Raw genomic sequence first — 51,698 nt, 5'->3', positions numbered from 1 at the left:
CACTAAACAAACTGTGGTAAGTCGAGGACTGCCTGTATTTTGAAACCAGAATGAAACTGTGTTTAAATGGACAAGCTAAGGTGTTGTGTTTTTTTTTAATTCAGCGGGTCTTAAGTGTATCTCTCTTTAGAGTCATTTCTGCTCAGCCAGCTGAGTAACTGACTGACTGCAGTTATCATCTTATCACCTGGGTCAGGGGTAGGCAACCTCGGCTCTTCTATGACTCATGGACTTCAACTCCCAGAATTCCTGAGCCAGCATGGCTCAGCTTGGAAACCTATCTTTCCCCTCAGCATGGCTGGCTCAAGAATTCTGGGAGTTGAAATCCATGAGTCATAAAAGAGCCAAGGTTGCTTACCCCTGACCTGGGTCATATGAATTTTCCATTCCTCAATAAACTTCTACACTTATCATTACATAAGTCATAAATAAACATGTGGCATGTGGATTTCCCATAGTAAGTCCACGCTAATCTTTTCAGTGGTATAGCACTAAGAGATGTTGATTTGAGACTATAAAGGACAGGGAAAACTGGTTTAGGAGCGTAAGAGAGAAGTCTAAGAAGAATTGTTAAACCTAGGAAGATCAAATTCAAACTTGATTCAAATTCACACTTCTAATATACACTGTCTGATATTTCATCACTGAGTTATATTCAGCTACAGGTTCAGCTTACTTAGAAAATTACTTGGAAGTGATTATGAACTGGTTGTATCGAAAAGCATCAGATCTGAATAAGTATGAAAGGTCTTACTGTGGTGTTAGTTTTGTACCGGCCTCTTAACGCATGAAAATCACCCATTTCTATTATACAGTTATCATATGTTAAACATATAAATGTGAAACAGCTCTGGGGAGATGAGTGAACAGTTCCATTGAAGAAGTAAAATAGCGTTACTCGACCTTAGCAACTCTTAAGACGTCAACTCCTAGAATTCTCTGGCCAGGAAGTCTGGCTGGGGAATTCTGGGAGTTGAAGTCCGCATGTCTTAAAAAGTTGCTAAGGTCGAGAAACACTGAAGTAGAAGATTGTAAGTTTTACAAAAACACTATTGATAGTTGATATGCTGTCTCTACATTCCTTGCACAATTGTAGGCATAGCTCAAGTGTCTTAACAAGGCATGGATTGTGGATTGAAAAGGAGCCAGGATTTATGATTAACTGGGTTCTCTGAATCTGAAGTGGGTCTGTGGTCCACGAAGTGATCCATGCTGCAAGTAGGTTTTGATTCCTCTTCAAACAATTGTTGAGATATTTTCATGGGGGGGGGAAGCATATCTATATTATGAAAATGTTACCATTAAACATAGGCCACATATTTTGTAATTTATATTGTTTTCTGTAGTAACCAGAGGTTACTATGATATGCAATGGTTTAAGACAGGGGTCTTCAAACTTGGCCCTTTTATGACTTGTGGACTTCAACTCCCAGAATTCCTCATCCAGCGTGCCTGGCTGAGGAATTCTGGGAGTTGAAGTCCACAAGTCATAAAAGGGCCAAGTTTGAAGACCCCTGGTCTAAAAAAATGTAGAGATTTCCCCCTGCTCTCCAGGAAACATGGGATAGGAAGAGAAATGCCAGAAGTCAGGACTTCTGTGCATGGAAATAAGAACTAGATTAAAGCAAGGCAGTTGCTGATATTTTTTTTGTTAAAAAATGTGTTTATTTAATTTCAATTGCCAGAATGTATAATAAAGACAGTTATTCAGTAGTATTCTTGTCCTGGCAGACCAAACTGCAGGCATTTTGGTCAAAGCCAAAATAGAGTAATTCAGCTATATTGTCTGAAGAAAGAAATATTTTTCTCAGTGAGGAAAGGAAATGCCATCTCACTTTTCTTTTGCCCCTCACATTCCTGTCCGACTGACAAAGAACCCAGTCATTTAAAAATCCAAGTATGCCCCCTTGCAGGCTCAGCTATGCTATTACAGAATCCTGGACAGATTCGAGTAACGTGCTTACTGATCCTGTTTTAATCTTGAATGCGGTTGCATAAATAAGCCACAGCGGCCTTCTAAATAAATGCACAAGCTGTCCACCTTTGGTGAAACTCACAACTGTATAGTAAAACTGTGGCTTTGGAGCAACTGCCATTTGTTAAAAAAAACCAAGAGCTGGAAAAATATCAGAACATCTTAGTTATCGGAAAGAAAACAAGATTGATATTTTACCAATGAATGAATACTCAAAGGTGCTTTTTTTTTCTTTTCAAAAGGCAACTGGATTGTTTTTTCCTTGAAGAAAAATAAAGACTTTTTCTTGAGGAAGAAACAAAACGTTTTCTCCTTTTTCCTCAAGGAAAAGACAATCCACTTGCCTTTTGAAAAAGCACCTTTGAGAAAACTGTGACCTGGATGACTGAGAATCTCCACAGACGTAATGAAAGAATAATTTCAGGTTTGGGAGGCATAAGGTTCACAGAGTTTTACAAAGCCATCTTCCACTTGTAGTTCGCTTGAGTTGCATTATTTTTTTCTCATTTGTAAAAAAAATAAAATAAAACGAAGACGGCAAGGCAAGACTAACTAGATGGCTTGTTTTGAACTGCTAATTGCTAAATCCCTATAAGTTCAGAATTGAACCATTCGGTTTTCTTCCGTGATCCTGTTTACGAACATTTGCTTTGCTTTGCGGTACAGGTAGTCCTCAATTTATGACCACAGTTGAGCCCAAAGTTTCTGTTGTTAAGTGAGATGTTTGTTAAGCGAGTTTTGCCCCATTTTGCAACCTTTCTTGCCACAGTTGTTAAAGTGTATCACTGCAGGTGTTAAATTGGTAACACAGTTGTTAAAGGAATCTGGCTTCCTCGTTGACTTTGCTTGTCAGAAGGTCACAAAAAGGGGATCACACAACCCCGGGATGCAGCAACTGTCATAAGTGTGAACCAGTTGCCAAGCATCTGAATTTTGATCCCATGATCCTGGGAATGCTACAAAGGTTGTAACTGTGAAAAATGGTCATAAATCACTTTTTTAATGCCATTGTAACTTTCAATGGTCACTAAATGAGCTGTTGTAAGTCGAGGATTACCTGTATTTAGGCCTCTTTCGCATCAGCACTGTTGTTCTCCCTTTTTCAGCTAGCAGTACTTGACAGTGTTCAAACTTAGCTATAATAGAAATGAGAGATATATTGAAAGAACAGATCAGCACATATGTTAGTTAGGCCCATAGAAAGAAATGGTTGGTGACTTGAATCCCTACTCTGTATTTCCAAAATCCAACATTTACTGTAAGTTGCAAAAGGTGTGGACATTGCATAGATTTGTTCACAGTTCAATACAAAGAAAAGGGTTTTTTTACTTAGAGCCTCCATTTATATTTACTGTATAATGTCTGTAACTGGAAACTCCTTATTTCCTCTGCTCAAAATGTATGTGCTCAAGAGGCAAAAACAGGCACATATTTCTGGGCAGGATATACGCACTGGTTCCCATTTGGCATGTTGTTTCAAAAGCATGAAATACGAATCTATTTTGCCTATTTTTATTACCCATCAGATCAAACTATTTTCTGAAATAGTTTTACTATTGAATTCTGGAGAGCCAAATACTGTAATGTCAAGAGGGGGAAATGTTGAAAATGGAAGATCAGTTTAGAAATAGATTTGCAGATTAAGCACAGCAGCACAGAATTCTCTGCATAACAATATGGTCACCAAATGTGTGTGTGTGTGTGTGTGTGATTCTGTATACACATGCACACAAACACGTATCCTGGATCTCTGAAGCTGGAAACTTGTGTCTTATTAGCAGCTCATTTTATCTTACCTAGGGCTAAAAAGTATACATTTATCTTTGCATTTCCTTGCTGTTCTTAGAAATAACTCCAGTCATCTCATGATTGTTGCCCTGTGTGTGCATATTTGTGTGTGCATACGTATGTGTGTTTCAGCTGAAATACATCTGGAAAATTTTGAATCTCCTTCACTTGAAAGCCTGAAGAGTGAATTCAAGTTACAGAATGTTCATATCTAAGGTCAGAGTTTACAGATCCTGCAACTGATGTGTGAAAATTGGAATGAAGGAAAAGTTTGACACTGTGGCACTCTGCTTTGAGGGTACAGAGGAGAGTATGAACATACCAAAACAAAATCAAAATGGCTTTCACATTTTTCGTAAAAAGAGGCAGCTTGGGATTCATTCAAAAGAACAAAAAAGAGTGAATGCAGGATAGCACTTATCATATGTGAAGTTGCCATACTGTATTTTTGACAGCATTGTAAGCTGACTGTAAAGAAATTTTATCATCCTGCACCATATTAGAAAGTTGGAAAATAATGGAATAACTATATTTTTTATCTTCTCCGTTGGGCCATGTAAGATAACTGGTTTATCAAGTGATTACATGTATGCCATGGTTTCTTACCCATTGGTAAATAATTTTTATGTTTTACTAAAAAAAAAAGCCTGTGCAACTCTACACTTTAGATGTTTGGTTTAGCTTGGACATAATATATAAAGAACAATGAGATTCCATTTGATGTCAGTCTCTGTGTGTGCATAAATGAAAGAGAGGGGATGGGGAATGTATTGTTGCATTGGGACATGCATTACCAGCTGTGCAGATATTGAGGTCTCATTAGCTATGTCCTAATTTTAAAATTAATAAAGTTTAATATAAATATGTGCCTTTCTATGTTTTCTTGGTACCTTGAAGCAAATTTATTCCAGAGCTTTAGTTTGGGAATGAAAGTACTCTTTGTTGGAAAAATCTTTACAGACCTCACCAGTTTTCCTGCCTCATAAAGTTTTCCTTACAAATTACAAAGCTTTCCTTACAAAGCTTTACCAACTCCTTGTCTGATGTTTTCAAATTGGTTTAAAAAATCCCTTCGCCTCTCAACAACTAGACCAGGGGTAGGCAACCTTGGCTCTTTTATGACTCATGGACTTCAACTCCCAGAATTCTGGGAATTGAAGTCCATGAGTCATAAAAGAGCCAAGGTTGCCTACCCCTGAACTAGACTGTATCCACATTTGCATTCCCATTTATACAATCTGCAGGCTTTTATGCGTAACAAAATATGCTATTAAAATTCTGCTATTTAAATATTTCTCTATCCCCATATATTCTTTCAATGAATGTTCCTACTAATGGAATATCACCCTGTAAAACATTTATCCATCTATTTCTGCAACACAGGTTTCCACAGTGCACCCTTTTGTACCTTAGTACATCATCCATTCCTTAAATATTCAGATTATTATTTCACTGATCGACCCATCATAATTCAATACCATTCCTCAGTGGAATCATACAAGACAAATGGTCATAGGTGTATTTATTCTTCCATTCCTCCTACCGGTCTTTTTAAAGAATATCACTTTCATTATAAACAAAACACCCCCCCACCCACCCACACCCCCCCCAAAAGAAAACTACTCCATTTTAACAGAGCGTTCGATAAAGATGATCATCCCTTTCTTTCTTTATTCTGTGCTACAAATGGCAACAGGAATGGGGGTTATTGATATCAGACCCAAACTTCTGTTTCCCTCAGAATCTATAAAAAAATGGAATATACGGTACCAAGGTGATAGCCATGATCACAGAGAAAATGGCAAGAATGGAAGCTAGATAATCAGAATGTTCACACCGCCCACCACCAAGAGGCAGAATGTGGAGACGCCATGCAGAACCAGTCAGTTTCCAGTCTCGATGTTCTTGAGATAATACAGATGCTGCCCAAGCATTTGACAGGCACTTAAGAGAACACTTGTGGCCAAAGTGTAGAAGGATCTTGTCACCTGCTGGGTGCGCCCCTGCCACAGCCTGGAGCAGGCTCAGGATTCTCATTTTGTAATGAAGTTGTTACTGAAAAAAAACGGCACTTTTGAAAAGGGCACGGCAGTTAAACACAACCAAATCCAGTAAGCCAATTCTTCCTTCCAATTTGCAAGTTAAGTGGAGCAAGCATCTGCATAACACTTTGTAAGCTGGCAGGTAACCCTACAACACCCTTCCTACTTTATGCCCACTGCTTCTAAAAATCCCAAAAGCAATTGAATTTGGACACCACCTGCTTTAGAGAAGGAGAAAAATCTCTGAAAGAAAAACTTCCCTTGACGTCATCTCCTAATTGGGACTACTACCAGATTTAATGGAGCTGCAGTTCCCAGAATTTCCAGGCTACGCTGGCTAAGAGTTGTAGTTCTAACACATCTGGAAAGCATTAATTCAGGCAAAGCTGCCTTAAACCTCTCACAAAGGATATCATCTGATGGAGGCATAGATAGTGGCCATAAAACCTTTTAAAGATTATTAAATACAGGACTTTGAATACTTGCAGTTTGCTTAGCATTGCCAGTGTTGGAAATCACCATTTGGGAAATGGGTGCTATAAACAGTTTGCTCCCAGGCACCTTATCTATTTAGTTCAGTGTTTCCCAATCTTGGGAATTTCCAGGAACTTGGACGTCAACCCCCGGAATTCTCATCAGTGGTCATATTGGCTTTGGAATGCTGAGAGTTGAAGTCCACACTCCTGGAAATTCCCAAGGTTGGGAAAGCCAGAATTAATTGATAGTCCTGGACTTCCTTTGTAAAATATATAATTCACTGAACACCATACAGTATGGTGAAATGTTCTGTGGATAGCTAGCCTTAAGGTCTTCAGGAAAGATACAGCTGATGTAAAATACCCAGAGTCCAGGGCTAGAGACTTTGGGGACCTGACTAAAAAAAATGTTCTTGTCAACACACCAGCATTCCAAAGGAACCAGCTAATAGTTCTTTTCCTGCTGAGCTTATAGAACAAGTGGACAGTATTGCAGCTACTATTTCAACATAAATCAGATTGGATATTGCCATCCGCATAAATCAAGCCATGCCCAGATTGCAGATAACATCTCTCCAACATCTTGGTTCCTATTGCATGTTCCCCGTAAGAATTTGCCAACTTCCCTCTTTCATCACCATTTTTCCAGCTAAAACTAAGGAGAGCAATTATGAAAACTCACTTTTCTCTGTTATAAGCTAAATCAAAAGTGAAACTATTGCCTTAAGGTTAATTAAGGTTTAGAGTCACTAGGGGCTCATTCAACTTGGTCGATACTGGCTGCTTACAGGCTCAAAACCAACCTGTAAGATGCCATTGGCAGGCTGAAGAATTGTCAAAACCATCTTTCCCACCAAGAAGCACTCCAGATATGTTACAATGATAACATCCATTGTAACATTCATTGGCCAACACAGGTTTTACTTTTAAGACTGGTGCCTTCCAGATCTATTGAACACACATGTGGAAGATACTCAGTTAAATCAGCCAGTGGAATTGGATGCTCAAGCCTAATCTTCCATTACTCCTCTTACTTCACCAGGGTTAAGCACTCTTCACTGCTGCTTATAATCTCCCATCTGGACACAATGTTCTGGAAATAAAGCCAGACGTGTTTCCCTGCAAAATGCCCACAGAGTAGGTATCTCCATAGAATTGCTTGAGTGTTTTTCAGTCCAACCCATTTCATCCTCACACTGTGGTTTTTGGCACAACCGATGACTTTACCACTCCTTGAAAGTGCTCATCATTTCAACTGTATCCCAACAGGCCCCAAAAGGCCTTTATTGACCTCTAAAACAAACCAGCGGGCGACTGAGAAAGTCAGAACCAGCCACTCCCAATACAAGCCAACCATCTCCAACACAGAGTATGAATAAGGAATGATTTTTCCCAGTCCAGTGCGCTCACTGACCTGCCAAGACAATATGGAGGGAGTTCCCACAATAAATCAATGGCTATCAATTATCTGGCCCCCTACAAATGAGTGATGTGACCGATTTACTGTTTTCCCCTATCACTTCGGGAATCAATGAATGGACACACTGGCTGATAACATAAAACAATACTGGTGAACAGTCCCTCGGGTTCAGAGCAAGGATACCCGTCCAACCGACTCTCATTACCCAAGGTCCCCATAACTTTACAGCATTTGATTATTCCATCTTGCCAGTATAAATTCTGTCCGCGGTTCGACAGAGTGGTCTTTTTTTATGTATGTATGTATGTAATGCTGGTTAAATGGTCATCAGCCCCGTTCAGCTCCATTTGGCACAAAAGGACTTTTAAATCGGTAGCCATCTTCCATATCACAAAGACTGCAGGTGATGAATTGTGGAAGGGCTCATGAGCAGTTGTAGGCGACTTCCTGAAGGTTGGTTCCGCCCTTCCCACCCCCAACCCTCTCAATTTGGCACAGAGGGTCCTTAGAAGGAACAGATCGGAGAGTGGAAAGGAGGCTGGAAGGGGATAGGGGTGATACATTCAAAAGCCAGTGCGGAGCAGGGGCCTCAAGGACTGAGGAGATACCTTCCTCATCATTGGGAGGCCTGAAACTGTTTGTACAAAAAGTTCTGCTTCTCTGCCCTCTCCAGGCAGGGATGTGTCAGTGAACCGGAGAGCAGAAGTCCACGTATGTCAGGTTGTTAGTTAGCAGTAATGGCCCCATGCCGTGCACGCAGATATACACGTGCACATACACACACACACACACGCACGCACACACACACACACACATCTGTCAGTCTATCCACTGCAGAAAACGGATGTGTGGTAGCTTGATATCAGCAGGTCAACTGGATGACTGGGTGCTGTCCCTGAATGTTGAGATGACAGGTGGCGGGGTTGTCCAATTTCCATTGATTCTCAGTTCTCAATAGCATCTGGAAGGTGGAGAGAAAAAGACACTTCTTGTTAAGGAGGAGGAAGAGGAGGAGGAGGAGGAGGAGGAGGAGGAGGAGGAGGAGGAGGAGGAGGAGGAGAAGAAGAAGAAGAAGAAGAAGAAGAAGAAGAAGAAGAAGAAGAAGAAGAAGAAGAAGAAGAAGAAGAAGAAGAAGAAGAAGAAGAAGAAGAAGAAGAAGAAGAAGAAGAAGAAGAAGAAGAAGAAGAAGAAGAAGAAGAAGAAGAATTATCTTTTGGGGCTGAGCATTGTATTTGTCCTTTGAATGTCATTTTGGAGGGTGGACTCTAGAATGTCACAAGCACATCAGGTTATGCTTCTCTAATCTACAACAATAATTTTAAATGACTGCTAAATGGAACAATTCTCTGGGTGAAATTCACTTTTGTGGAACAGGACATTCCTGCATTTCCTCTAATAACAAAATGACCAAGGAGCCTTTCATTGTCCTGCCTTTCCTTGTGAAGGTAGCTTTCCAATACTCCACAATTCTCCAGACTTCCTCCATCTTAATTAAATACCAAAGGAAGACAAGCTTTTTTCGGGATCAGAGAGTGGGAGCTGATGAGACAGATTTTATTGTGCAATTGCCAGGTCTTGGTCAAGGACCTGGGGACTGATATGGAGAATCAAAATTTCATCTTAGCTTTCTAAAGATATCCTTAGCCTGTTTCTCCAGTCAATCTTTTTTGTTTTTAATCTCTCTTCCCACAATTCATTCAGGAGAAGAAGACAGAATTGCTATTTGATACTTGTTTTTTTATCAGTAGTGCTAGGGAATTAGATGCACACATAATCTTCACCAATCGTCTATTCAGTCACACACAGACCTATCATTCTTTTGGCAAGCTTTGCCAACTGCAGTAATTTTATGGGCCCAGGAAACTCAAGTTACTCTCCTATGTATGGTTACTCTGAAACTCTGTTGCTCAATGAAAGGCCACAGCATCCATACAATCAAAAGGTTTGATTAGCTTAGAGCAACTTTCTTGACTTTAGGTTGTTCTGAAGTCCTGGGCCTGGGCAACTCTCTGGCTGGGAATTATGGGAATGAAAATTCAACATCCTATGAAGATGAAGTTTGGGGAGGTCCATTTAGATACGAAAGGCCATTCCTCTACCGTCCACTCCTGCCTGTAATCGGGTCTGGAACCAAAACTCCACAAAGCCCCACATTGAATTTTCCTTCCTCACTATGTCCCATATAATAAACCTGTCCTACGTAGGATAATGGATAAGAATGGCGTGCCTCTGTGCCCCTTACCAGCTGCGGGTCCCAATTCAGAATCACAGGATGGAGGCCGATGTGGCTCTAGGGCAGGAGAAACGGTGAAGCGAGAGAATCTGAGAGTGTCCACGAGGCTGGACTCTGCCCGCTTGGCTGATGACAGCAAGGCGGGTGTCATGGGCACTGGTGAAGACAGGACTGGGTGTGGCTGTGCTGTGCTGGGGTCCGACACCATGGAGACATAAGATGGGTTCTGAGCCATGAGGGGGAAATCATCGTCCCACTCAAAACTGCCACCTGAGTTGAGAAGGAAGAAGAGGGAAGGTAGGAAGGGGACTAGATTGGCGCTCACTCTTATAGTCTACAAGAGTAAAGAAGATAAAAATACAACCAGTAGTTCTGACATGAGGTCCTGTTTAAATCTTAATCTGGCTGGGTTCACATCACATGATAAAGTAGACTAAAAGACTATGTTGTGTGACCAGGCCATTATATTAGACTGGTGATTCTCAGCCTGTGGTCCACAGATCCCTGGTGTGTGTGTGTGTGTGTGATGTCATCACATGGGGTCTGTGAAGGCTTGAAGAAATGTTGTGGTTTAAATCTTAAGTCTTGGGGGGGGGGTCCCATGGCCACAGTCTGTGGCCACAAAAGGCATTTAAATGGAGTGGTGAAGAAAAGGTTGTGAACCACTGTATTAAACCATTATCTAGCTGATTTGTTTGGGCACAGCATGTTGTTTTTTATGAGCAAAGCAGCTGTGTTTAATTCACCCAGCTTTAAGTTCCACATATTGTATGAGTCCAGTCTTTAAGTCACTGTTGAGTAGAAGACAACGCAAGAACTAGACAGCTGCAGAAAGATTTCCTTCGTAGGGCTTAGACGCATCGGTAGGAGAAAATATATATATATATATATATAGCAATGAGTAGATTTTCCTAATGTCATTATTTCCTATTTCCTCCAGTTTGCTCAACTCCATCTCAGGTTCTCCTGCTCTGCAGCTCCCATTTGACAAGCTAATTTCGGTATGGAAGCATAATCACTTTTAGTTCTCTAGATCAACTAGTCTTTTCACAGACATATATGCGTTTCACAAACACCTGGCTAATGATCGATGCTCACACACACACCCTGTTAGAATGTGTAATTTCACCATGAGGAAATTCTTCCTGCAACTGAACTTTATTGGCATGCTTTGTACAATAACTCGTGTTTAAAAAAAAAGTCTTCCCATCACCTGCAAGTTCTGCCTTCCCTTTCTTTGAGGACTTTTACTGGAAAATCCTGACCGCTGCTTCCCTCTCAGTCCATTAATCTGCTGGGTAGACACTGTCAAAATGAATGGGAGTTCCAGATGCCCGTATTTGATCTCATAGGCCAGGGCTTTTCAACCAGTGGTACGGGTACCACCTGTGGTACATTGGCATCTGGCAGGTGGTACGCGACCCTCCTAGAAAAGTGGTAGCGTGGGAGGGGAATGAGCTGAACTGGTGGTAACACCACACAAGCCTGAGCGGGAGATGGCTGGAGCTGCAGGGCTGTCAGGGCTCAGCGGAAATGCCAGGATCAGCGCTTCTTCAGGGTTGTCAGGGCTAAGCGGAAGCGCCAGGATCAGTGCCAGGCTCCAGCTGGAGCTCGGCGCTGATCCTGGCGCTTCTGCTGAGCCCAGAAGAAACACTGATCAGCTGGAATATTGGGGTCTTGTGATTTACATTCAGATGCTTGGCAACTGATTCATATTTATGACGGTCACAGTGTCCCAGGGTCATGTGAAGTGACCAAAAATCTTCTGCAACCACCGAGCAGGGGTGGGGAGGAATAAAAACCAAACACCCCCCACCCCACCCCCACTGCCAATCCTCAACCTAAATGCTCACAACAATGAAAACCTCAGACAGGAGGAAGAGCGCCACCAGGCGGGCAGGCAGGTGTCTTGCTCGGCTGTGGCTTGGGGAGCACTTATTTCAGTGCCATTGTAACTTCCAACAGTCACTAATCGAACTGTTGTAAGTCGAGGACTACCTGTACTTCATCACTTTTTCCCTTTTTTTTTTTTTGATCAAGTTTTTGACACCTTGCTAGGCGACTGGTGGTACTCAGATGTTGCCCTATCCTAAAGGTGGCACAATGGGTGAAAAGGTTGAAAAGCCCTGTCATAGGCCAAAGGAGGTCACCTCAGGGCTATTTAGGCTTCCTAAAGCATCTCTTAAACTAAGCAGGATTAAAGCCTGGCTGCCCCAAAGACAACTTGTCAAACAGTGAAGACAGATGCCAAAGTGTGTTCTGAATATAGGAAGCTCCATAAATCCTTTGCCTCTCTCTGTGTCACTGAATAAGTCTCTGGGAAACACTTACGAGTCCTTGGGAAAGTACTATTGAGCCACTAGAAGGGGGCCAACTCTGTATAAGGAATTTAGCTCCATTTATGACACCATTATTTATTTATTTGGATCCCACCTTTACTATTTTTACAAAATAATAAAGGTGATGAACATATGCAACACATCTTCCTCCTCCTATTTTCCCCGCAACAACAACCCTGTGAGGCACGTTGGGCTGAGAGAGAATGACTGGCCCAAAAAATCACCCAGCCAGCTTTCATGCCTAAAAGAGCCTTGGTGGAGCAGTGGGCTAATACCTCCTTAAGTAACACCAGGTTCGAGTCCCACCAGGCTGAAGGTTGACTCAGCCTTCCATCCTTCCGAGGTAGGTAAAATGAGGACCCAGATTGTTGGGGGCAATAAGCTGACTTTGTAATAATGCCGCTTGGGAGGGGGCCGAAAGCCCTAATAAGCAGGCATATACATAGAATGAAGGCTATTGCTAAGCACATTGATTTGTGCTTTAAATTGTAAGCCGCCCTGAGTCTTCAGAGAAGGGCGGGATATAAGTGGGATTTAAAAAAATGCGACTAGAACTCATAGTCTCCTAGCTGCTAGCCTGGTGCCTTAACCACTAGACCAGGGGTAGGCAACCTGGGCTCTTTGATGACTCATGGACTTCAGCTCCCAGATTTCCTGAGTCATAAAAGAGCCCAGGTTGCCTACCCCTGCATTAGACCAAACTGGCTCTATTTGTTTTATTTGTCACAATTTGTGGCACAGACCACTGCTTCATGTGACTTTCAAAAAACCAAAGACAAGTTCAGGGACAGGCTGATGAATGACATTTAGCTATAAAGTCTAGAGAAGCTCAAGATCTCATGAGCAACTATGACAACTGATTATTGGCCCAATGCAAGAAACGGATTGCCTGCCTTGAACTATCTACACATGTTGGTCTGGAGGGAAGGAGAGAGAAAGATGGACAGACGTACAGTTAGGACATCTCCGTTGTGGTCAAGCCCCACTCAACAGAGATTTAGGCTTACATGTTTAATTTAATTACCGGGTATGCACAGTGCACTGACTGTAAAGTAACTAGAAGGGTTGCCTAGCTTAATTTAGCAGATCTCCAAGAATAGCAATAACAATAATAGCAATAACGGAAGATTAAAATGAGCTGAGGTCAGTGTATTATGATGCAATTATTGAAACTACTACATCACAGAGTGATACTCCTATCCTCTGAGCTTGGTGGTTTTCTTACAGATGTTTTATTACCAAAGTAGATAACATCAACAGTAGCACCTACTTTGATAATGAGATGTCTGCAAGAAAACCACGAAGCTCAGAGAGCTCCAAGGACCCCACAGTTCAATCCTGGTCTGTAAATATTCTCCTCTATCAGTACTACATCAACGTTTCTAAATTTTGGCAACTTTACAATATGTAGACTTCAACTCCCAGAATTATCACTCACATCTGCTTACATTTAAAGTGGACAAGTATATTGTGTTTTATATAGAACTACTTTTGAATTATGTTTGGAAATTCCAGAAGGTGTAAAGTCACCATCTAGAGTGGTCCAGTACATATTCTGGAAATCTCCAGTTTATTTTCAGATAAAGTATTATTTGTTGCTGTGTACATCCTTTAGTCAAGCACAAATGACCAGGTTCCATTATCCTACTTCAGACACACTATGTGAAGACTTAGCCGTGTAATGTTGGGCAAAGTGAAAGGAAAGAAAGAAGAGAGCCATCAGCAGAAGGTGGATGGACGCAGTTATAGTGCTGATGAGTGCACTGTGCTGGAAGACCTGAAAGATCAGGTTAGGGATAGTTCAGGGGTCTTCAGACTCAGCGCTTTTATGATTCATGGACTTCCAACTCTGACATGCTGGCTGAGGAATTCTGGGAGTTGAAATCCATGAAATCCATAAAAGGGCTGAGTTTGAAGACACCCCCCCCCCCCAGGATAGATCATCAAGGAGAAAAATCATCTGCACCGACTTGAGACCAATCAATCAATTAATCTATGAAATGTCCCTAAACATCAGGAACAAGATCAGAAGAACTATTTCTTCTCATGTTAATCAGCTAACAGTTCAACTTCAACACCTGCCCTTTATGTTCTACCATTTTATTTTTATTTTTTATTTTAATTCCATTTATATCCCGCCCTTCTCCGAAGACTCAGGGCGGCTTACAAGCTTAGCAGTAGCCTTCATTCTATGTATATGCCTGCTTATTAGGGCTTTCACACAACACCAAGCGGCATTATTACAAAGTCAGCTTAATTGCCCCCAACAATCTGGGTCCTCATTTTACCTACCTTGGAAGGACGGAAGGCTGAGTCAACCTTGAGTCTGGTGGGATGCGAACCTGCACTGATTGCAGGCAGCTGGTGTTACTTAAGGAGGCATTAGCCCACTGCTCCACCAAGGCTCTTATACCATGTTTTGGGGATGTGCTTGATAACAACAGAAGAAGGACATTTAGGTATCCTACCCAAACAGTGGGTGTGTCTTCTCCAAAGAACTTTGGTAGGCCACCTCTCTGTTTTGGAAAGCAGGAAAGTAATATATAATCTGTTCCTTTGATCTGCCTAACTTTCAGCTCTTGTGACACTATTTTTCCAACAGAGACTATTAATTGACATTCTTGGCTCTTATTTTAGTGATCAGTGGGTTAGGATGCTGAGCTTGTCGATCAGAAGGTCGGCAGTTTGGCGGGTCGAATCCCGAGGGCCGCGTAGCAGAGTGAGCGCCTGTTACTCGTCCCAGCTTCTGCCAACCTAGCAGTTCGAAAGCACATAAAAATGCAAGTAGAAAAATAGGGACCACTACAGTGGGAAGGTAAGAGTGTTCCGTGAGCCTTTGGCATCTCGTCATGCCGGCCACATGACCACGGAGACGTCCTCGGACAAGCGCTGGCTCTTTGGCTTTGAAACGGAGATGAGCACCGGCCCCTAGAGTTGGAAACGACTAGCACGCATGTGCGGGGGAATCTTTACCTTTTTTATTGTCCTTTTAATTGTTGTTTTTATTTTGTTTTTAGGTTTATTGTACCTTGAGTCCTATAGGGGGAGTTACACTTCCTAACATAGGAGAGAATTTTAAAAAATTGGATGTATCTCCATTATCGGGCCCTTGCCACAGCACAAAGCAAATTAGTTTCTGAATAAGGAAGAATGTGTACCACCATCTGCCTTAATATGACAATTTTAGATTCATGGAGGCAATAAAAATTACCGTATATACTTGAGTATAAGCCGAATTTTTCAGCCCACTTTTTGGGCTGAAAAATTCCACTTCGGCTTATACTCCAGTCAACAAAAAAACTTACCGAGAACTTGTGCATGGCCGAGGCTTTGGTGCTTCTGGGATCACGCGCACCTCTCCCAAGCCACCGCCGTCCGGAGACCTGCCGAAGTTTGGGGAGGTTTCGGGAGGTGCGCGCGCAAACCTCCCCAAACGTCGGCAGGTCTCCGGACCTCCGCGCCCTGCCTGCCTGCTTCTTTCCGCTGCGGAAAGAAGCAGGCAGGCAGGGCGCAGAGGTCCGGAGACCTGCCGACGTTTGGGGAGGTTTGGGCACCTCCCCAAACCTCCCCAAACGTCGGCAGGTCTCCGGACCTCTGCGCCCTGCCTGCCTGCTTCTTTCCGCTGCGGAAAGAAGCAGCCTGCCTGCTTCTTTCCGCTGCGGAAAGAAGCAGGCAGGCAGGGCGCGGAGGTCCGGAGACCTGCCGACGTTTGGGGAGGTTTGGGCACCTCCCCAAACCTCCCCAAACGTCGGCAGGTCTCCGGACCTCTGCGCCCTGCCTGCCTGCTTCTTTCCACAGCGGAAAGAAGCAGGCAGGCTGCTTCTTTCCGCAGCGGAAAGAAGCAGGCAGGCAGGGCGCGGAGGTCCGGAGACCTGCCGACGTTTGGGGAGGTTTGGGGAGGTGCGCGCGCACCTCCCCAAACCTCCCCAAACTTCGGCAGGTCTCCGGACGGCGACGGCTTGGGAGAGGTGCGCGCGATCCTGGAAGCACCGAAGCCTCGGCCGCGCGCAAGTCCTCGGTAAGCTCCGGGCGGTCACTTGCTTCGCGTCTCCTGAGGGAAGGGGGGGCGACTGGAGCGGGCGTGTTTCCTCGCCTGCTGGGTGCCGCGATTTGCCCGGGGAACGCGCGGGCCCCGAATGGCAGCGTGGAGCGAGGAAGCGGACAGCCAGGGCTTCCCCGAGAGCCGCGGCCACACAGGGTATTCCTGTGTATTCAGGCTTGCAAAATGGCGGATCGAGCCTCTGCTGGCGGCAGAGGCTTGCAGAGCGCGGATCCAGCCTCCGCCGGCGGCGGAGGCTTGCAGAACGGCGGATCGGCTTATACTCGAGTCAATAACTTTTTCCAGTTTTTGGGGGTGAAATTGGGGGTCTCGGCTTATACTCGAGTCGGCTTATACTCAAGTATATACGGTATGTTCTAAAAATAAACTATGTGGAGATTATTTTTTTTTAAAAAAAGGATCAGCCAACATCAGCATAATTATTATGCGATGTCTCCTACATTTCTGCTAACTGAAGCACATTTTCATTTTAAGAAGATAAGGCTTTATTTTTTTTCCACTCACACATGAAATGGGTTTAAATTGAAGAATGCTAAAGAATAATGTTTATCTTTAGAGAGGTTCACTGATATTTTCTGCAGGAGTCTCAACAGAAAAAGGCAAAGCAAGGCAGAAATAAAAGTGAAGCTCATCTGAAGACTGGCAATTCTGCTCTGTCTTTGTATTGGAGACAACCAAATGATCCCAACCATCACACCCAGGAAAGATACAGATAATTTTATCCATCCAAGCAAAAACTGGGAGGGAAACGTTATCTCTACGAATGCACTTAAATCCAGAAATGGACAAAGTCTTGGTGGCTAGACTTAACATTTTTGAACATTTACTGGGTCACACCAGGAATTTTTACATGTTTTCCTGCTTTTCATTAAAAAAAAACCTTATTATTTGAAGGTTTACTTTAGCACTTACATATGTACTTCAACCAATATTGAGAAACTCTGCCCCAGTTTTAGCCACTGCAGAGAGAACTTGCCGCAAAACAAGAAACTTGAGGCCATACAGGTTGCCCAGCCCTGCTTTAACTGTGTTGAAATCAAACCGTTTCTGATATTGTAAAAATATTAATTAAAATACTGCTAGTGGGTCACAAATACGTAAGTACCCTAGTGTCTTTCCTCAATTCTTACAACTTAACAGCAGCAGAACAAAGTGCTCTAACAAACCAATTTTGAAAACCACTGCCTGACAGAGATGGGTGTACCAAGTTCCACTTGATCACATCCAAGAGGAAACCGTGTCTCTGGTTTCTTTCCAATATTCATCCAGTCTCAACCTTTCTGTAACTCAACGCCATTATTCCCAATTTTGCATTCTGGAATTATTGATAATCCTTCATCCTTTTCTACTGTGTGATTCCCTTTCAGGTACCGCATGTTCTCTTACTTTATCTCCACTACCACCATTTTGCCTTTTCCCCCCCTCTTCTTAGAGTTTTCTGCTTCCTTAGATTCTTTTCAGCTTAAGTTTCTTGCCCTTCAGTCTTCTTCATTGCCCTTCTATGAAACAATTTTCTTAAAAGTATGGCGCCCAGAATTGAACACAACAATTGAGATAGGATCTGACCAATAGGAAATAAAATGGAACTATATCTCACCTGGCCATCATTTCATACCTGGAAATCGGATCCCATTTTCAAGGGTAAATTCACTAATACCATTTTTCCACCTCAAATAAAACGTCAAGAGTGATTTGCGGCATTAAAAATGCACACAGAGAGATGGTGCAACCATCAATGGACAAAGCTGTACACTTAGAGATGAAGATGGGAAGTAGAGTAGTAGCAATTATTCTAGATCAGTGTTTCTCAACATTAGCAATTTTAAGATATTCCCCAGCCAGGCTGAGGAATTCTGAGAGTCGAAGTTCACATACCTTAAAATGGCCAAGTTGAGAACCACTGTTGTAGATTCTCCATATTCAAATCAACAACTTCAGAGTTTTGCTGACTACAGGCAGGTCAGAGGTAAGGGGAGCCTTAAACCAAGATTCTTGTCATCAGGATCCTGTAATTTTTCTTCTACCTGCCCAGTAGGCTGAGTATATATTTTCAGGCTGTATTGTCATCCTGGTGTTATACAAATTGGATGGCTTGGAATTTAAAGAGAGGTATGTTTGGAAGTCGCTGGGAAAGATTGCCCTGGGAAGCATCAGTTTAGCTGTGTTAAAAGCTTTCTAAAATCCCCAGACAGTAATCCCTAAGAGACATGCCCATTCATTATGTTTAATGTTGCACTGCCAACATTCAGAGGCAAAAAGGTACAAATCTCAGCAGTGGCATTTCAGAATGTTTGGTTAGACATCTGAGTCATTTAAAAATGGGGGTGGGAACAGTGTGTTTCCCTGAGCCACCCCCCCATTCTCCTTCTCATAATCACCCATCCCTCAAACAGACAAACTCAGTCTTGTCCTTTCAGTAACGCCATAGCATCACTGAACAGCCTCCTCCAGCCTTATAGAAAGTACCTCATATGTTGCCTGTTCCTATCCTAAGATTGGCATTCAGGTTTGATGTTCTGTTGAAGCAAGCGGTCTTAAGTGTAAAGACTTTACTAGAATTCCTGTTCATTATTTTTGACTGATACCCAAGATGATCACCCTGCTAGACCTAACTTTCCATCTGTTTCTAGCTGCGTGGTTGTAATACAGATTGTGGTGGGAGATGGATGGATGGATGGATGGATGGATGGATGGACGGACGGACGGACGGACGGACGGACAGACTGATGGATGAAGAACTTTCTGCCTGAGACACTGATTCCAATCTGCATTTGCTTTGTTCTGAACTTCGTTTGCTTCTTCTTGAAATTGTCTTCATGCCACGCTGAGCCTTTGCAGCTGTCTTTGGTCCCTTTCAGCAGTCTCCCTTCAAAATCAACCTTAACCTCCTTCGGACTTTATCCAGCCTTCACCTCTCTACTCTTCCTATGTCTGACAATCAGTTTGCCTGCAAACCTGTCCCTTCCTGAAACCTGCCCCTTTAATCCAACTTATTCATACACTGCTTTCTTATCAACAGCAACTAGATAACTCAGCCTTCTTCCACTCTTGGCTCTGTAGCTGGTTTGGCCCATTTCCTACTTGACATTTAAGGCTGCTAGAGAGAGGAAACATTTCTGCCTTGTCCCGGTACTCACTGAAGCCATCGGCTGGTGGGAAAGCATCAAGTCCAGGTGCGACGGTTGAGCCAGGAGAAGGGGCATCACCATCGGTTGCTCCCTGTGAGCTCAGTTCATTGGTTGGTGTCTCCTATTTAAAAACAAGGGCAGGGATTCAAATCCCTTTGAATTACCCATCTAAAGTCCCTCTGGACTGAGGCACAGTTCAATCAAATAAGTAAGAAAGGGAAATCATTTATCAGAATGCAAAGCTGCAGCAACGGACTCTTTAAATCGTGGGGTGGGAAGAGAGATAAGACTAGCAGGATGTGAACTGGAAGAAATGCCCCCCCCCCCGGGGTTTTCAGGACCTTCCCCCACTGATGTAAACTACAAGGGAGAAAAGAGCCTTCGTATTGCATGTCATCATTATGCAAATAGGTGTGAATCCTTTCAGCTATTGGAATAGATCAAAGGCATCCAACTGCTGGGGGAAGAAAACCTATTATCCACAGATGGTTGGCCGTTTCTATAAGGAGGCATGAAAGGACAGCATGGCTGGGATTAAGCCAGACCAAAAAGGAAATATGTGTCGTGTGCATTGGCAGAGAATCTAAAATGTGGACAATTGGGTGGGAAGAAATAAACCCAGAGATGTAGAAGATAAGAGAAAGGTGAGACCCAGAATCCATGAAAGGAGAAACACTGCCTGGAAATGGGACTTTTAAAGTCCTTCTTTACTGTGAATCAGCTTTCATACTCTCCACCCTTCACCTCCTCATAACTCACCTGATCAAAGAGGTAGACGGTGACATCATCAAAGAAGGAGACCATCTTTCGCTTGCGGTCAAACTCAGCTGCTGCCTCCTCCGCTGAGCGGGGTGACTTGAGAAGGCCACGCAAGTTGCGGGCATCATCGCTTTCACTCACCACAATGGGCACACCCCTCCCTCCACTTCCAGCCAAGCCTCCTTCCTCGTCTTCTTCAGCGTCCTCTTCCTCTTCCTCTTCTGCTCCTAGGGAAGCCTCTCTCCCTCCCAGAGCCGGACCCTCCCCCAAAGCGGTTCCTTCCCAAAATGGTCCTTTCCTTGCTCCGCCAGGTGGGGGAAACGTCTGCAAAGCCAGCGGTGGGAGTGACAGAGACAAACGGGATAGCTTGGCTGGAGGCAAAGGTTAGAGGTCAAAGGTGAAGATTGCCAGGAGAAGGGAGAGTGATGGAAGAGCCAAGGGTCCAAGGTCAAGAAGGACAGATAACATGGAAACCAGCCAAGAATAAAAGAGTTGGGATGAAAGAGAGAAAGAGAGGTAGAGAGAGACAGAGAGAAAGAGGGAGGAAGAGAGAGAATGTGTTATTTTACTACAGCTGGGTTCCTTGTAATTTTGCCCACATATAGCCTAATATGACCTGCCACATGTATCAGTTCAAAATGAGTGGTTTACTCTAATTTGATTACCAAACTGTCTTGGCCTGCTAACAACTAGTATCCATGGAAAGGTTGACAGCAGAAGAAATCCATAATCATGTCTGTAACTAATTACTTTTTCCCATTTAACACTACGGATTGAATTATGTTGATCATGGTTAGATTAATAAAGCAGCTAAAAGAATCTAGACCCCCAAATTGGTTGTTGTTGTTGTTGTTGTTGTTTTACTGTTTGGTGACATTGCCTATAAATCCAATCCTCTTCAAAATTACACATATTTTTGTAAAAAAAATACATTGATTAGCAGAACAGCCCTCCACACACAAAAAAGTTGTTTGCCAAGACTTTGGGTGGTGTTCATGTAGTTCCGGGGGAGGGTGGAAGCTTTTTAGCAAACAAAAGAAGCAAAATTAAAAACTGGACCATTGGATCAAATTGTAAGCCGCCCAGAGTCACTTGATTGGGTTGGGCAGCTAGAGAAATGGAATAAACAAAACAAAACAAAACAAAATAAAATGAAATAATAAAATGAAATGAAATGAAATAATAAATAAATAAAAAAAATAAAATAATAAAATAAAATAAAATAAAATAAAATAAAATAAAATAAAATAAAATAAAATAAAATAAAATAAATAAAATAAAATAAAATAAAATAAAATAAAATAAATAAAATAAAATAAATAAAATAAAATAATAAAATAAAATAAAATAAAATAAAATAAAATAATAAAATAAAATAAAATAAAATAAAATAAAATAAAATAAAATAAAATAAAATAATAAAATAAAATAAATAAAATAAAATAATAAAATAAAATAAATAAAATAAAATAATAAAATAAAATAAATAAAATAAAATAAAATAATAAAATAAAATAAATAAAATAAAATAATAAAATAAAATAAAATAAAATAAAATAAAATAATAAAATAAAATAAAATAAAATAAAATAAAATAAAATAAAATAATAAAATAAAATAAATAAAATAAAATAATAAAATAAAATAAAATAAAATAATAAAATAAAATAAAATAAAATAAAATAAAATAAAATTTTTAAAAAAACAATTCCTATTCGGTGTCCCCAGGATATTCATAATTTGGGGGAAGTCTTTATTAACTCTTCCCTTTCTTCCTTTAAGATTTTATTCTGAGGCTCAGGGGAGGGCCTCATGGGACGCCGATCCTGCTCCAGAGAACCACGGCCCAAGACACTGATGGGAAGCAGTAAAAGAAGTCATAATGGTGGTTGCAATGGTGCCACCAAAGCTCTGCCCCCTTTTATATGAGCTGCATATAAAAAGAATTGGGGATTTAACAACGTGGCTTAAATCACCGTCTTGAATCCTCCCCACCACCACCACCTGCTTGGCCGCTGCCACTTTCCCATTACACCAGTGATTCTCAGCCTCCGTAATTTTAAGCCACGTGGATGTTTCTCTATCCTGTGTGTTGCACGACTGCCCTGCCTTCCTGCTGCTGCCACCCTGAACTGTAGAATGTTTACCTTTGATGTCTTCACTGGCTTGATTCACAGGGACCTCAGGCTCCACCTGTTCCTTTTTGAGCTGGTCGGTTGCTACGTAAGTGTCTCCCTGAGGCTCTTGTGATTGTTCCACGTTGGCCACGGGTTCACTTTGCATCTCAGTGTGAATAGCTTTCTCTCCTTCCTTCCTTCCTTCTCCTTCCTCCTTCCATTCAAGCTGCTTCTCTTCAGGTTCTCCAGCTCCTTCCTTCCTCTGCTGCTGCTGCTTTTCTTCCTCCACCTCCTCCTCCTCCTCTTCTTCTTCTTCTTCTTCTTCTTCTTCTTCTGCTTTATCTTCCACACTTTCTGACCACTGGAAATGCACTGTTTCCTCAAGGCGCCTTTTCCCCTCGTTCTCTTCTTCCTCTCTTTCTCCTTCTTTTTCTCCTCCTCCTCTCCCTACTCCTTCTTTTTCTCCTCCTCCTCCTCTTTCTTTCTCCTTCTCTCCCTCCTCCACCGTTCGCCGCGTCTCTTCTGGCTCCAGCCTCCAAAGCTTGACAATGGCTTGGTCTTTCAAGGAGGCAATTGGTGAAAAGCCCAATTTGGGCGCCTTCTGACTGCAAAGTAGATTCCGTGTGACGTTCTCTTGCAGTGTGACCAACAGCTGCTCTTTGCACACCTGAACCACAAAGCCTCCATCTACGATTGTCTTCTCTGAAGGCTTCTCCTCCTCGGTTCTGGTTGCCGCTGGTGCCTCGGAGGACTCAGCCTCCCCGTCAGAGAAGTAAGCAGAATCACGGTGAGGGATTGCAAGCCCCAAGTTCCTGCCTACCTCTTCTTCAAGCTCAGTCCCTTCCTCGCTCACTGAGAGCGTGAGATCGCTGGTGGACTGAGACATGGGCGTTGCTGGGACTTTGCCAGGATCATCCTCTGCTTCTGTTTCTTCCTCTTCTCCGGAAGGTGAGGGAGGTGATTCCTCTTTAAATATGAACTCGGGTGAAAAGGTGCTCTCTGTTTCATAGCCACTGTCCCCAAATTTTTGCCCTGGAGAGGAGTAGTGGGAGGCTGGGCTGCAGACATCTGAGGAGCTGGTATTAGAAGGAATGTCCAAGGAATCTACGGAGTCTAAGGTTCCTCTCTGTCGATCGGGCGCTGCTGGAGAAAGGCTCAGGGTTGGAGGGCCAGCTGAAAATCCATCAACAGCTTCTGGGAGGATTGCAATAGTCTCCTCATCGTTAGTCTCAGCTAGAGTAGATAATGGCGGTATCTCTACAGGGACAATCACATTGCAGCACCCGGATGACATAGTTGGAAAGGGTGACCCAGGCGGACGGATGTTTCCCCCACCTCTCTGCTTTGGGTAATCTTGAAGTTCATAGGTCTTCACAGCTGTGCCCATGAGTGGGTCATAAAATTCGCTGTGCTCCCCAGCATCTCCGTCACAGTCCCTAGGTGGTACGGTAGAACAGTCAGATAAGGAGCCCCGCTCCACTTTGAGGGAGGAGTCGTCCTCAGTGCCGTAGCTATCCCGGTGAGGACGCCTCAGAGGCGGGCCATGGTTGCTCCAACTGCTTACCACGTCCCCTCGAGGGATAGCACATGTGCAACGGGCCCGAGTGCACAGGGGACAGGGCAGAAGTTTGCGCCGCCCTCCTCCAATGCTGCTTCCGCCATCATCGGTGCTGCTGCCGGAACTGTGGCCCTCCATCAGGGAAGGTTCCTGTTCCCAGGAAGGTGAGCCCTGGAACTCTGAGGGGTCCCCAGCCAGCGTCTCCCCGGCCCCTCGCTCTTCCATCATCTCAGCATCCCAGCTACGCTGCTGATCCTCCAACTCACGATACACAGTGAGTAGGGACTCTGCAAGGAACGCTTCGCCCTCCGTGGTCGGTGTCTCTGTCAGCGACGTCTCTTGGATCTCACCATCTACACGAAAAGGATTGCTTTCACCGCTGCCCCCAGGCAAGAAAGGGTTAGTATTGGATTGTTCGGGTGGCCGAAGGGGGGTGTTGTGGCAATCCCAATTGGAGGTAAAGAGGGGCTGTGGTGCTGAACCAGGGCTGGGGGCACAGACTGGCCCCTCACCACTACCGTGGTCCTCCAGGCGAATGTAATATTCACTGCTGACGGAAGGGCTGCGGGCGCTGATGACAGGCACAACACTGGGCGTCTCCAGACTGTGCCCACGATGCCCTGCCTGTTCATAGAAAGGGTTGCTGACAGGCACAGCTAGCCCACCATTGCTGGAGGGGTATTCGGGTGGTGCTGAGGCAGGGCCCTTCCATCGCCCCAGCCGGGCCTTCTCCCACATATACTCAAAGTTCAGCCCTCCACTGCTTTCGGTCACAGTCAGGATGTCATCCATGTCTCCACCGTGGAATCCGTCCAGGAGTGGGTAGGCGGAGATCTCTTCTGATGGGCAGTGATGGCGTGCTGAAGAAGAGGAGGCCGGCGGTGGGGAAGAGGAACGCATGGGTTTCAGGGCACTCCAGCGCCACTCGAAACTCTCCTCTGCCTGAGCATTGGAGCGCTCATTCAACAGGTAGCTCACCTGCAAGTGCAGCTCTTCCATAGTTGGGCGATGGAAAGCTGGTAGCCAGCATGATTGCATCACCTCGTACCTGCAGTGGGGCAGGGTTGGAGGGAGGATAGAGGAACAGTCGGAAAAACAGGCAGAAATAGGAGGGGGGGAAAAACACAGTTGTGGGAAGATAGCCTGAAAGGACAGCTAAGGGTGGGCAGTGGGGATTGGGAACATTTAAAACAAAGCAAAAAAAAAGTGTTGCAAAAGAACAGTTGGAAAAAGAGGAAGAATTAGACACCCTTACAGAGTAGCAAAAGGAAAAAAAAGCAAAGGTAGAAACAGAGATGCCAAATTAGAAAGAAACGGACTACTACAACGAGAGAAAGTAGGGACAAAGAGTCAACCCGTAAAAAAAATAATGAAGCAGAGCATATCAAAACACCACTCTGAAGTCTTTCAGGAGTACAAGAGGATGGGAACGCTCAGTCCCAAGAATGAAAGGAGAATGGCTGTGACATCAGGAGAGAAAAATGGGTGAGGAGTGGAACAGCTGGAAATGCAGACCATTTATAGATCTTGGAGAATTGATCTAACATAGGAGAGCTACTATATATGACATTAAATCATTGGCCCATCTACTCTTATTAAGAGGAGCATGTCCCAACCTAAACAGAGAGCAGATGGGCATCTGGTGGAGATGCTGAAGTCAGTCGCAACCCTTGGGGGTGAGGTGGGGGGTAGGGGGAAGAAAGGGTAGGAAGATCAAAGTGATATAAGCATCATTGCAGCATCTCCGCACATTCTATGGGCAACCCTAACCCTGTGCCAAGCCCAAAGGAACTTTCACCTGTAGACATCACTAACGTATATTATCCCACCAGGCAGATGGTTGGACTAGATCTTCAAGTTCTCTTTTCCCCTCTTACACTCAATGATTCTAGAATTCAAACCGTGTGGCCCATTTTCCCTAAACCACAAGAAGATGAATATTGCAATTCAACACTTTCAGGTGCTGCACAAGAGTTTCATTCACACAGTGCATTACTAGAGAGAGAGAGAGAAGCAACCTGGAATTAAGGAGAAACTTCCTAACAGTGAGGACAATTAACCAGTAGAACAGCTTGCCTTCAGAAGTTATGGGTGGAGGTTTTTAAGAAGAGACTAGACCAAAGGTAGGCAACCTTGGCTCTTTTATGACTCGTGGACTTCAACTCCCAGAATTCCTGAGCCAGCCTGGCTCAGGAATTCTGGGAGTTGAAGTCCACGAGTCATAAAAGAGCCAAGGTTGCCTACCCCTGGAGTAAACAGTCACTTGTCTGAAATGGTATAGGTCCGTGGTGGTGAACTTATGGCATGCGTGCCACAGGTGGCACGCAGGGCCCTCTCTGTGGGCACGCGCGCCATCACCCCAGTCCTACGCCTTCAGCTGGGTTTTATAAAACCTTTTCGATTTAGGCCTCCGCCGCCGTGTGCAAAAAAAAAAAAAGGTTCAATCAATCAATCAATGTCAACTTCTCACGGGAAAAAAAAGATCTTGCAAAGTTGGAATTGATTGATTGAACTTTTTAGTCCCACCCAGTCTGCCCTTACCACCGCAGCCACGCCCACCCAATGGGCCACGCCCACCCAATAGGCCATTCCTACCCGGCACCCAATGATACATAAATGGGTTTTGGGTTGCAGTTTGGGGCACTCAGTCTCTAAAGGGTTCGCCATCACTGGTATAGGTTCTCCTGCTTGAGCAGGGGGCTGGACTAGAAGACCTCCAAGGTCCCTTCCAACTCTATTCTATTCTATTCTATTCTATTCTATTCTATTCTATTCTATTCTATTCTATTCTATTCTATTCAATCAATTTTTCTGGATTGACAATGTCTGTCTGTGTCTCATTTAGGCACTGCCGATCTCACTATCTAAGGGACTCTAGGCAGTTGATGGGTAAAACTCTTAAAGCTGTATAAAAAAGATACAATGAAAATACAATGAAAATGGGATGAGAAACAAGTAATAACAAAGATAAAAGATAACAGGGGGGGCCCCCTCTAGGCACCATCCACCACCAAGGTTGCATGACATTCCTCAATCCCCATGTGTCAGATGCAAGCAACTGGAATGGCTCCAAGAATGGGTCAAGTGGGTTTCTTTATTTTTGATCACCAGCTTACAAGAAACTTGCCAGACCATCTGCCTACCTTTTAGAAATGGCAGAAATATTGACTTCAAGTGTTTCCTCCCCCAATGGACTCCAAGCTGGAATGTTTTTTAACACCCCCCACTCCCCTTCCAATTGGAGCCTCCTTTCCTGTTTTTTGTAGACATTTTTTTTAATATTAGTGTTTGATGGTTGTTTCTTCTTTTTCTTTTCTTTATTTTGTATTTTAATTTCGGAAATAAAATTTAAAAAATTGTAAAAAAAAAGAAAAGAAAAAAAAAGAAACAGGTGCGCTCCGTGGATGCAAAGGGAGAGTAGATAGATTTCCAATTCAAAACAGAGTTTCACGGAAAGGGAAAAGGCTACGAAATGACTTAGTTCTTTTTTATGGAAAGCATCACACTTTTATTTAATTTGTCTAATTTAGATCTCAGGATTTTTCTTCCAGGAGTTTGAGATACTGTATATCACACCCCATCCTCTATTTTTTTCCACAACAACATTGTGAGGTAGGCTATGTTGAGAGAAAGTGATTGATGCAAAGTCACCCAAGGACCTTTTATGGCCTTGAACCCAGTCCAATTGTAGTCCAATCTGTAATTGCATAAACTATACTATTTCCCTGTCTTGCTGCTTTTCACTCATTTGAAATATTTAATTTTAAAACGAAGGACATGATTTAAAATTTCACTAACCTTGACGATCCCTCTGGATGAATAAAGATTTTTAATAAAGTTTTGGAATGTTTGACCCTCAGTGTATATGGTGGTTTTATAATGAACAATCTTGGCTTTGATTTGTAATTATTATGTATTTTTATTTTAAGTCAAATTTCAAATTTGGGGAGTCACACGATACTCAGATATGGTTAACTATGATAGTCTATAAGTCCTGTAAATTTAAGTCCCAGATTCTGCTTAGGGACTTCTTCACGAGCACTGCATATTCTTGTGCCATCCGTATGAAAATAGGTCTCTGTGTCATGAAAAAAAAAATATTTGCAACCTAGAACTAAGGAGAAACTTCCTGACAGTTAGAACAATTAACCAGTGGAACAACCTGCCTCCAGAGGTGGTGAATGCTCCAACACTGGAGGTTTTTAAGAAGAGACTGGACAGCCATTTGCCTGAAATGGTATAAGGTTTCCTGCCTGAGCAGGGGGTTGGACTAGATGACCTCCAAGGTCCCTTCCAACATTATTATTAATTATTATTATTATTATTATTAATTATTATTATTATTATTATTATTATTATTATTATTATTATTATTATTATTATTAAAAAAATAATATTTGCAACAGAAGGAACACCTATTTAAAAAAAATCCTTTTTTTTCCTAACATGTATCCTAACCTACAGTCTAAATGCTGGAGATGTGGTAGTTTAGATGCCACCTACTTTCATATGTGGTGGACTTATAGAAATATAAAAGCTTTTTGGATTAAAATTTGGTGGAACATTCAAAAGATTTTTAAGAGAAAGATAAAGTTTTCTCTACAATTGTTTTTATTGGGTATTGTTGTAGATTGTGATACTAAAGAAACCAATCTGATGTTGAATTTGATAACAGCAGCACGGTTACTGGTGGGACAATACTGGAAGAAGGATAGTTTGCCTACTATAGAAGAATGGGTACTTAAAGTATCGAATCTTGCAGAAATGTCTAAGATTTCTGCTTATTTGAAGGATCATTCACAAGAAAGATATATTTCAGTTTGGAGAAGATGGATAGATTATATTCAGAACAAATATGGGACTAAAAAGTTCCATTTAGCTTATGAGTAGATTTTAGAGGGATATTGTTATTAATTTTAGTATTAGTATTGATTATATTTTTGTTTAAGTTATTATTATTATTATTATGTTTTTAATAATTTGAATGTATCTATGTTAAAGGGGAGTTAAAGCACATTAGAATTTGGTTAATTTTATAATGGATAATTTTAGTTAGAATATGATTATTATATCTATAACCCTGTATTCAGCTCTGGGAAGTGGGGGGGGAAGGGGGGTGGTTTGGGGTGGGTGGGTTTTGGGGATATGTATTGTAAAATTTTGTTTTAAAACTCTTTGATAAAAAAATATCCTTTTTTTATATTGTTTCACTGCATTTTTCCTTTCCTGTTTTTTTATAGGATTGCACCATATGTTATGGTGAGATATTAATAATAATAATAATAATACTAGAAAAATATTTAAAACATCTGAGAGGAAATCCTCAGCCCAGATTAGCAGCTCAGACAATTGCTGACAGAAATAGAAAGCTGCAGACAACCAATTAGCTAACGTGAGCTAGGAAGAACAGGAAAAGGAAAAAAAATGGAAAGAAAGGTCATAGCTGAAGGAAGCCTGGCCAGACTGACAGTGCAGAGAGAGAAATGGATGGATAGAGGAAGAGTCAGAGGAATACAGAGAGGGGAGAATGGAAGAACATTAGGAGAAATAAGAATGCTAAGGCAAGCATCATAAAGTTTAAGGATAATATCCCAGACCACAAACTGTCCATGAAGCCTCAGTAAATGTCTGTCAAAGAAGAAGGGGACCGGGACGTCTGCAGGGTGGAAGATGGGGTGGGGCAAATGAAGCCGTGGTCTGCTAAGCTGTCATGATACAAACGATGCAAATTGTGTAGCTCTTGAAGTCTATGGAGATTCTTAGTCATCCAGGTCATGGCCGTTGTCCTAAAGGAGCTTTTCCAAAAGGCAACTGGACTTTTGTTTTTTCTTGAAGACATTTCACTTCTCATCCAAGAAGCTTCTTCAGTTCTCAGTTCTTGGATGAGAAACGGAAAGTCTTCAAGGAAAAGAAATCCAGTTGCCTTTTGAAAAAGCCCCTGTGGGACAGGTAGTCCTTGACTGACAACCATAATGGATGCTGCCAATTACAGTCATACATCATGACAATGATAAACTGGGTCGCCAACTGACTGACCATTTTTACAACCTTTTCTTGTGGCAGTCATTAAGTGAATCTGTGGTTGTTAAGCAAGTGTTTTTTCAGCAAAAATGCTCCATAGAGAGCAACCAAAAGTAAACACCAGTCTGGGGCAAAAACCATTCTAAATCATTATCTTGTCACCAAGGGATACTACAAACAGCTGTAAATGCGGGCCGGTTGCTGAGGGCCCAAAATGCAGTCACATGACCCCTGGGAAAGGCCTGGCTGCTAAAACTTGGAACTGGATTCAAAGGACCTTTTGGTGAGGTCCATCATAACTTCAAACAGTCACTTAATGACCAGTTGCAACTCAAGGACTATCTGTACACACATCATTTGCACAATGACGTAACAGCATTTGTGATGTCATTGTGGCTTCTACTGGATGCCTCTAGAAGGAGTTTGGGCTGATGGCATCCCAGTAGGTGGATGATGGATTTGTTGGCCTGACAAGGAAGAACTCACCAATAGTCTGAGTAAGGAAGCTTAAGGCGAGGTTTGGCCAGTTTCATCTGCTGCTCCTTGATGACAAAAGTCAGCACCTCCTCATCGGAAAGATGCCGGTAAGGCTGGGAGCCGAATTCAAACAGTTCCCAGATGGTCACCCCCATTGACCTGCAAAGAACACAGGGAGATCAAGACAGAGGGAAAAATCCTCCTTGCTATGTGAACAAACAATGCTGTGCGAACAAATGATAACACATCGATTATAATGGGAGTAATAATGAGTCAAGGGCTGGGATTACCCCAGTTCCTCTCAGCTGTTTGAGGCTGTTGTGGGCATGCCCTAATCGTAATACACATTTTTTGAATTGTAAGTTGCCCAGAGTCATTGATTGAGAAGAAAGCTATAGACAGACAGACAGACAGACAGACAGAGAGATAGATGAGAAAGAGAGATAGATGATAGAGAGAGGGACAGACAGACACAGAGGGAGAGAGAGAGATGAGAGGATGATGATAGACAGATGTTAGAGAGAGACACACACATGACAGAGAGACAGAAAGACAGAGAGATGAAGATAGAGATAGATAGATAGATAGATAGATAGATAGATAGATAGATAGATAGATAGATAGATAGATAGATGATAGATAGACAGACAGACAGACAGATGTAGATGATAGAAAGGGACAGACAGACACAGAGGAGGAGAGAGAGATGAGAGAGAGAGGATGATAGAAGATAGAGAGACACACGATATATATATATATATATATAGAGAAAGAGAGAAAGATATAGAGAGTAAGATAGAGATAGATAGATGATAGATAGATAGATAGATAGATAGATAGATAGATAGATAGATAGATAGATAGATAGATAGATAGATAGATAGATAGATAGATAGATAGATAGATGAGAGATGAGAGAGAAACAGGGGAGGGAGAGAGAGAAAGAGGGGGGGGAGAGTGAGAGAGAGAGAGATCTTGAATGCCTCAAATACGGTTTGGGAAATGCTGAGAGTCTCATTTCCACAGACTACTAATATTCAGGGAGAGCAGTACACCTCCTTTTCAAATACATGTTTGACAATCTTGGAAAAAAGCGGTAGCTCTCTCTCAGAAAAGTACAGGAACAATCCAATCAATTTAATCTGGGGAAAAGAATCAAATCCTGCCAACAGTTTAGGTCTGAAAGGAAAGCAAGACAGATATTCAGTTTCTTTTGTGGTCAAGTATTTTCACCGCTTCGATTAATTAGGAAGAGGCAGCTTCTTTGTGTAGTACAGTATGTGGAACATTTTTGGGTGCTGTGGCTCATGCCAGCTGGTGGCCCGCACTGCATTCATCATGCAGTATTTACAGGTACAGTGTGTGAGTCACACCCGATGTTACTACCTTTTTTTTTGCTGTAGTCATTAAGTGAATCACCTCAATTGTTAAATTAATCACATGGTCATTAAACAAATCCAGCTTGCCTCATTGTTTGTTGAAGCCTTCTGGGAAGGTCACAAATGGTGACCCTGGGATACTGCAATGCTTGTAAATACATGCTTGTTGCCAAGGGCCCAATTTCTGAGGTGATCATGGGGACATTGCAAGGGTTGTTAAGTGCGAGGGCCGGTTGTAAGTCACTGTTTTTCAGTGCCATTGTAATTTCATATGGTCAGTTGGACGTCAAGGCTTACCTTGACTATAAATATGAGTGTGGAATGTATATCTAGCATCCTTGTGGAAAACTAACTTTCCAGCTAAGCCATCATTACCAGAGATTTCCAAAGTCCCATCCTCTTCCAGCCACACATTATGAACTCTGTTGGTGGCTAATTTTCGCACTGCCAGGTGAGGAGGGAGGGGAATCTACCCATCACTGCATTGAAAATCTTCTGCTTTATATTTATAAGAATAACATTACCCACCCACCCCCAGCCTTGTTGCTGAGGCGCATTTAAGCTGTGGGAGTAGCATAATTGACAACAGCATATTTTTCTGGTGTCTGGTAAAGGACAGCAGCCTAAAATAAATCTCATGTGCACCAGGCTTTATAGCTGGTGCCTCAGGGCATCAGTGTGTCCACAAACCTCTTTTGGCAAGCTTTGTCTCCCGGGTGGTTACATTAAAATAACAGCTTTAATTAAAAAATAGAAAATTGGCATGTTGCAAAGCAAAGCGCCAGCCTCTAACATCATCTTCATTTCCAGGACTCTCTCTGGATTCCCGTCGCGCCCCATAATCTTGATTAGCAACACTACACAGTCCTTGGTTTTGGACAAATGCCATCTCCCCAGAAAAGGGACCCTTGTGATTATGGGCAATCCAGAGCTTGGGGGTTGAGACTGAGAAGATTGGCAGGGTAAACCAGCCATCTGGTAAATAGGCAACTGCTCTCCCCCAGCCATAATATTTCTGAGGAGCAGCCATAATATAATTTCAGACATGTCCATTTGGCCAGCAACATTGGAGAGGTTTTCTTTAGAGTAAAGGAACATGGCAGTCAAACCACTTACAAGATTTTCCTTGCTAAACTCTGGTTTTTGGTTTGTTTGTTTGTTTGTGACAAAAGAGGAAAGAAAGGGGAAGGCGAAAAATCACCTGCTTAAATAAAAAAAAGCATTCATCACTAAGAGGATTGTGAGGGGGTGGCTCAAAATAACTAGTTCAATGTACGGATTTCGGCAAGCGGGGGGTGCAGGTGATAAATGATAAAACCTGTGCAATATAGTACAAATGCTATCACTTATATATTTGCATTGTATACAGATAGTCTAAGGGACGCGGTGGCTCAGTGGGTTAGGACGCTGAACTTGTCGATCAGAAGGTCGGCAGTTTGGCGGGTCGAATCCCGAGTGCCGCGTAACAGAGTGAGCGCCTGTTACTCGTCCCAGCTTCTGCCAACCTAGCAGTTCGAAAGCACGTAAAAATGCAAGTAGACAAATAGGGACCACTCCGGTGGGAAGGTAACAGCGCTCCGTGCGCCTTTGGCGTCTAGTCATGCCGGCCACATGACCACGGAGACGTCCTCGGACAAGCGCTGGCTCTTCGGCTTTGAAACGGAGATGAGCACCGGCCCCTAGAGTCGGAAACGACTAGCACGCATGTGCGGGGGAACCTTTACCTTTTTTTTACAGATAGTCCTCAACTTACAACCACAGTTGGGATCAGAATTTCCATGACTAAGCAAGGCAGTGGTTAAGTGAGCCGTGCCCATTTTACAACCCTTTTTTTGCCACAGTTGTTAAGAGAATCACTGCAGTTGTTAAATAAATCATGTGATCGTCAAGCTTCCCACCCCATCCCCCCATTGACTTTGCTAGTCAGAGGTCAGCTGGGAAGGTCGCAAATGGAGATCACATGACCCGGGGACTCTTCAACTGCTGTAAATACATCCCGGTTGCCAAGCGCCCGAATTTTGATCACTTAACTGTGGGGCTCCTGCAATAGTCTTAAGTGTGAGATCGGATGTAAATCACTTTTTTCAGTGCCATTGCAACTTTGAATGGTTGCTAAATGAAGTCAGTCAAGGTTTACCTATTCATCATTTGCATTATCATTCATCTCTTCCTTTTATTTTGTATGCATATTGAATCTACCAAGTTGACATCAATGCGCATGTGTTATCATTGTGGCATCATTGTGTCTTACTGAGGATGCCTGCACTGGATGAATGCTTGCAAATGCTGAGCACCATTTCCTTGTGGACCTGGAAATGTTTATTTCAGCTTTAGCCCAGTTGGATTGTGTATCCCTGCTTGAGAATACAAATTGAATTTCCTCAGTCCAAGAGTTATCCTAGGACTCACCAAACATTGCTCTCCTTGGTTTGATCTACAACAATGACATTCCCATGCATCTCATCAAACAGCTCTGGGGCAACCCAACGCAAAGGGATCCAGAGCCGGTCCGGAGTGATGTAATAATCTTCCTATGAAACAGAAATGAGAAACAGCACAAAGTAGACACTGAGTTGTAGGCAACTCAACATCCCAACATCTCATAGGTCCTGGATGCTCGGCTTCTCGTCCAGTACAGAGTTCCCTCTAAGGCCCATGCAATCTTATATAGTAATTTGCTCTAAATTAAATGGCTCATTTCCTTTAAAAAAGAACGGGAAGTTTAATTTCATAATGGATTGGAAATGTTCTGCAAAGAATATATTGCCACATCTATCCCTTGCCTAAGACTCCTGGGAGACCCATCTTAGATTCTTTGTGGTACTTTCACCCCATACCTTGTAGTTGTTGTGTGACAGGCCATAATCCCCAACCCTCACGGTGAGATCTGAGGTCAGCAAGCAGTTCCGAAGTGCCAGGTCACTGTGGAGGACAAGAGGACTTTGAGCCAGGTGAGAAAAGAGACTCTAATTTTTCACCCTTTCTTATATTATATTATACATAGTGAGGATAAAAGTTGGGTTTTTTTTGTTACGGGGGAGGTTTTTTTGGCAGGGGGAGGGTAACCCATGCTGCCTTCAAAAATTCAGAGGGCACCTTTTTATCCCCACAATAACGAGGATTAAAAAGGTTGGGATCAGAATTCTGCAGAATCATACTACATGATCTGTTTATTTTCGTAACTCTTCCTAGGATTTTGGCTGACTGACTAGAATTTATTTATTTATTTTGGTGCCTTTATGTCAGTACTGACTCCTGGACTAGTCCCTGCAGGGTTTTTTTTTGGCAGGATTTCAGTAGTGGTTTGCCATTGCCTGGTTTCCTAGGGCTCAGAGAGGGTGACAGGCCCAAAGTCACCCAGCTAGCCTTATGCCCAAGGCCGGACTAAAACTCACACTCTCCTGCTTCCTAGCCTGATGTCTTAACCACTAACCAAACTGGCTCTCTAACCAGAATCTTCTTGGCCTTCCTTACGTTGTTAAAATAGAGTTCCCAGTTAACTCAACCATCATAATCAGTGGTGAGGGATGTTGGGACTATTTTTCTCAATAATAACGGAAGGCTTCAGGTTCCCAAGCCCTGGACAAAATAAAGTAGGGATGTTTTGTTTAAGTGATCACACAAGCCCCGCTTCTTTGCTTGATGCATTCTTTACAGACAGGATTGTAAATGAAAACCTGTTTTGGGTATAAAAATTCTGGCTTGCAAAATGAACAAAGCAGAATATTGGATTTGAGCAACATACAAAAAATCCTGATTTGTATAGTTGATTAAGAACAGTGTTTCTCTATCCTGGCAATTATAAGAGCTGTGGACTTCATTCTGGGAGTTGCCAAAGGAGGAGGAGGAAGAGGAGGAGGAGGAAGAGGAGGAGGAGGGCCATAGCATAGCAGATTATAGTAAAAAACATTCAGAATCCTGTTTAGAAATTAGTGGCTATCCAAACAAGCTTTCTGCTTAATGATGAATACTCACATACAGACCTCACTACACATGTTGTTGTTTTTTTAAGCTGGAATTCTGTATAGGAAATTCCATAGTATTTTTTTTCATGACATCTGTGATATATTTTACCTCACAAGGTTTTCCCCCAGGCAAGAGCCTCACTGTATTCTTTGTACTTTGGGAGCAGTGGCCATACACAAGCAAACAACTATTGATGTTTAAACTACCAAACATTTTTGTTATAACATTTGGCTTCTCATTTTTTGATTCTGATTTCTGATTTTAAAAAATTGATCAATGCTTTAATTATCCTAGCCCCTACATTACCCCTTTTCTGTTATATTTTTTTAGACAAAGCCATAGTGATGTAACATGATAATGGCCAAGCAGGTTTCTACCCATAGGAAAGTTCACATCTTTATTCATCCTTTACCCAGATCAGTGCCATCATCAAGTGCCTTTGCCCTTGGAAGTCTCCAAAAATTTTCGACCTCCATTTTAAGCCACCGCAGTAACTTCAATCAGGGAGAACCTGAAATTCTAAATCTCACAATCTGCTCACTTTCTTTCGCATCCTAGTTCACGCTTTCTTTCCCGCAGCTTCAAAAGTTCAGCTTTCCAGCCGTCATCCCTACCTGTGAATGTAATTGTTTTTATGCAAGTGTAGCACTCCCAGCGTGATTTCGTACGCCATCCGCTGCAACGTGCTGAGGTCCCGTGTCAGTAAATCAGGAGTCATTCCATCTGCTTTGCGTTGAGCTCGCAAGTAACGTTTCAGATCTCCCTGGAGTTGGGGAGGGGGGGACACCAAAAGAGAAGAAAAAAGTGACCAAGTTTCCAAATCTAGTAATCTTGTCTGGGATCCAGGAAAATTCTCCAGACATTTTTGAAGAATCCAAGATATCTTTATCCTCATTCAAAGCTCACGTTATCCATATTATACTTCCTGCCCTCATTCTAAACTGACAACAAAAGTGCCAGGTAGATTGGAACTGTTGGAAGTCAGCAGCCATTCTCCTAGAAAAGGAAATATTTTGGGGGATATTAAAAAAGGGCAAAATATTATATTTCCCCAAAAGAATAATAGAAAAATCTTAGGCAGAAACCAGCCTCCAGTCTCCTTCCCCCAGGCAGTAGCCAGCTCTGTAGAAATGCAGATTTGATAACTGTATTCAGAAAGACTAAGCCATCTATTCATAAGCAAAATGCCTTCAGCCACAGCCCCAGAGAAGCAGGACATGACCTTTAGGACATAATAGGATTAACCCACCACCATTAGAATACTGGGACGTGGTGGCTCAGTGGGTTAAGATGATGAGCTTGTTGATCAGAAGGTCTGCAGTTTGGCGGGTTGAATCCTGACTGCCGCGTAACAGAGTGAGTGCCTGTTACTCGTCCCAGCTTCTGCCAACCTAGCAGTTCGAAAGCACGTAAAAATGCAAGTAGAAAAATAGGGTCCACTACGGTGGGAAGGTAACAGCGTTCCGTGCGCCTTTGGCGTCTAGTCATGCCGGCCACATGACCACGGAGACGTCCTCGGACAAGCGTTGGCTCTTCGGCTTTGAAACGGAGATGAGCACCGGCCCCTAGAGTCGGAAACGACTAGCACGCATGTGCGGGGGAACCTTTACCTTTACCTTTATTAGAATACCAAAAGGGCACATTCAAGCTCAGGTCAAAGTACAAGCCACAGGAACAGGAAGAACCTCAAATACAAAGCCCAAAGAAGGTATAAAAGCCCACCTATCCCAACTCCATTTTGTCAGCTGTCCCAGAACCACATGCTGTTGGTTCTGTTCTTCAACAAAGAACTTTCTTTCCAAACGGCCTCCATTTTATTTATTCCCGTCTTGAACTGGACCTGAAGATTTTTCTTTCAACATAACATCACAAAGCCCATTTGGAAGTTAGATAGCAAGCACTGGGCTCACTCAGACCTGCATTATTCAAATTAATGAAGCCACACAAGGTATGTGATAACTACCCCACCAACTTTAAGGTCTTAGGAATCTGTTTGACAGTTTGGCCTGCCATTTTCAGGTCACAGATACGGGCATCAGGTAGCAAATTGGCGGTATAAGATGTGATTTTCTTACAGTTATTGCAGGCTTCTCCCTGTTTTAAAAGTAAGATGTAATTAAAGAAAAATATGAAATTAATATTCTACACGACTGCTGCCTACAAGGAAAGATAGGCACCCCAGGTATATCTAGTTGGGCAAAGCAGTTTTGAATGAATGGCTATGGAAATTAATGTTGTTGCTAGTGCCACACTGACAAGGAGACAGACATTATCCTAGAGCAGGGGTAGGCAACCTCGGCTCTTTTATGACTCATGGAATCAGCTATGCTGGCTCAGGAATTCTGGGAGTTGAAGTCCATGAGTCATAAAAGAGCCAAGGTTGCCTACCCCTGTCCTAGAGTGCCAATATTGTGGTTATTTTAGATTCAGAGCACTGGAGCCCTGGGCATTCCAGATTCATGAGAATAGGACTTGGACTTCAGTAACTCCCAAATCTGATTTTCAGTGACGCTCCAGTTGACTCACCAGTTGGCAGAATTCCATGATCAGGAGGAAGGGTATAGTTTCTGTGCATAAGCCGAGGCACTGTAGTATGTTTGGATGCTGGAGGCTTCTTAAAGGCAAGATAGAGACATGGAGAGAGAAATACAGAAAAAGGAGGAGAAAAAAAAGTATTTCTGAATGACTGGACAAGAATCTCAGTGAATCATAGCACACATAGGGAAATCCCTGCTTCTATTTTTGGACAATTCCTCCGTGTTCTCTGTTATAAGCAATGACTTGCTAGCAGCTCATTGGAGCATCCCCAAATTCCAACACCTCTAATAGCCAGAAAAGAGATTTCTGAGCCGTGACAGAGCTCTGCTTAGAGAAGTCAATGGGGAAGCCAGATTCACTTAACAATTCACTTGTTACTAGCTTAACAACTGCAGTGACTCACTTAACAACTGTGGCTAGAAAGGTCATAAAGTGAAGCAAAACTTAACAAATGTCTCACTTAGCAACATACATTTGGGACTCAATTGTGGTCGTAAATCGGGGACTATCTGTATTTTATATGGAGATTCCTTACTCAGTTTTCACCCTCATATCAGCTTCTGCTACTTACCGATAAGGCTGGGCCTCTGACAAGAACTTCCTCTGCTCCAATGGTCCAGCACTAACACGCAGCTCCTTTACCACCACCTGTGCAGGGGTGAAATCTGAGAATATTTCACCCAGAATAACCTAGGAAAGAGGGGGGGGAAACTATGAAAGAGAAACCACTATGAACTACTGGTGCCTGGTTATTAACTTGAACTGGCTGTGTAAATCATATCTCATTAGTCATTAAAGTCATTAATGAACTCACTGATGGCCAATTGATTTCCAGGTACAATTTAATTATCTATACAACTCTAAACAGCTTGGCACCTGGGCGGCTGAAAGATTACTTTTATTATAAGGGATGCAATAAAGGAAGACACAAGGAGGCAAAGGAGAAACAGCTTAAGAATGCCTGAAAATATTCAGGCCCAACATATTTTTGAATAGGTAATTTTTTCCCCCTGAGCAATATGAATGTTTTGCACTGTTTTTAAAATGTTTGTTTCTTGTGTTAATTGTTTTTATACGTTTGGAATTGTAAGCCATCCAGAGTCACCGATTGAGATGGGTGGCTATAGGAATTGAATAAATAAAATTAAGATTTGGGAAAGTAGAGTTTTTCTAATTTTTATAAAATAAAATGGCCCTAGAACAAAGTCAATGGATGAATTTTTAGTTTCTTACTCTTCTCCTTTGACTGTTCAAATCTGCAAAAACTGTGTGAACAACTTTGGAAGGCCCAATCTCCCATCCAAAACCTCAATTTACATTCCCCCAGTGCTTTTTTTGTAAAAGAAAAAGGTGCCGGAACTCACACATGTCATACAACCCTCCTTGCCTACCCTACAAGGTTCCATCCAAAAAAGGTGCCAGAACTCCGTTCTGAGCGTTCTATGACAAAAAAAGCCCTGCATTCCCCCATTGCGTCACTGGGTGTACTGGGAGAAGCCTTGTCAAGTAAAAGCTGGACACAAAGTCTTTGAAATTATGGTTCCTTTGTCAAAAAGAAAAGTTGCCTAGTACTCTCACTAACAATGAAAGAAATTCTTGCTCCTTGTAGGATATTTTTTGTGACCTAATATTTAATTACTTTCTGCATCAAATTTTGCAATTCGCAATTAATGGTTGAGCTTTTTTTCTTTATTTGGCTCCTGGTTTTTAACTGATTGTTAGAATGTTACTCCACACCTGTGTAAAAGGCCCTTGCATCTTGTTCTTTTGTTGCAAAACTATTCTGGAAGTTGTTTTTTTTCCCCTCTCAAGGTTATTTTTATAACGTCGTTTAGAAATAATCATAATAAATGAATGATTTTCATCATATAGCCAATAAGTTGCGCGTTCCTATCCTATTTATGGGATTCAAGTCAACTCTTGCTACAGAGCGTGAAAGCAGTTGCCTGAATTTCATTCTTAAATCATATCCACAAAAAGCCTGAATTTTTCTTACTTACTTTTCCAAACCAGCCATTTCCAATCTCCTGCAGATAACTGAGGTGTTGTCTACTTAGACCCAAGTGTTTCACTAAATCTGAAAGAGGAAAATGGCATTCCAATAATGGGAATCAAGGTTGCTGCACAGAGGACACAGGCTAAGAGTTAGCTCCATTTTGACTCTCCCTGTGCCACAAAACTATTAGATCAAAAAAACTGTGTTGTGAGATAAGCTAGAACATGTTCTCCAGACTATCTACGAGAAGCCATTGTAGACAGATCACAGATAGTCCTTGACATACAACCATTTCTTTAGTGACTGTTTGAAGTTACAACAGCACTGGAAAAAGTGACGTACTTTATGCTTAACAATCATTGGGGCATCCCTATGGTCACATGATCAAAATTTTGATGCTTGGTAACTGATTCATATTTATGACAGTTGCACTGTCCCAGGGTTATGTGATCCCCTTTTTGCAACCCTCTGACAATCAAAGTCAATAGGGAAGCCAGATCCACTTAACAACCCAGTTGCTGGCTTAACAACTGCAGCAATTCATTTAACAGTTGTGGCAAGAAAAGTTGTAGCATGGAGCACAACTCACTTAAGAACTGCCTTGCTTAGCAACAAAAATGTTGGGCTCAATTGTGGTCGTAGCTCGAGGCCTATCTGTATGTGAAAATGGATGCGGGAAAGTGTTCATGAGATGAAAAAGCGTAAGATGGTCTCAGTTAAAGCTAAAGCAGATTGGGGACAGGATTCCTGGGGCTGCCAGAAATGAAAGTGATTTGAAGTTGAGGGAGATATAGAGATCAGGATGGATCACTGCATAAGCCAGTGGGTCAGGAAAGTCAACAATGTACATGTAAATGAGATCAGAAAGACAAGAGAGAAAGATGACAGACAAACAATACAAGGGAAGTTATACACAAGCAACAGCAGGTGCCACAACAGGAAGAAAATGCAAAAGTGACAGTGAACGTCCAAAATAGAAAGACAAGGTAAAACCAAGTCAGCTAGAATCGTAGGTTAGGGCATAGCAAACGCTCGACTAATAAATTACTAGAGACATTCCCATCCTATGAAAAAAAAAAACCCTGGATTTCTACTCTTCTGCTACTTTTATGCAAAGCTTATAGTATTTTCATTATAAAGACGCCAAGGTCTAACGCAGCCTTCCCCGACCTGGTGCTCCCATCATTTCAAGATTCGGGTATTGGAGACACATCTAATGGACATCAGATTTGAGACGGGCGACTTAGGACCACACTACTATATGCTCCCAAGAAACTGTAGCAAATGCTGCCAATCCTCATATTGCAAGGGCGATATGAAAAATAATATGACCCGGTTCCCTCAGAATATTTACCTGTTTTGGGCATCTGCTGATTGGAAGATGGGAGTGAAACCTCAGAAAGAGGCAGAATGTAGACATCTGGGATGGACTGGGAGGAGGATGTCTCCTCCGCGGGTGGTGTATACTCTCCAGAATATTCTTCTCCATCAGGGTTCTCAAATTCCTATTGGGTAGACAAAGGCATTTTTTTTTTTAAAAAAAAGATCTTTGTTTCAAAAACACATCATGCCCACCTCCCGTCTCCACCATCTAACTCACCTTGAAACCCACATCACCCCTCTTGCAGCACAGGCAGGTGAGGAGAAGGAAGATAAAGGCCAACAAGCCTGAACAGGAGATCAGAACCACAGCATAGGGAGGGGCCAGGGGAGCCCGGCCCTGAGACAATCCATCTGTAGAGAATAGAGAGAGCGCGAAATAGGACACATATCTTAATACAGCATTTCGACCTAGCTTTGTTTCTCTGGCGGGAAAGAAAAGGTCATATGAGGACCACCGAAAATGTTCTGAACTAGTAAGTGAACTTCCCCTGTTTTTCAGAATTAGAAGCTGAGATTTAAGGTGCTGGTACTTACCTTTAAAGCCCTACATGGCTTAGGCCCGGGATATCTGCAGGACCGTCTGCTGCCGGGGACGACTTCCCATCGCCCAGTGCGCTCACACAGAGAGGGCCTCCTCAGGGTGCCGTCGGCTAGACAATGTCGGCTGGCGACCCCCAGGGGGAGGGCCTTCTCTGTGGGAGCGCCAGCCCTGTGGAACCAACTCCCCCATGAGCTTCGGATGGCCCCGGACCTCCGGTCCTTTCGCCGCGACCTCAAGACGTTCCTTTTCCATCAGGCTGACCTGGATTGATGATGGGTTTTTAAAAGTTTTAATTTTTAACTGTGTAATTAATATTTGGGGCTGTTATTTAATTTTTTTTCTTAACTTTTGTACTGTTGGTTTTTTATTGTTGTTAGCCACCCTGAGTCCTCTGGGAGATAGGGCGGCATATAAGTCCCATAATAAATAAATAAATAAATTTGTTGTTGTTAGCTGCGGTCATGTCCGACCCATCGCGACCCCACGGACAATGTTCCTCCAGGCCTTCCTGTCCTCTACCATCTTCTGGAGTCCATTTAAGCTCACGCCTACTGCTTCAGTGACTCCATCCAGCCACCTCATTCTCTGTCGTCCCCTTCTTCTATTGCCCTCAACCTTTCCCAGCATTAGGCTCTTCTCCAGTGAGTCCTTCCTTCTCATTAGGTGGCCAAAGTCTTTGAGTTTCAGATTCAGGATCTGGCCTTCTAAAGAGCAGTCAGGGTTGATCTCTAGGACTGACCGGTTTGATTGCCTTGCAGTCCAAGGGATTCGCAGGAGTCTTCTCCAGCACCATAGTTCAAAGGCCTCAATTCTTTGGCACTCAGCCTTTCTTATGGTCCAACTTTCACTGCCATACATTGCAAAGAAGCTGAGATACAAACTGATAAAAGGATGGAGGACAAATGTTAAGGAAGAAGAGCGATTTTTTTTCCGTTGAATTAATTATATTTCTGTGGTTATGGTTCCAGGTTCGTGTTATCTTGCAGAAAGGCAGAAAAGCAAGCTATACAGGTAGTCTTCAACTTACAACAGTTCATTTAGTGACCGTTCGAAGTTACAACAGCAGTGAAAAAAGTGACTTATGACCATTTTTCACACTGATGACCATTGCAGCATCTCCATGGTCACGTGATTTACATTCGGATGCTTGACAACCGGTCCATATTTATGACGGTTGCAGCGTCCCCCGGGGTCATGTGACCACCTTTTGCGAACTTCTGACAAGCAAAGTCAGTGGAGGAAGCCAGATTCCAACTTAACAACCATGTTACTAATTTAGCAACTGCAGTGATTCACTTCACAAATGTGGCAAGAAAGGTTGTAAAATGGGACAAAACTCACTTAACAAATTTCTCGCTTGGCAACATAAATTCTGGGCTCAATTGTGGTCGTACGTTGAGGACTACCTGTACAGTAAAATGATGATGATGATGATGATGATGATGATGATGATGATGATGACACAATCTTGTCCTAACTCCATACTTCCACAAGTTCCCACAAGTACTTCTTTCCTTCCTTTTCTCAAAGAGCTAGCTAGCATATATGTTCTAACCAACATACTCTTTTTATTTTCTGTTTCAGCCACAAGGTCCTTCCACCCCAAGGCTGACCCTGTTGCTAGACAATGGAAGGAGATTGTCTCAGGTAGCAAAAGTCAGGCTAGCACCTGTTAAATATCGGAAGACAGGGATATGAAGGCTTAAATTCCCAGCTCTGCTTTCCTTAAGTTACTATGTCATGGGCAGTCATGACAGAAGATGGTGCTCGTTGCCATTATGGACCCAAACATTGCTTACTGCCGTGATGGCCTTCCGTTCCCCAAACCCTGGGAGGAAGGCAGTGCTGATGGTCCTATCTCCTCAGGAGTTCCACCAATACGATTCTTCATAGGGCTGTTTAAGTAACACGGTTGTCCCAATGGCTTTTCCATTGACTTTGCTTGTCAGAAGGTCACAAAAGGTGATCACGGGACACTGCAACCGTCATAAATTATGAGTTGGTTGTCAAGTGTCTGAATTTTGATCATGTGACCATGGGGATGCTGCAATGGTTGTAACTTTTTTCAGTGCTGCTGTAACTTGAATCGTCACTAAATGAACTGTTAAGTCGAGGACTGCCTGTATTTCACTCATTGCTTTGTTCCTGAGTGCCAAGTTGAATGCCTCAACTTTGTCCCTACCTCTTCATGGACATGTACTAGCCCATGGTACACAACAGAGGGAGATGCTTAGAGCAGCAGAGAAACTCTGAGCTTGGTGGCTGTAAAACCCACCACCATCTTCATTTTCCCAGAAGTTCAAATCCACCCTTGGAGACATTCTGAGGCAGTGATGGTGAACCTTTTAGAGACCGAGTGCCCAAACTGCAACCCAAAGCCCACTTATTTATCGCCGGGTGCCAGGTGGGCGTGACCCACTAGGTGGGTGTGGCTGTGGTGGTCATGGCAGATTGGGTGGGTGTGGCCAAAGTGGGTGTGGTCACCTCTGTTGCTCGTGGGGAGGGACGCCTGTGGGGGGTGGGCAGGGATGGAGGAGATCCAGGCGGTCTCTGGCAGGTGGGGCGGTAGGCAGGAAGCTCGTCCTGCAGAGTGAGGTGAGGCTGGGCAGGGGTGCCATTGCCATGGGGCAAGGCAAGGGCAGGGGTGGCTGCTGCCTGACACCATCAGCCCCCGCACACAAAGGCCAGCAAGTGCATGGGGGCCGACAGTGTCTGTCAGCAGCCGCCTCTGAGCTGGATGGCCGGCCGACAACTGAGGAGGCGATGCAGTGGGTCGTGCTCAGGAAAAGGAGAGCATGTGAGGCCAGGAGGGACCGGACGAGGGGGGAGGGAAATCAGCCGTGCCAGGATGCTCCGGCCATGTGGGACCTCAGCAAGTTAGTGGATGGCTGCTTGAAGAGGGACAGTTGCCATCTCCGGGGTATGGCGAGCGTGCCCACAGACAGGGCTTTGAGTGCCGCCTCTGGCACGCGTGCCATAGGTTCGCCACCACTGTTCTGAGGTAATAAAGATGGTACTCTCGGTGCTACACAAACACTTCCTACTTTAGCACAGTGAGTCATCTCTTTTAAGATCCAAAATCATTTTTTAAAGGTTGAATCTTGTAACCAGGTGGACGACAACCTTTGCTCCATCATTCTGACAGCTTTCTCACTGATCAATTTTCATGCGCTCTCTCTGTATTCTTTTGTCTCTTTCCCCCTTTGCTCTATCCATCCTATTCTAACCACTCACCGTCCGTCTGTCAAATGACGCAAACAGAAAGCACCAATTTCAAGTTGCGTTCATGAGATTTTCAAATTTTGCCACAGCATTATGAAAACATTAGAAACGTGTCATTAGAAACTGCTTCATTATCCTGCCTTCGCCCTGAAGGAGTCTATAGAATTCTATTTTTTTTCCCTTGGGAAATGTCATCCTCTCATTCCCAGGAAGCTGAGATATATTTGGAAGCAGAAACGACAATTTAATCAGATGGTACTAAAATTAGGCACACATTTACATTTCTAGAGACCATCTTCTATGCCATGATCTGGCCCTAAGCATATATTTTTTTATCGATTGAAGTAAGATTAATATTCTAATACTATTACCGGAGGTGTCTGGCTGCTAACATTGGATTTTCCATCATGCATGGACAAAGTTATGCCAGAAATGAGAATTCACCTTGTTCCTTGTAGGACAGGGGTGTCCAAACTTTTTTCAAAGAGGGCCAGATTGGATGAAGTGAACATGCTGAAGGGCCGAACATTTTTCCAAACATTATAACAACCTCAAAATTCAGAGCTGTTTTCGAACAGGTACAAAATTCTTGCATGAAAATACCCTTGGGCATATGTGTGTGTGTGGGGGGGGTGTCGCTCCCAGGAGGCCCCCTAAGCACGGCCGTCTGGAGGTGCATCCTCCCTCCCCTCCAAAGCACGCAGCAGCCCCCCGCCCTTCCCCGGACGTCGCCTTCACCCAGGGGAGCCAGAGGGCTTCGGAGCCGGGGCAACTCCGGCGGCGAAGAAAGCGCACCCTGATTCTCCCGGGCCAGGCCTGCCCCGCCGCTGCCTCACCTTCCTCCCTGCCAAGGAGGAAAGAACCAGCGTCGCACGCCCCAACCCGCTAGCCGTACCCCGGTAGCCTCCGCTGCCCGCACCGGGCTCAGCGCCTCGCTGGGAAGGAGGGGCGCTCCTGCCCCGCCCAGCGGAGCCGCGGCTTACCTGGGCCACGACTGGAAGGCATTCTGCATGTGCCCAGAGGCGCCACGCCCCTCCGCCAATGCGGGCGGCCCCTCTCTTGAAACCAAAAAGCAGCTCTCCCCAATTTCTGTAAGCCCCCTCCCCCCGCCGCCTTTCCCCTAAAGAACGCCACAGCCAGCTTTCCGTGCAGGAGCCTTGCGCCCCCCGCGCGCCGGCTCCCTCGCCCGGTCAGCCCCTCCAGTCTTTCGCAGAAGAAATGGGCTGATAGATGTTGGTGGAAAGGACCCCCCACCCCTTGCCTCGCCTTGAGGCTGCTGAAGAGCCTCCAGCAATGACCCGACCTACTTCCCTCGCTTGCCTTCTCCAACTCCAAACTCGCTTGTCCTACGCTCGTCTTCCAAGTTTGGGCGGTGACGTCAGGATCGGGCTTCCGATGCGGCCCTCTCACCGCCCTCCCTCCTGTGGCAGACAGTCTTCTGCTTGCCGCCCTCAATCAGAAGGGAGGGCCGCATTTACACAGAGCAGGGAGGGCTGTTAGAGGGCCGTATTAAACCGCCCCCCGGGCCGCAAATGGCCCCCGGGCCGGACTTTGGACATGCCTGTTGTAGGACAATGGAGCAGGCTACAGGTCTCCTGTTATTGCTTATGTGAAAGATTGGCAGTTAGTCACAAGAAATATTCACTAGTGAAGCAGAGCTGTTGTCTATCCCACCATTTCAAACATTCATGGGACAGACACATGGGCATCAACCCTCAAGAGTCTGCTGGCTGGAAATTAGGGGAAATAGAAGGTATCAGATTGGGGAAGGTTCATAAAGCCTCAGCTTCTTAATCTAAGTGATTTGCTAAGATTTGAAAAGGCTGAGGGAATCATCAGCCTTTACTTCTTGAAGACAAGATCAGAGGCAAAACCTACTCTGCCATCCTTAATTCTTGGCCCACTGCTGCCTGCCCTTTCTGACATCAGAGCAAGTAAGCCATTGACAACTAATATCTTTCCAGCTTGTTGCAACAGTAAACATGCTGCAATCTCTTAGAATGGAGCAACTGGCAATGTCACAATCCTTTAATAATCCAATCATAGCTCAACATTCTGGAGTTTTTGAGGCATGATTAGATTACCAATATTTGGTAATGATTAGACTACAAATATTTGAAAACTAATGTTCCTGGGTATTAATATTTGAGTTGATTCCTGTATCAGAGAAAGTAAGGGACCAGTGGATCAGACCAAAAATCCATTAAGTGAACCATATTTGTTTGGGACAGTAGCCAGACAATTGTTTTCCTAATTATTGTATATATACCACCAACAACCTATCAAGATAGTCTTCACTGCACCTATTTTACACAGTCTGAGAATGTGATGATACCACAAAAGTATCATCCAAGTTCATTAGGGGAAATAGAAGGTATCAGATTGGGGAAGGTTCATAAAGCCTCAGCTTCTTCTAAGTGATTTGCTAAGATTTGAAAAGGCTGAGGGAATCAACATCTGTGGATTGAACCCAGGTCTGCCAAAGCCTCATTGAACACCATGTCTAGTGAACTCATGGTTTCTCTAACCCTCCCATCAGCCCACATCTATCAATTTATTTCTGCACCTAATCTCCTATTTGATCCTTCTTCAAAATAGTCTTTAGGCATTCCTTCATCTCTTCTTCCAGTCATGAAGTTTTTCACCATCTTCTCTATCTCAGCCATACTCCATCCTTACACAAAGCCCTCAGTCAGCCCCACATAATACCTTTTCACCTATGTGCATCCCACTTTCCATGGATCACTGTCAGACCAAACACAGATGGCATTTCTGAATGTCACTGACCTGTCTGGCATAAATCTCACACCCACCTCTCAGATATTCCTTCCTCCATCACGTTGTTGTTGTTGTTGTTTTTTGCAAGGAAATATTTATCCTAGCCCTCCATTACCATGGAATGACTCTGGACCCCTCTTCAGGGATCATGTGCAAAAATATATCTCTTTTCCCAGATAACTTCTGCCCTGCCTTGATTGCCTTAAGGAGTGGCTTCAATTTTCTCCAGGGCCGACTATCATTAACAACAGTGGAGGGTCAGGAGAAGACGATAAGGAACACCACCGCTGCTTTAAGGCATCTGGCAAAATCCCAGGGTTGATGTATTTGCTCTGTATAGGAATCCCAGCTGTCTCTGGAGAACTGCATTTATAACCCAGGTGCCCCTCCCCACCTAGTCTGGAAAGAAGCCCCTGATCCAAGGGTTGTCCCCACTTGGCACCCTGAAGGGGGTGGGAATCAGGTCCACCAGGCAGTCACCTAGCTGCACAAACAGGTGGCCACAGATGGCTGGGCGAGAGGCAACAGCAAATGAGCAAACTGGATGAGGGGGTGGCCGCTGGCAAGGATGCCCAAGAAACCCTTGCCCCTGTCCAGACTCACCGTTTTCCGAAGGCGCTGCCAAAGCTTTCTCCGGGTTGAAATACGACATGGACGCTGCCAGGAGAAGGAAAGGGCCTTGCCTTAGCATCTTAGGGATAGTCTGGAATCATGGATCAGGAAGGAGGGGAAGGGAGGCTGGGAGGGGTCTCAAGACGCAGGTGCAGGGGGACGGGGAGAGAAATTGGCTGCCCCAGCAAAGCAGGGGGAGGACAGGCTTCAGACATCAGAACTGATGGAATGGAGCAGGAGGCAGCAGGAACAATGGTCGCAGCGCCCAAGAGGCTGTGTTGCCCGCATCCTTAAGTTGATGTGTTACCGCTGGGCTCGCCGCTACCTGCCTTTCATTCTCATGGATTTTCCTCCTTCGCTGCTGCCCGCAGAGGAAAAGGAGGGATGGAAAATAAATGGGGGAGGGTGGCAAAGGATATCAAAGGTGAAACAAATGAGAGGATTTTTTTGGGTGGGGGGGAGAAGAGGGATTGTAACAATAGGTGATCTCACATGGGGAGCAGGAGGGGAAGCAAATGTGTGGGGGAAGAGGGAGGGGTGGGAAAGAGGCAAAGGAGGAAACCTAAAAAAAGGCAACTGAAGGGATGAAGGGAGGAAAGAGAGAAAAAAAGGGGGAAGAGAGAAATGAGGGGGAAGATAGCTGGGTGTTTTCCTCCCCCCCCTCCCCTCAGATCCAGCTCTCCGGGTTGCACTAGCAGAGAAATTGATGGAGAGAAAAGCCCTCCCAACCAGCTGAGGTTGTTGATTGGATGACAGACTTGTCACTTATACGCTAAAGGGAGGAGGATGCAGGAATGGATGGAGGGGGGTGTTGTTGCCATGGAGATCTGTTCCTGGGTAGCAGCAGCAACACTGGGCAGTGCAGGAGTGAGAAAGTGATGAAAAAGGGTCTCAGGGCAACAATCAGCAGAGAGGATGGGTGCTTTGTACAGACTGGGATACATCCTCCGTAGCACCAATCCACAAACCCCAACGCATGAAGCAAATATTTCCTCTCACACACATACCCTCACGCACCCATTTAGAATAGGTCATGCACAATACTTCATGCCTGTAGAAATAGTCTCTCACACTTATTTATTTACAGCACATGACAATCACTTTTTAAATTAATGCTAAGATGCTAGTTAAAACAATTAATTTAAAACCAGCACCATGAGAAAAGAAAACAGCCAATGGAATAATGCCCCAAAAATGAGATGGTAATACTTTTCAGAAGTAGCCCATTGTGATAAAATAAGCTTCTCTAGTTGGAAGAGAGAGATGGGGTGAGGAAGACCCACAGAAAGGGTAAGGGAGAAACTATGCAACTGAGAGGCCACGGGAGCAGCTAGAGACCAGATAATTAATAATAATAATAATAATAATAATAATAATAATAATAATAATAATAATAATAATAATAATAATAATAAGAAGAAGAAGAAGAAGAAGAAGAAGAAGAAGAAGAAGAAGAAGAAGAAGAAGAAGAAGAAGAAGAAGAAGAAGAAGAAGAAGAAGAAGAAGAAGAAGAAGTTGGAAGGGACCTTGGAGGTCATCTAGTCCAACCCCCTGCTCAGGAAGGAAACCTTATACCATTTCAGACAAATGGCTGTCCAGTCTCTTCTTAAAAACGTCCAATGTTGGAGCATTCACAGCTTCTGGAGGCAGGTTGTTCCACTGGTTAATTGTTCTAACTGTCAGGAAGTTTCTCCTTAGTTCTAGGTTGCTTCTCTCCTTGACTAGTTTCCATCCATTGCTTCTTGTCCTGCTTTCAGGTGCTTTGGAGAACAGCCTGGCTCCCTCTTCTTTGTGGCAGCCCCTGAGATATTGTAACACTGCTATCATGTCACCCCTCACCCTTCTCTTCCTTAAACTACACATACCCAATTTCAGCAACCGTTCCCTATATGTTTTAGCCTCCAGTCCCCCAATCATCTTTGTTGCTCTTCCCAGTACTCTTTCTAGAGTCTTGACATCTTTTTCACATCGTGGTGACCAAAACTGGGTGCAGTATTCCAGGTGTGGCATTACCAAGGCATTGTAAAGTGGTATTAGTACTTCACGTGATCTTGATTCTATCCCTCTGTTAATGCAGCCTAGCACTGTGTTGGCTTTTTTGGCAGCATGAACTTGAGATAAGGGCAACATGAACTTGAGATAAGGGCAAATTTGGTCATTAAATTTAAAACATTTGGAAATTAGTTGAAAATAAGGATCCTATTTTTTAATACTTAAAAATTAGACACAAAAGAGAAAAAAATATTATGAATATTTTGATTTATTGATTAACTCAGATAATATATATAATGGGCTTTGATTTATTAAAGGGGATAAAAAGGTAAAGGTAAAGGTTCCCCTGCACATGCGTGCTAGTCGCTTCCGACTCTAGGGGCTGGTGCTCATCTCCGTTTCAAAGCCGAAGAGCCAGCGCTTGTCCGAGGACGTCTCCGTGGTCATGTGGCCAGCATGACTAGATGCCAAAGGCGCACAGAACGCTGTTACCTTCCCACCGTAGTGGTCCCTATTTTTCTACTTGCATTTTTTACGTGCTTTCGAACTGCTAGGTTGGCAGAAGCTGGGACGAGTAACAGGCGCTCACTCTGTTATGCAGCACTCGGGATTCGACCCACCAAACTGCCGACCTTCTGATCGACAAGCTCACCGTCCTAACCCACTGAGCCACCGCGTCCCTTCATTAAAGGGATACTGTATTATTAATTAGAATGATGTAAGATGGGGGGGGAATAGATAACTTTTAGGAAATAGAACAAGATTATACCCAAATAGATAAGATGTGTATTTTGAATATTAGATTCTGTTATGAATTGAGATAAAGGAAACTTTGGTTACCTAAAACCTGGAAATTATAAATATCAAATATTAAATTTGAATATTGATGGGAAACTAA

The 51,698-nt window shown here is 43.5% G+C and overlaps 1 protein-coding gene across 1 annotated transcript; it reads right to left on the bottom strand.

Moving 5' to 3' along the window:
• Positions 1 to 8,645: 8,645 nt before the first annotated feature.
• On the bottom strand, positions 8,646 to 48,887 carry LOC308678673 (serine/threonine-protein kinase LMTK3-like; the record flags this gene model as incomplete). The annotated part of the gene is made up of 16 exons (XM_081345903.1): positions 8,646 to 8,662; positions 9,944 to 10,204; positions 19,471 to 19,582; positions 20,221 to 20,591; positions 22,368 to 22,605; positions 22,657 to 24,943; positions 30,403 to 30,552; positions 34,182 to 34,303; positions 34,610 to 34,694; positions 36,353 to 36,501; positions 38,265 to 38,352; positions 38,848 to 38,966; positions 40,277 to 40,353; positions 41,627 to 41,777; positions 41,873 to 42,006; positions 48,800 to 48,887. The coding sequence occupies 16 exons, from the start codon at positions 48,885 to 48,887 to the stop codon at positions 8,646 to 8,648; spliced, it is 4,449 nt and encodes a 1,482-aa protein (XP_081202029.1).
• Between the last annotated feature and the right edge of the window lie 2,811 nt (positions 48,888 to 51,698).

This window comes from Vipera berus, assembly GCF_964194415.1.
Source record: "Vipera berus genome assembly, chromosome: Z".
In the NCBI taxonomy this organism is placed as follows: Eukaryota; Metazoa; Chordata; class Lepidosauria; order Squamata; family Viperidae; genus Vipera; species Vipera berus.
Note: the sequence above shows the minus strand (reverse complement) of the source record. Positions and strands in the feature narration are given on the sequence as shown.